This window comes from Coffea arabica, chromosome 2c (genome assembly GCF_036785885.1).
Source record: "Coffea arabica cultivar ET-39 chromosome 2c, Coffea Arabica ET-39 HiFi, whole genome shotgun sequence".
Lineage (NCBI taxonomy): Eukaryota > Viridiplantae > Streptophyta > Magnoliopsida > Gentianales > Rubiaceae > Coffea > Coffea arabica.
The window spans coordinates 44,862,701-44,934,789 of NC_092312.1; the positions used below are offsets into that span (position 1 = coordinate 44,862,701).

The 72,089-nt window shown below is 40.5% G+C and overlaps 1 pseudogene; it reads right to left on the bottom strand.

The window, feature by feature from the left end:
• Window positions 1-11,738: 11,738 nt before the first annotated feature.
• LOC113724373 (uncharacterized) lies at window positions 11,739-40,815 on the bottom strand (annotated as a pseudogene).
• Between the last annotated feature and the right edge of the window lie 31,274 nt (window positions 40,816-72,089).

Genomic DNA, 72,089 nt, shown 5'->3' on the forward strand with positions numbered 1-72,089 from the left:
ACACCTTAAACCGATGACCACAACTTCTGTTACAATTAAAACCGTAAAAGGTGTCACAACTATGAAATGTCCGTTTGCGCCTTTGGGTGCGGACGCGCGACCGTTTTCATTTTCGTGCATGCGTACATGCATTTCTCAGCCGTTTTTGCCATTTTGGCCTTAATGCCGTTTTGACCGTTTTTAATTATTGTTGACCGTTTTCGATTGTTTAAATTATAAACTGCTATTGTATAGCCGTTTCACTTATGTGTGCATATAATCCGTCAATACAGACTGTGAGGCTTTTGACAGTGACGGTCAAGCTCAGTGAATTGTATCTTTTTCGTGCCAAGTTTTATCAAGTGAGTAATTGAGTTGTTATTGATGTGAAATTGTTAAAGTGCTTTCTATTAAATGGGTACTTAGGCGAGGGTGTACTTTATCTCCCTCGACCTTACCCCATCCTTTGTTTGATTTCATATGTGAGAATACATGCCTTATGTTGCGTATCACCCTTTTGCTGAGTGCTGATGGGGGTGATCACATGACTTGAATTGAACCCCATTTGCTATATGCTGTTTGGAGTAAGTACTTTGTTGATTGAGAGATTGAATATCTCAGGGCTTGGTTCCAGCCCGGTTCTAAGGGTAGACGAACTATTCGAACCAGTCGGGGTTTGGTCGAAATTAGTTCCATGTTAACCTTGGAATTTCGTTCTTTGTTAAAGTTTTGATTAAAGTTAAGTGATTTTGTTTTTCTCGAACTGTTGTGTGCTGTTGACTGGCCAGCGGGGGTTGATAAGATGAACGGGGAAAGTAAAGTGGTGTCTACGGACCATGAGTACTTTGGTTGACGGAGTGTCAACAGGTGTTCAAGCTTGGGGATTTGAACTGGTTTTGGAACTACTCGTATCTTACCATTGTGATATTACATTTCTGTATTGATGCAAAATAATTGGAATTATATGTTTATCTGAATGTGTTTTTACATCAATTATTCACTAAGCATATAACTTACCCCGTTCCATTTGTTTTCCTTAGTAGGGGGCCGACGCGGGGATCACTCGGGAAGGTGTATAGATTTTTGGTTATAGAATAGTTGAATTTGTACTTGTTATAAGTTGACTAGTAAGATGTATCTAAGACAAGCCAGAGGTTCGATGACTACTAATCATGATCGGACGCTCAACATCTGTGTATCGGACGTCCGACAAGTATTGCTGCTCTTCGGACACAATACTCTGAACGCATCGGCCGTCCGAAGGATTTCAAGAAAACTTCCAGAACTCATTGATCTCGTTCGGACGCAGAAAATCCAACCATCGGACGTCCGACAGCACCAACGGCTAGTTGACTCTTCAGCTGCCTTCTACCCGTTAACAGCATTAATTGAGGAATTCTCTAGTCTCCTATAAAAGGAACAAAGTCAACCACCTCAAGACAACTTTGTACATCAAGCTTACATCAGATTGTGAGTGATTCAAGTGCTAGAATACTCAAAAGAAACATTTGTATTCCTTGCATGTGCAATCTTCGTGAAGCTGTTTTTTCAAGTGTGATATAGCTTCTTCAATAGTGTAGCATAGTGAGGGTTTGCGAGTGTATGTAAAACTTCCTTGCTTGACCAAGTGTGTTTTGGGGCAAGAAGGAAGTGATCCCTTCTTTGTACACATAAGATTGGTTGCAAGTCTATTCAGCTTGAAGTAACTTGGTATATAATAGAGGTGTTCAAACATCAGTTGTGTTTGAAGCTTGGTTTGGTCCTTAACTCTCATTTACTGCTTTTCTATATAAACTGCTCTTCTCCTCATCTCACTAATACCTGTGCTACTATATTATCTTGTTCATTGAGAAGCATTTTGAAGAAGAAGGGCTGTCTGTCCAAAAAGGTTGAATATTTACTAGCAGGTTTTTGAAAGCCTAATTCACCCCCCCTCTTAGGTTGTTTTCGATCCTTACAATTGGTATCAGAGCTTGGTCTCCTAGAGATTAAGCTCAAGCGGCTTGGAGTAAGATGACAACCAGTCATGCTATGTTTGTTGAGGGGCAATCTGTTACTAGGCCTCCCATGTTTACTGGTTCCAATTATGTTAGCTGGAAAGAAAGAATGATTATCTTCTTGCAATCCATTGATATTGAGCTGTGGTTTATTGTGAATGAAGGACCACATGATGCTAACTTTCTTGATGCAGAAACAGGTCTGTTGAGGCCAAAAACCAGAGCTGAGATGAATGCTCAAGATAGAATCAATCTCACATTGAATGCCAAAGCCATGAATGTTCTCTACAGTGCCTTAGACTCAAATGAGTCAATCAGAGTAAAAGGGTGTAAATCTGCCAAAGAAATGTGGGATAAGTTAAGAGAAATCCATGAGGGCAGTGACAACGTAAGAGAACAGAAGAAGTCCATTCTGGTCACCAAGTATGAATCTTTTAAGATGGAGCCTCATGAGAACATCGACAAAATGTATTGTAGATTCAATGATCTGATCAAGGATTTAGAGGTACTCGAGAAGGAATACTCTCTAGGTGAAAAGAACAGAAAAATTCTGAACGCTCTATCAAAGGATTGGGAAAGCAAAGTGACTGCTATAGAGGAAGCTAAGGATTTAAATTCCTTATCCATTGAATCTCTGATTAACTCTCTAACCTCCTACGAACTGAAACTTAAATCTAAGTTGCAGGAAGAAGAAGACACAAAAGGAAGGAAGAGTATTGCTCTAAAAACTTCACAAGATGAAGATGAAACAGCCTCACTGGATGAAAATGACTTAGAAGGTGATGATAGTGACATTGCACTCATCACAAGAGGCTTCAAAAGATTTCTCAATAAGAGAAAATTCAGGAAAGGCGGATCCAGCAACTCCTTCCAGAATCAGACTAATGACTTCAGGAATAGAGGGAAACTAGAGTTCAACAAGAAGCAGAATGATAAATGTTTTGAATGTGGCCAACCTGGACATTATGCAAATGAGTGTCCAATGAAGAAAAAGAAGGAAAACAAGTTTGAACGAAAACCAAAGTTCAACAATTTCCAGATTACCTGGAATGATTGCAACTCAGAAGGCGAAGTTGAAGAAGAAGAGGAATCTGCTCAAGTAGCTTTCATGGCCATTGGAGATGAAGAGGTAACACAATGCAACTCTCAAATCAATAGTGATAGTGAATCTGATGATGATGTCAATTCTTTTCTAGAAAAAATGCATGACAGCTTGAAAGAATCCTATGCTAAAAACAAAGAACTGAAGCAAAAAATCAGCTTTCTAATACAAGACAATGCAAATCTTTTTCGACAAAACAAATGCCTTAAGCATGAAAATGATAACTTGAAAAGAACTGAAACTGATGTGCTTGCTGAACTTTACAAAAAGAAAAATTACTGTGACTTACTCAAAAGTGAGCAATGCAGCCTGAGAAAAAGGATGGATGATTTATGTAAATTGTTACATCATGTGAAACAGAATCATCTTCAAAAAATTGACACTGTACCTTATGTTAATTCTCATCGAATAAGACTGAACCAAAATACAAATGAGTTTGCTATCCACAGAAGAAGGCAAGTCAGATTCATCAAACCTGTTCATTTGATTAATCCTATGTCAATATGCAACTTTTGTTGTCAATCTGGCCACATGTACAGCAACTGTCATGTTAAGAAAAATATGAGGAACGGGATGAGATGCATGTGGATAGTCAAACATAAGACTAACTCTCAAGGACCCAATATGTAAAGGGTACCAAGTATTATCTTGTGGGTTTGTGTGTAGGTGAACCAGGATTACAGTGCTAAAGGATCAAAATGGTTCATTGATAGTGGATGTTCAAGACATATGACTGGTGATGCATCACAATTTATTAAACTCAAGCAAAAAGCAAGTGGAAAGGTAACTTTTGGAGATGATAACAAAGCCAAAACTATTGGCATTGGCGATGTTGGTAAGAATGATCAAACTTTTATCCACAATGTTCTTCTTGTTGATAATTTGAGCTACAATCTGTTAAGTGTTAGCCAATTGTGTGATAGGAATCTGTTTGTAATATTCAAAAAGCTTGAATGTCTTATATTTGACTCAAAGTTCAACATTATTTTCAAAGGAAAAAGAGTTAATGATGTCTATGTTGTGTATCTTGAAAATTTTGATTCCTCATATCTCAAATGTCTCAAAGTAGCAAATGAGGATTCATGGCTGTGGCATAGAAGGTTGTGTCACTTCAATATGGACTTGCTGAAAGAAATTTCTAAAAAGGAACTTGTTAGAGGTCTTCCAAAAATCAGATTTGAAAAAGACAGAATCTGTGATGCATGCCAATTTGGAAAACAAGTCAAGGTCTCTTTTAAACCTAAGAAATGTGTTTCCACTTCAAAACCACTTGAACTTCTGCACCTTGATCTATTTGGCCCTACACAGACTGCAAGCCTTGGTGGTAAGAGATATTGTTTTGTGATTGTTGATGACTTCTCTCGATATACTTGGGTAATATTCCTTGCTCATAAAGATGATGCCTTTAAGAATTTTACCTCATTATTTGCTAAAGTACAAAATCTGCTTGGCTTGAAAATTGTTAGAATTAGAAGTGATAATGGGACAGAATTTAAGTTCTGTGGTTTTCCAGAATTTTGTGATCACAATGGTATTACCCATGAATTCTCTATTGCTAGAGTTCCTCAACAGAATGGAGTTGTAGAAAGAAAAAATAGAACTCTCCAAGAGGCTGCCAGAACCATGCTTAGTGAATGCAATTTACCAAAATATTTTTGGGCTGAAGCCATAAACACAGCCTGTTATACCATGAATAGAATTCTTCTAAGACCAATTCTGAACAAAACTTCCTATGAGCTCATGTATGATAAAAAGCCAGTAGTCAGCTACTTCAAAGTATTTGGTTGTAAATGTTTCGTGTTGAATATCAAGGAACATCTTGGAAAGTTTGACAAGAAATCTGATGAAGGAATTTTCTTGGGATATTGTGAAAACAAAAAAGGTTTCAGAGTTTATAATCGTAGAACATTGATTATAGAGGAGGCTATACACATTACTTTTGATGAATCTAATGGTGACATTTCTATGAGTTGTGGTGAAGATGATGACACAGGTATTCAAGAAGGACTAAAGAAACTAGCAATCAATAACCATGACTCTGCTTCACCAGAAACTGATTCAAAGGATAATGATGCTCAGGTCAGTCCAGCTGAAGAAGTGAATAATAGAGATACCACTACTCCTAATGATCTTCCAAGAGCCTGGAAATTTGCTCATAATCATCCCAGGGAGCTCATAATTGGTGATCCTTCTGAAAAGGTCAGGACTCGTTCCTCTAGACACCTGGTAGATAATCTTGCTTTTGTATCACATATTGAACCTAAAAATGTTGTTGATGCTTTGAATGATGAGCACTGGATTTTAGCTATGGAAGAAGAGTTAATCCAATTTGAAAGAAACAAAGTCTGGACTCTGGTTGCCAGACCACAAGGCCATCCTATCATTGGCACAAAATGGGTATTTAGAAACAAATTGAATGATAAAGGGGAGATTGTTAGAAATAAGGCTAGACTGGTGGCTAAAGGATACACTCAAGAAGAGGGAATAGACTTTGATGAGTCTTTTGCACCAGTAGCCAGGCTGGAATCCATAAGAATGTTTTTAGCATTTGCATGTTTCAAGAATTTTAAATTATTTCAAATGGATGTTAAGAGTGCCTTCTTAAATGGATTTATAGATCAAGAAGTCTATGTTGACCAACCACCTGGTTTTGAAAATGTATCTTATCCAAATCACGTGTTTAAACTCTCAAAAGCTTTATATGGATTAAAGCAAGCTCCTAGAGCATGGTATGAACGTCTGAGTGGATTTCTGATTGAAAATGGTTTTAAAAGAGGCATTGTAGACACTACACTTTTTACAAAACAAAGCTCACAAGATCTTTTGATAGTGCAAATATATGTGGATGATATCATATTTGGTGCTACTAATGAAAATTTGTGCAAGGATTTTTCCATTATCATGCAAAAAGAATTTGAAATGAGCATGATGGGAGAACTGAATTTCTTCCTTGGACTCCAAGTGATTCAAACCCATGATGGAACATTTATAAATCAAACAAAATACACCATGGAGTTGCTGAAAAGATTCAGAATGGAGGATTCAAAGCCTGTTGGGACACCTATGTGCACCTCTACCAAACTAGACAAAGATGAGGAAGGTATTAAAGTTGAGGAGAAGAAGTACAGAGGTATGATTGGAAGTTTACTTTATTTAACTGCTAGTAGGCCTGACATCATGTTTGCTGTGTGTTTATGTGCTCGTTTTCAATCCTGCCCAAAGGAATCACACTTGAATGCGGTAAAAAGAATCTTAAGATATCTTAAAGGAACCTTAAATTTTGGTTTGTGGTATCCAAAATGTCATGAACTTCCTTTGTGTGGATTCTCTGATGCCGACTTTGGTGGTTGTAAAATAGATAGAAAAAGTACTACTGGTATATGCAACTTTCTTGGAAATTGCTTGGTCTCTTGGTTTAGTAAAAAACAAAATGCTATCTCATTGTCCACTACTGAAGCTGAATATGTTGCTGCTGGTGCTTGTTGTGCTCAACTGTTATGGATGAAAAACACATTGAATGACTTCGGTTTAGTATATGAATGTGTACCCATGTATTGTGACAACACTAGTGCAATCAATCTAACAAAAAATCCCATTCAACACTCTAGGACTAAGCACATTGATATAAAGCATCATTTTATTCGCGATCTTGTCTCAAATGGGGTAATCCGTGTTGAGTTTGTTTGTTCTAAAGAACAGATCGCTGATATCCTCACAAAAGCTCTTCCGCTAGATCAATTTGTGTCTTTAAGGACTAAATTGGGTGTTACAGAAAAAATGTTCTGAGTCTTATTTCCAGTCAATCCTTATCGGACGTCCGATGAATTGGAACGGACGTCCGACAGTGTTCTTCATCCAAGGTCCAGAAAATCCCTGGCTCGGACGGTTGTGTCGGACGCATCACTTCGTTCGGACGTCCGACACTCAAAAAAGGAGTCCTATAAGACAGTTATCCACTCTTCTCAATTCATTTTCCTTCATAAGTCTCGGACGCGACCTTTCAGTTTCTCTAAAATTTGAAATTCAAATTCCTCTCTCCTCAAACCAAGTTTCGAGAAATTGACTCAATCAACTCCATTACACCTCTCTTGCTCATTAATCATTCATAAAAGGCACTCCTAACACCCAACTACCCCAAAATTCCTAATTTACATACGAAACCCTAAAATCATATAACCCTCTCCTTGCGGCTCCTCAGTATTCATCAATTGGTTCTTACTGCACTCCTTCTTTGTACACCACACTCCTTATCCAAAAACATATCCACATTGCATCATGGTTAGAATGAGAGGAGGATCTTCTAGTGTCGGACGATCTTTTAGGCTTAGGGATGAAGATATTGAAATTTTGGAACCACCTCCTGTGGCACCCAAAAAGAAGACTATAACCCGTAGTGGTAAGGTGAAGCAGACTGCCCAAAGGAAACTGGATATCCAAACTGCTGAATCATCTGATGAACAGTTGGATGGGCAGAACTCTGAAGAGAACATTGTTGGTCGAAATGAGGAACCAGAACAGGCTGACCAGGGAGATAAAACTGTCACAAGATCCTCTGCCAAAAGAAAGAGGTCCGCTAAGAGGAAGAGCACTCCTCAATCCAAGAAAAAACAGTCTGCTGATCCCACTGATGATCAGCAGAATGAAGAGAACACTACTGGGAGTAAGAAAACTCCTGAACCTTCCACCAGGAAGTCTCCAAGGACTAGATCTGAGGCTCAAAATGTGGAAGCATCTGCCACACAAACTCCAAGCAAGAAACGCTCTGGAAAGGATCCTGTGTCTCAACCAGTTGAAGAACCCACTCCTCTTCCGAAATTCATTGATGATGAAGCCAGAGACAGATTTGAGTTGGTCTCTCAAAAAGGTTTTATCACCCAAAGACTTATCATTCCCTATGAATTCCGTAAACTTGATCTTGAATCTGTTGTCAAACTGTTTGAATTCCAAAAATGGACCCATATTCTGACCATTCCTAATGTCTTTTACCCTGACATGCTATATCAATTCTTTGCTAATCTTAGAAAGGGTAAATCACACACTGAACTCATCTCTAGGGTCAATTCTGTGGACATCATGTTAACTCCTGACATTGTGAACTCCATTTTGAAAACCAGCATTGAACCAAGTTTCAAAGGAAAAATTGCAAACTTCTTTTCATATGAGGAATTTCCTTCTGCCTATCATCACTTTTACAGTGCTAAACTCATGACTTATTTTCAATCCAAATTCAACACCCCTGCTGAGGCAAGATTGGATGATCTCAGTCCTCAGAATCTGATCATCTTCACTATCATCTCGAATCTGTTGGTGCCAACTGATGGCCACAGAACAGATGCAAATAAAATGGAACTCTATCTTTTCTACTGCTTTGTTGAAAAAATCCGCATTGACTTTGGATTTGTAATGTGCAAATTTCTGCTCAAAATCAGCACTGATAGTCGTAGGAAGCTTTCCTATGGCAGATTTCTGACCCCCATTTTTGCTCATTTTGACATACCCTTCTCTGGCAAATCTCCAAAAGAAAGTGCATCTTCAGTTTTCTCCAAAGCTTACTTTGAAAGAAAGAATCTAAAATTTTTTGAGGGTCATTGGTGCTACAAAGAGACTGTAGCCGAGTCTAGAAGAAAAAATTTGCATGAAACCCCTGTCACTCCTAGAACTCCCCATGATCAGTCAGGGTATATATCTCCTTTCACCATTCATCCCAGAAAGTCTGCCAGTAAGTCCTTCTCTTCCAATTCTGAGGTCATCTCTCTGCTTGAAGACCTTAAACAGCATGTTATGCTTCTTGAAGATGGTCTCATGATGACCATGACCTCTGCCCAACAATCCTCCTTTCTTGAAAAAAGGAATCTTCTTGTGCCCCCTATACCTGAAACAAATGAAGCTGCTCATCAGAAAGAACCAAGAACTGAGCCCACAAGGCCAACCACTGGTGATGAGACTACTCCAGCTTCTAGTTCTCAGCCCAAGGATAAAGGCAAGGCTCCAGTGACTGAGGAAGCATCTGAAGATAGTGATGAAGAAACTGAGGAAGAAGAGGATCCTGCACAGTATCGTCTGGCCAGGAGAAGGCCTGGATCATCTAAAATCACCATCTAGGCACTACTAGGCCACTGCACCTTTATCTAGGATTATAGTTCATCTTTTTGCATTGCACTTTTGTATCAAGTGCTGAACATCTGGTCTGTAATATCTAGCCATATTTTCTGTTTCTAAATGTTATAATGTTTTGAATATGTGTTATAGTTGGTTATGTGTTTATGCTTGAATGTTTCTAATTGATTCCAAATTGTGCTGAATATTGTTACTGTGTATACTGATACTGCTTCTGATGGGATGATATTGCTTCTAATATTGCTTCTGTATACTGTGTGATGACAAAAAGGGGGAGAATTGGAATTGGAACTGGTGGTGTAAAGCAACTAGTTAGGGGGAGTCAGTCTCAGGGGGAGTTGTGTTAAATTTACTTATGCACCTCGTTAGGGGGAGTTGCTACATTTTTTTTGCTCCATCCAATTGTTTTGTCATCATCAAAAAGGGGGAGATTGTTTATCTCAACTCATATCTTTCGATGATTACAAAACAAATGGATATTTCTAATACCTCTTGTAGAAATCCTTTTCAGAAATGAACCAAACAGGTCTGAGGCTTTAAAGCAGATAAAGGAGATCAAAAAGTATGAAGATTGCTGAGGATGATGTCGGACGCACAAAAGGAAAGTATCGGACGTCCGATATCCTTTGAGCATCTTCGGACGAGTAAAGAACTCAGACTCGGACGTCCGAAGAAGACAAGCCAGAGGTTCGATGACTACTAATCATGATCGGACGCTCAACATCTGTGTATCGGACGTCCGACAAGTATTGCTGCTCTTCGGACACAACACTCTGAACGCATCGGCCGTCCGAAGGATTTCAAGAAAACTTCCAGAACTCATTGATCTCGTTCGGACGCAGAAAATCCAACCATCGGACGTCCGACAGCACCAACGGCTAGTTGACTCTTCAGCTGCCTTCTACCCGTTAACAGCATTAATTGAGGAATTCTCTGGTCTCCTATAAAAGGAACAAAGTCAACCACCTCAAGACAACTTTGTACATCAAGCTTACATCAGATTGTGAGTGATTCAAGTGCTAGAATACTCAAAAGAAACATTTGTATTCCTTGCATGTGCAATCTTCGTGAAGCTGTTTTTTCAAGTGTGATATAGCTTCTTCAATAGTGTAGCATAGTTAGGGTTTGCGAGTGTATGTAAAACTTTCTTGCTTGACCAAGTGTGTTTTGGGGCAAGAAGGAAGTGATCCCTTCCTTGTACACATAAGATTGGTTGCAAGTCTATTCAGCTTGAAGTAACTTGGTATATAATAGAGGTGTTCAAACATCAGTTGTGTTTGAAGCTTGGTTTGGTCCTTAACTCTCATTTACTGCTTTTCTATATAAACTGCTCTTCTCCTCATCTCACTAATACCTGTGCTACTATATTATCTTGTTCATTGAGAAGCATTTTGAAGAAGAAGGGCTGTCTATCCAAAAAGGTTGAATATTTACTAGCAGGTTTTTGAAAGCCTAATTCACCCCCCTCTTAGGTTGTCTTCGATCCTTACAGTTGTAGTTATCAGATTTTTTAGGGTTTACTTTCTGGTACTCGTAATATGTAATTCTTGAAGAATTGGATGTAATATTTGAGATTTATCTTGTAATTCATTTGAGGACTGTAGTGAGTGAGTGAGTCTCGGCGAGAGCTGGGCAGGCGATCCGCCGAACCCTGAAGTACGCCTTAGGGGGGGTGGGGCGTCACAGATGGTATCAGAGTTTAGGGTTTAGATCTCTGTAGTGTATCATAAGTTTAAAGTTTAGGATGCCAGACTGTGGGATTGGTTTGTAAGTTAAGTGCTCTTTTGGAGCATAAGTTGTGAATCTTGAATGTGGTACGCGTAAGATATGACTTTGTTGATTTTCGTTTGAGAGTGTATGGTCTGAGTTGTGAAGTTTCTTAGTTTGACTTCTTGTACTTGAGTACTCGATACTTTTCCTGAGGAAATGCTCGTGAATTTTGGACGAAACATGGTTTAATGTATGATGATGTGAATAGAAATTATAATTGAGTTTGAGACAAGTTGTAATGGCACAGGTTAGAGCGCAGAAGATTTTGTCTTGTACTCTTGACTTTAACTGAATGAGGAGATTGAAATAATGATTTGGACTTGTCCAATAAGTGTTTGGCTTGGGTTTTGATAGATTATGGTGGTGGCCGGAATTGTTGAGAAAACTTTTGATTTTGCATCCTTCTTCTAGTCTTCTTGTTTGATGAAGGTTGGCACCACCCGATTTTTAAGTGTTGGGATTTGAACTACTTGAACTGCTTGAGACTAACTAGGCTGAGTTCACTTGAGACTTGAACTTGTTTAGGCGAGTGTGCTCTTATATACAATTAGTGGACCTGATTTGATTGAATATAGGGTAAAATACATAAAACCCCCCAGTGGTTAAGGAAATTGATACGAAACTTCCTCATTGTTTAAAAACTCCCACATAACCTCCTTGTGCTTTGGACTAATTTGGAAAATGGACAGAAAACATCCAAATTGACGAAAAGATATAAATTTCCTATATTAACCCTATTTACAAACTGAATCAAAGTTTAGCTCAGGGCTCAATTAAAGTTTTAAAAACTTTTTTCCTTCATTTGAAACAAAGGTAGAACTAAGGGGCTCATTTAAAATTTTATAAAATGTATCATCTTCATCACCAATCCTCTGTTGCGACTCACGAATCATTTCAGTCCTCTTTATCTCCATCTCCATCTCCATCCTCATTTCCTCCACTTCCCTTATCATGTCCATCTTCATCCTTTCCATCCTCACGAACCCATCTCCCAGAACCCATATGGCTGACACCATTTCTGCTAACGAGTCTCTCGTTTTCACATCACCTCCGACAACCCTTTTCCCGATATCACTTCTCCCGCCAAACCCATCTCTCAAAGCTTTAGTAGACTCATAATTTACACCAGTGTTAGGGTTAGGCCCACCCACATCATCAAATCTACTATATACCTTGGCAGCCGCGGCAAGCCCCACGTTCCCCCTTCCCGTGATCCTAATTCGAAACCCAGTGCCTCCGTTCACCATACCCCTATGAAAACTACTCCAGTTACTACTATTATTATTGATATAACTGCCCGTATGATTCAAGCTATTGGTGTTATATATATCTCCAATGGGCTTAACATGTGACTCTTCCTGATCTTCTTCATCCTCATCGGCTTCCGCCGCAGCGGAGGAATTGGGACCTTTTTACATGGCGTCCATGCGTTTAAAGTGGACCCAGGCGGAGCAATACCTGTGGCTCTTAGATCCGCCGTAAGGGGCGGCGCGTTGGATCTCGGCACGGTAACGTTTCCTCAGCTTCTCCATCTTGTGCCGGCACTGAACGGCCGTTTTGGCGTTGCCGATGGGGCATCTAGAAGCGACGTCGTCGGCGACCTCCTGCCAGTGGTTGGCCCTGAGATTTCCACGGCAGAGGGAATACCACAGCAGAGTGATGATTGATGGTAGAGTTTCTGGTGATTGTTGGTGATGGTGGAGCTACTGATCACCAGTGGCGGTACTGATAGATGATTGGTGTTCACCAGTGTCGTTGACCATTTTGGTGTTATTGACCAGTTTGGTTGTGAGCAGGGAAGAAATGGAGAAGGAAAATAAACAAAAAAAATGACAAAACACTACAAAATACTAAATTGTCCTTGACAATGTCACTTGAAACTCCCTTAATACACTAGTGCATCTCAAACGCCGTCAATTTGGATGATTTCCGTCCATTTTCCAAATTAGTCCAAAGCACAAGGAGGTTATGTGGGAGTTTTTAAACAATGAGGAAGTTTCGTGTTAATTTCCTTAACCACAGGGGGGTTTTATGTATTTTACCCTTGAATATATGGTATTTCATTTACGCATGAGCAAGTAGTTTGGTTCGTATACGACCTGTAAGTGGACTTGGATTTTGTGAGTTCTTATTCGTACCTGTGCTCCTTGAACTTGAAGTAATTGGCTCTGCTTTTGAACTTATTTGTTTGAACCCTGCTTTTGACCCTGCTTTTGAACTTATTCGTACTTGTGTGGTTGTAGACCGACTACTACTCTTCTGTAGTGGTTGAACTGAACCTCTCTGGTGAGACATCATCTATTGTGTTTTCAAGCACCGCCATTTTTCTGACGAGGCATGCCTGTTGTGTTGTCCAGTGTGAGAACCCGTAATTTTCTCATTTTGTAGGTTTTATTCTCTTTAATGGCATGTTTTCTGCATTTTCTTTATTAGCAAAATTTTCCCGATAATTTTTATGAGTAAATATAGTTTTTAGATGATTTTTCTAGTATCGGTTAGGTTTTGAGAAATTAAGAGCGTATACCGGACGTGGGACCCGCTAGTGCGGAAAATTCGAAAAAATTCGGCCAATTAGGTTAAGTTTTGGATACTGGGCTTAAATTATCGGGTGCTAAGAGATAATTAGAGGTTACCAAGTGGATTGGTGTGAGAGGAAAAAAAGTGATAGCTATGCATTTAATGAAGTGACAAGTGTCACTTAGAGATTGGTTGTACTTTATGACTACTATTCACCTTTTACCATTTGACCAAATAAATCAAAAAAATTACCAAAAATTCACCATTTTCTTCCTCATCTTGGCCGGCCACTTCAAGCAAAAAGAAAGGGAAAAGCTCTTCAAATTCTTGCTTCCATCTTGCTCAAATTCAACAAATCAACCATTTGATCTTGCATTTGTTCCATAAAACCCCTTCACTTAGTGATTGTGAGGTGTTTAGTGGAGTTGTTTGTAAGGCTAAGGTGATTAGTTGCTCTCTCTCTTGTATTACTAAGGTGAGTAGTGAAGGAACCCCTCTCCTCCATCTAATGATGTTTAATTCATGATTTGTGGTAGCCTAAGAGGTAATTTTGTGGATTATATCTTGATTTTAGTTGAATTTGGTAAAGTTTTATATTTATTTGTGATTTTTCTTTTTTCATATGATTATTATTGTGTGTCCATGTATGATGATTGGAAATGATATTGAAGGAAGCTAGAAGGTGGAAAGTGTGGTTAATTGCAGAAAATTTCTGTTTTGGAAGGAAATTTGGAAAGTTGGGGTTTCATTTCCTTCATTCTGCCTGGCACTGTTCATCATAGTTAGAGGCCGAATTAGCCTTGGGTTAAAACATGAAAGTTGTAGGGAAAAATTTCAGGCCAATCGGAGTAGCGTAGCTTGTGAAAAGACTGAAATATCCCTGCTGCCCTGTTTTTACCCGAACTTGAGAATTGCTTCTGTAATTGGCTAATTTGGTTGGGAATACTTCTCATTTGGTTGTTGAGGTCTTCTGAAGAAATGTACCCTGATGTCTTAGCTTTCAGATGGCTTTGGAATCACTTGATTTGGACTTAGGTAGCCTGAATTACAGTTCGTTAACCAGAATACAGTTTGCTCACCTGTTTTTGCGGTTCTGGTTTAGTATCCTGCATTTTTGACCTAGTTGCACTATGAACTGGATTGAGTGACCTTCTAGAACATTGTAGCCCTATTCGGATGGCTTTAGAATTACTTGATTTGGATTTAGGTAGCCTGAATTACAGTTCGTTAACCAGAATACGGTTTGCTCACCTGTTTTTGCGGTTCTGGTTTAGTATCCTGCATTTTTGACCTAGTTGCACTATGAACTGGACTGAGTGACCTTCTAGAACATTGTAGCCCTATTTGTTAGCTTCGAAACGGTGTATCTTGCACCTCCATCCGATAATCGTAGTGCCAATGGTGGCAAAACCACAAAATTATGTCAAAAACTATTTTTTTGGATTAGAGCTTAATTCCATTTCCGGATTTCCCTGGTTTACTCTAGTGCGTATACATTCCAGTGGAACCTTATTTTGGTGGTATGTGGATTTCGTTATTTATTGTAATTGAGTCTTATTATGCTTATTTGAATGTTTTAGGACGTGACGGTGGTCCTAGACGCTCATTGAGCGGAAGTTGATGAAATCTCATTTGCTTGCTTGGTGAGTGTACTACTCACTTGTTTGTTTACAATGTGGCTTTGCTATACTTGAACTTGATGCCTTGAGGGCCTATTTGCCATTGAAACTGATTAAAGTGAGGGTGTACTTGATCGCCCTCGCCCCTTTTGATACTATATACGATTGTGTTACTGTTTCACCTTAGTATTTAAATGATACCTGATATACTGGATTTGGTGTCGTTTGGACGAGTATCCAACGGCCATTACTGTTACTACTGAGCTCAACCTCATTAGTAATCAATTGGATCGAGCCGGCGAGGGCTTGGTCGTGAAAATTGACGAGCCATGGGGACTGTTATATGGAATCTTGTAGTAGTGAGACTCTTGATTCCGGTATACTCGAGTATTACCAAATTTATACTGTTTGGAGTTCGGGTCCGGTAGGGGTATGTTGGGTGGAAGGAATGGAAGTAAAGTGGAGCCTACGGTTGGTTACTCTTAAACATTGACGGAGGGTCAATGAGGTTTGATCAAGAATGCAAGCGAGGAAAGGGGCTCTTGAGAGCCATCCGTATCCTTTTATCAACTCTATTAATGTGTGCTCTTGGTTTACTTGTGATGATTTGAAATGAAAAGCTTTATGCTTATATGAACTTGGTTGCTTGAGTGATAGTATCTCACTGGGTGTAAGCTCACTGTATTCCATTTTTTTTCCTTACAGGAAATTGAATACTTTTGGAAAGGCGATGAATATGGATTGCCGAGTTGAGCTTATGTATATATATATTTTGAATAGCTCCTTTTGGGCAAAACCCTAAACTCATTTTGACCCAACCCATCGTTGAATTGTAATTTGCAACCGTACATGTATAAACTTATGGGATAATTTGGTATGCCATTTTGGTATGTAAATGTTGAATTTCAAGATGTGTATGTTTGTGTGATGTGTGGCCGTGTGAGGACTCGCAAAAAAAAAAAAACTATTATTTTATGCCTAATTTATGGCTTAATAAATTATTTAATTGAATTTTATTTCCAAGGAATATTTTCTAGTCTTATTAGACCTAAATACATGGTAATATAACTTCGTTATATTTTTAAAATGATTCGTTTCGAAATTAATTTCCTAGAGCGCGTTTAGTAAAAATAGTGAATAGTACTTGGAGATTTTATCCGCGTAGTAGCACAATAAGCTTGGAATATTGGAGACTTGTACCATGGTCCTAAAATAGGAAATTTTATGAATAAATATTCAAGTGATAGTTAGTAGTGCAATCGTTAAAAGAATTTTTCGAAAGTTTCGCGTTATAGCGGTAAAATTGACGGTACGCGTTTTCACACGCGCGACTTCATTTGAGGGACTTTAGACCCTTATTCCGGGACAATTAAGAGTGAATAATATTTACATGAATATATATGCCTTGGAGGTTTAGTGCACTAGTGAACCAAACGCGCGAAAAATCGAGCCGTAATCGCACCAAACGGCCCCCAATGAGAGTTGACTTTTGGGTGATTTTGCACCACACATTGCACCTTCTCTTGGAAGCTAACTTAGATCAAACACACTCTCTCTTCTCCCTCCTCATGGCCGGCCAAAACACTCCCTCTCTCTAACTCCTTGTTCTAAAATTTCTGCACACTAATCTCACCCAAAACCACCCCAAATCACCTCCAAATCACACCAAACTTGGAGACCACTTAGCAAACCTCTTGGAGATTATATCTAGCTAAGGAGGAGGGGAGCTGTCACGGTTTCTTGGAGCTTCAAGAGGGCCGAAAATTCTGACCTTGCAAACCAAAGGAATAGGTAATGATCAACCCTTGGATTCTTATCTTTTGGAGATTATATGACAAGATTAAGCTCATGCATGCACTTAGTTACTTGATTATGGTGTAAAAATGTGATTGTGGGCTCTTGGAATTCCCACACTTGGGTTGTTGTTGCTGATGTGATAATTAATGGTGATTATATTGTTGGTTTAGTAGTTATAATGATGCATTAGTGGTGGGTAATTGGTAGGAACTTCATTGGGTGTAAGAAGCTAAACTTTCCGATTTTGCCCCTGCCATGTTCGGCCATTTCCAGGCCAATTTTTAATGGTTTAATGGCTTGAATTGGATGTTTGTAGGATGTATTAGATGTGTGAAAAATTGCATTGAAAAATAATGAGGTTTGAATGGGCAAATGAATTTTTTTTAGAAACCAGCAAATCTGGAAAACTGATTCGCGTATGCTCTGACCAGCAGTAGTATTTTGGCTATAACTCTGTCCTCGGATGTCGAAATCATGTGCCGTCGGTGGCGTTTGAAACTAGACATTCCTAGCTTTAATTTGGTATATAATGAACGTTCTGATTCTTTGTGAGCAAGCCGAACCAAATGTTTTAAGTTCGCTGTCCTGTTATTCTGTTCATCTGGAATGAAGTGTTCAGGCAGCAACTTGATGCCCGAATTTGAACCAGATGGGTGCCGAATTTGGAAATGATTTCTTCTGTGATATTTTAACTCTATGAATGTATTTTCCAACGGCGTAAGCCATGCTCAATTTCGAGCTATAATGACTGAGTTGTGACTGAATCAAGTGGACTGCTCTGTTTTGGAAAAACCCTAATCTTTGGACTGGTTTGGAACAAAATCTTGGAGTGAACTTGTTAGTTGATGTTCTTGATATTAAACACTTACCAAAGGTATCATGGGTATATCTTAGACCCTTATTTCACAAATGAACCATGGTTGGATAACTTTCTTGGTTAAACGATTGGAAAATTTGGAAGATGAAAGTCAAAGGCAGTTTGCCTTAGGATTTTTCTTGAACTTTGGTTGGCTAATTAACTACCTTGCCGAAGGTATTTTTCCCCGAAATTCGATAGAGAGATACCTTCCATATAGTATTGAAATACTGCCAATTTTGGTGCCGATTCAAGTTCGTTTCGATACCCAATTGAATTACTAAAGTTAGAGGTTCAAAGCTGGAAAATTCTCATCCAGTCTTGAATTTGCTCAACTTCGGGCTACCGTATCTCGGTGCTCGAGACTCCGATTCTTGATGCGCTTGTTTTGTCATACACTTCACTTGCAGCACTAATTGAGCTGAAAATTTCAGAGGCCGGTTTGCAACGTGCGAATCGTGCCGAATTTTCAAAGTTGGCCAAAAACCAACTTCATTCTGCCTTGTGAACCAACCCTGCATCTTCAAGCTCATTTTTGACCACTTTTCACTTTGATTCATGGAAAAGTGTCTTCTAGGAACTTATAGTACTCTCTAAGAGGTTTCCAACGGTATAAAGTTTTCCAATTCTCGACTTATACCGAGCGAGTTATGATTTTTCAAAGATTTATCGTAAAACTGGAAAAAATTTTCCAACTTCAAAGAAATAGAGTTTTTTCAAGAACTCTTTATTCTTTTGATATTCTTAAACGTTTTGCTTACGATTTTCATGATAAAAACTCAAATACTATTGTACCTAATAAAAGGCAAGTTGAACCTCGATTTACGTGTAATTGAGGTTCCTTTTTGCAAAATAATTCTTAGATTGTACTAGTGTACAATCTTTCTTGATAAGTGGGTTAATTGTGTGATTATCCACTATTAAATTGCCAGGCGCGCAAGGAGACCTTCAAGAGGATCTCACCGTGGACACTTGAACTTCCGGAAAATAATTCTTATTGAATTGCTCGGTGAGTGTCAAGTGTGTGAATTTTGATACTTGCTTAATTGTGGTATTTGTTGAAAGTTTTAAAAATAAGGGCGGGTGCGTACTTTATCGCACTCGTTCTAATTTCAAATGAATGAATGAAATGTATTGAATGAATGAATGAAATGCAATGTTATGTCATGAATGCTTGTGTCGTTGGAGTGAACCTCCTCGACCTTCCAATGAATGGGGGACGCCCAAACTCATAGGCCGTCCTTAGACTCGAGCCAGCAATGGGCTTGGTCGGGGATTCGGACGAGCCATGAGATACACCTAAGCTCGACCTAATATGAGGTCTTGCTTGGCATACTCGTAGAGTATCGCCCAATAATAGACTTGTGGTCCCTTGGGGTGTACGGTGGACGGAGGAAAGTAAGTGGTGATCTACGGAAATGGAAATACCGACCCGGTTGACAGGAGGGTCAATGCGGGAAGGTATACGAATGACAACGGCAGATCGAGTGGAACTTAGCTCCTGAGAGCTACTATATCCTTGAATTGTTTCTGATTACTTTTCCTGTTTGAATAATTGATTATTGAAAAGACATGGTTTTATTTATTAAATTGGGTTTGTTATTTGACTAAGTGCTTGCATGTGTGTTCTTGGCCTCACGAGCGTTTCGCTCACCCTATAGTTTTGTTTTCCTTAACAGGACCGACTCTTGGAGAAATATGGTGAAACCATCCGTTGTAATTTTGTTAAGACTTCTGTTATATATTTTGACTAGGCCCTGGTTTGGGTTGTACTTTTTGGAAATTGTAAACTTGAAAAGTTTGGGCCCTGATGTGTACTTTGAATTTAAGTCGTTTCATGATTACCCGATGTACTGAATATACATTAAGTGACTTACTAAGCTTGAACGCTTCCGCATTATTGTATTCATGTTGTTCTCATCGAAGTGATTAGTGCGGTTTGATATTGAATGGAATTGCTTGAGTCCTGGCGTGAGCTGGGCAGGCGTCCGCGGATACCCTTTGGTCCGCCTTAGGGAGATGTGGGGCGTCACAGTTGGTATCAGAGCCTAGGTTTGAGGTCTATATGGGAGACATATTAGATACTCTACCTTTAAGACTCGATATGGGATAACTTAATCCTACCCTAAGTGATACTTGAGGCGAGCTAGCAACTAAGTTAGTCCTACCTCAAGTGATGATTGGGATGAACCAACGATTAAGTTAGGCATGCATTGCAGGATATTGGAATTAGGTAGTGATTTAAGTTTCTAACCTGAAAAATATTATTATTGTTATTATTTTACAGGGATGGCTGATGGAAACGGAGCCCAGGCAGCTAATGGGAATGGCCATGCGAATGGTCATTATGAGCCTCTTAGGACTATATTCTACCGACCTCTAGCGGGAGGAGATCGAGTACGCTACTCACCGTATGATAGATACCCTCGATGTTCGTGTAGGTTGACTTTCGCCTACCCGGACTATGTGGTGCTTGCTTTGGACGACGAGCGTCGTCAGTTGGTGGATGCCAACCGTGATTTACAGGCTGAGGTAGATGAGCTTAGGCAGATGGTTGGCGCTCAGGGTGAGCGGATTGCTGAGCTTGAGGAGGTGCTAGAGGGTGAGGTAGCCACATCTGCAGTGGTTAATGAGGAGCTTCGGGATACTAGAGCTCGACTCATTAGGTTAGCACGGGATGTCCGTACTCGGGCTTTCGAGATGCTGGTTGATGCTACTAGTCTGGTTGAGGACGCTACTGCAGTGAATCCGGATGATGAGGAGGAGGATCCCGAGGAGGATCCCGAGGAGGAGGTTCCTCCTGATAGCCCTGCTATGGACTAGGATCTTGGTCGTTGACCTCTTTTGACTTTTGATTGGTACAGTTAGGACTAGTTAGGGTGACGCGAGTGCCGAGGCCATTGTATTTTGCATGCTTGTGTGGCCTACTTTTGGGCACTTGTTCTTACTTTAGTCTTCTGTGACTAAAAGTATACTTTTGAGCACCTGTGTGCTATATTTTGCGAATTGTCCCTAACTTGCTAATTGTACGAACTTGACATGCTTATAAATGTAAATTATTGTTAATTTCAATGCTTTCTTGGTTAGTTCTAAATTTGATATAATTCTTGGTTTCTGCTTAAATTAATTTATTTCTTGCACTAGGCACGTCTAGACTAATGGAAGGATTAAGAAGTGGTCGAGGCCGTGGGCGAGCGTCTAGACAGGCCCAACCTCAGGGGGATGACCAGGGATCGGCAACTGGACCGACCCAGGGACAGGAAAACGTTGAGGGTAACCAAGTGGCTACTGCCATCAATAGGATGACTGATATCCTAGAACGTCTAGCGGAGAGACAGGGTCCTGGACCATTTAACCAACCTGGGGGCCAGGATAGGGGAGAGGATAGAGCCCTGGAAAGATTCCTAAAGTTTAACCCGCCTAAGTTTATGGGTGAACCTGACCCCGAAGTAGCGGAGAACTGGTTAGAAAGGATGACCAACATATTCGCCGCTCTAGACTATACTGAGGATAGGCGAGTGAACTTTGCTGCTTTTCAATTTGAGGGAGTAGCCCGTGCTTGGTGGGATTTGATAAAAGGAAAATGGGAAAGAGCTCGAACCCCTTGGACTTGGGAGAATTTTGTAACGGTCCCACTTCTCCCTAGGGCGTACCCCAGGGTATCGGCGGACCGTCTGCCCAGCTCTCGCCGGGACTCAGTCAGTTGCTATAAGAGAAGGCAAGAAAATCCACACAACAATCGAAATAACAAAAATTTCAAACTTAACGTAAACTTATATACATATTTATTCCAAAAGCAAAACAACTTTTGTACAAAGGTTCCCCATTCTCCATACAACCAGCCCACCAAACATTGGGGCGAGAACCAAACAAAAGAAACAAAAGTACTAAAACGGCTAATCTATTCGTAGCTTCCGTCCTCGCACGTCTTCCCCTGCTAAGGAAAACAAAAACTAAAGGGATGAGCTGGAAAGCTCAGTGAGGTTCCGTACACATAGGCAACAAGAGAAACAAATGCATGTAAACAACAATTCACGATACAAGTACAATAAAGCGATAAACACATTCATTAAAAGGATACGGGCTCACAAGGAGCCAATCGTTCATTCATTCATTCATTCATTCTCCTTCCATTCTCCAACCTTCAATCATTTGAAAATGCATTTTTGTATAAATAAAACCCCTCGTTCATTCATTCATTCATTCATTCATTCATTCATTCTCCCCGTCCCTGGCTTTTGGCCAGGCTCCACCAACCTACAGGGTAATACTCGAGTATACCGGATCGTTCACCCAAGTTCCTAATCGCTCGACCGAGTTCGACTGGCTCGAGACAACCGGTAACAAGGGGCTATGGCCAGTTCAGCCCGAAGGCCTACATTCATGCACAATTAACATTTCAATCGCTCAATCATTAAAATTTCACAATCATTTAGGCTAAGTGCGGTAAAGTACACACTCGCCTCGAAAATCGTTTTAGCAATCATTGAAAGCGTTTAACATGTTATCAATCATTCAAACAAGCCAGATAATCAGAAAATATAACAAATAAGGAACACTCACCTATAACCGCAAAACAACGCCCAATTCTCAATCACCAAAGAAACCTAAAATTCCACAAAGATCGCATTACAATCCATCTAACATGATTTAGATGCAATTAAGAAATACCCGACTATTCGCGAGTAAACGTATAAAAGACCTTCAAAGTGTAAAGAGCGCACTTGGATCCGTAGACAAGAATAACCCTAATGCGACCCAAACCGAGAGGGTTATAAAGTCTCTAAAAGAAACACTTAACTATAACAAATTAAAATCCCAATAGATAGGCTAAGGAAATATTCTCTTGGAATTATAAAGAATCATTCGTGCAGCTACAAGCCACTATATATTCAAGTAGCGGTTATATAATAAGGGTTTTGATGAGAATCATATGGAAAAGAGGACTCTTAAAACCTTACTTGAAAGTAGTTCACTTGTGGCCGAGAAAACCCTAACTTGGCCGATAAAACCCCTAATTCATACCTCTTTATTTTGAATACGGGGTAAGTAAACATTTGGTGGTTCAAATCGAAGAGGTAACATGTTTTCGAACGGTAAAAGGGTCACATTAGTTGCCTTGCGGAAATATACAAGTTTAACTAGAACTTAGCCCTCGAATCCCTATTTGAAAGACCCAATGAAATTCTCTAGGAAATACACCCAACTTGATACAAAATACATTTCCAAAAACCACTTTAACTCATTCAATTTCCAAGAAAACAAACGGACGGCATGTCCCTTGTGTTTACCTATTTTCCAGCCATTAATGGCTTCATTATTTTCTCAAATCAGTCCCAACATGTCATATAGAATAACCTCATGTCCAAAAGCCGATCACTAGGCTTAAATTCATATAAATACAACAATAAATACGAAAAGCAAGCTAGAAACACTTTCAGATAAAACAATGCGTGACAACATTTTACGGAAATAGCACTAAAGGCACTACGATTATTGGTTTAGGGTGTAAGACCCACCGTTTCGAAGCTAAGAGGCAGGGCTACAACAATGTAGAAGGTCACTTAATCCAGTTTGTAGTGAAACTAGGTCAAAGATACAAGACACTAGTTCAGAACTGCAAAATACAGGTGGACAAACCACGTTCTGGTTAACGAACTACAATTCGGTCTACTTAGGTCCAAATCCATTGATTCCAAACCCAAATGATAGCTAGGACATCAGGCTACATTTCATTAGAAGACCTCTACAACCAGTTCAGAAGTTTTCCTAGCCAAAATAGCTAATTACTGCAACAATTCCCAAGTTCGGATGAAACCAGAGCAGCAGGGGTAAATTCGACTTTTCTCACTCTACATTACTCCGATTGACCTGAAATTTTACAGGCACCTCTAACACATCAATACCTACAACTTTCATGTTTTAAGCAAAGGCCAATTCGGCCTCTAACTATGCTAAACAGGGCCGGCCAGAATTGAAGGGTGTGACACCCTAACTTTTCCAAATTTCCTTTCAAACAAGAATTCCTTGCATTAAACCATCATTTACATTAACTAGCCTCATTCTATATCATTCCCCTTCATCTTACATGGCCACATAGACAACATCAAATTCAAATAGAAAAATCATAATAAAAAAATAAAATGTCACCATAAATCAACCCAAATCAAAATATCACTCACAAAATGACATTTCCAACCCTTATAATTCACAACTTAACCATTATCAATGTAAAAGAGAACTTTCTTAAGCATCTTACCTCACAACTCAAGAAGACTAGCAATTCAAAGCTTCCCTTGCCAAAACACTCCACCCAAAAGCTTTAACCTTCCAAGAAGCTCACTTGTATGGAGGGAATTAAAAATCCATTGGTGAAGTTTCAAGATTGAAGCAAAAATCAAAGATGGAGATTGAAGAGTTTTTCTCTCTTTGCTCTCAAAGCTCACGGCTGGACAAGAAGAGGAAATGAAGATATTTTGGTGAACCAAGGGGATAAGAAGGAAGAAACAGCCGGTCAAAGCTCCTGACCGGCTGTGTCACATCAGAATCCGGTCGGATTCTGGCCGGATTCCCGGCCGGATTCCTGGCCGGATATGAGGCCGAGAGAAAACATTTTTTTTTCAAAAACGCAGGGCAATCCGGCCAGCTATCCGGCCGGATTTGGCCACTTCAGCTTTCCAAAATTTTTTCTTTTTTTTTTTCTTCCGAATTCGATTGTCGCGCTCAAACGTATTTCTACCACATACACATCCATACATATCTCATACATGATTGCACATATCCACGACCTTTCATACTTTAAACCAAAAGGGGTTGACAAATTTTCACTAAAATGGGGCAAAGAAAGTAAGCCAAAGGCCAAGAAAATTGAGGGAAGTTAGGGTTCTCACAAATTTCACCCGGGAGTTTAATGAAAAGTTTCTTCCGCCCTTGATCCAAGAGAAAAGGGAGGACGAATTTATTAAGTTGAAACAAGGAACCCTTACTGTAGCAGAGTATGAAGGGAAGTTCACTAAACTTTCCAAATATGCTCCTGAGCTAGTAGCCAATGAACGGAGAAGGATTAGAAGGTTCATACAGGGACTTAATGTGGAACTTCAGGAGGGCCTGGCTGCAGCCCAAATCTCTACTTTTACTGAGGCTTTAGAGAAAGCGCAAAGGGTTGAGAATGCAAGATCTCAAGTGAGGGATTTTCACAATAGAAAAAGGAATTTCCCTAGTCGCACTACTGGGCAGACCAGTAAGTTTGTACACCCTTCTAAAAAGGGAAGAGGGGAAGGGGGAACGAGAACTGCTGGAGCTTCTAGGGGAGCTCTATCTAGGGGAGGTCGTAGCGGGACGACTCAAGCTAGGGGAGCACCATCTGTTGGATCGACTGTGACCCCTCAAGTTACTTGTGGGTATTGTGGTAAACCCAACCACTCTGAGGATGACTGCTGGAGAAAGTTGGGAAAATGCTTACTGTGTGGGAGCACTGAGCATCAGATTGCAAATTGTCCGAAATCGTCAAAGACAGGGGGAAACCTGCAGAGACCTGAAAAATCAACCTCTAAGCAGACCAGTGCCGGAGGGAGTTGACCGAAAGTACCGGCTAGGGTCTACGCATTGGATTATCCACAAGCTCCAGATGCGACCGAAGTGGTCGAAGGTACAATTCCAATCTTTCACCGCCTAGCTAGGGTTTTAATTGATCCGGGTGCAACGCACTCTTTTGTAAACCCTGATTTCATGAGTGGAATAGACTTGAAGCCAATTAAGTTACCATATGACTTGGAGGTCAAAACACCCACTGGGGACAAAAGTCTAATTGCTAATATGGTGTATAAGAATAGTGAAGTTTGCGTGAGGGAAAGAAAATTGCTGGCCGATTTGATAGGCTTAGCGATTAAAGGATATGATGTGATCCTAGGGATGGATTGGTTAGCCCATAATGCCCAACTGAATTGTAGGACGAAAATTGTAGAATTGTGTATTCCAGGGGAGGCAACCCTGAAATTGGATGTGAGGGGTAAGTTAGCCTCGTCTGCACTTATTTCGGGAATTCGGGCTAGAAAATTATTAAGTAAAGGAGCTCAAGGGTATTTGGCTTTTCTTATTAATACCCCTAACGATAAGGTGAATCTGGAGGACACACCAGTAGTAAAAGAATTTTCTGATGTTTTTCCTGAAGAATTGGAGTCTCTACCTCCGGAACGGGAAATAGCTTTTAAAATTGATTTAGCTCCGGGAACAGCACCTATATCAAGGACACCATACAGGATGGCTCCAGCTGAGTTGAAGGAGTTGAAGTTACAATTACAGGATTTGTTGGAACGGGGTTTTATACGAGAGAGTGATTCTCCGTGGGGAGCCCCAGTTTTGTTTGTAAAGAAGAAAGATGGGAGTTTGAGGTTATGTATAGATTATCGAGGTTTAAATGATGTTACGGTTAAGAATAAATACCCACTACCCCACATCGATGAACTGTTTGATCAATTGCAAGGGGCGGTAGTGTTTTCAAAGTTGGATCTAAGGCAAGGTTACTATCAATTGAGGATTTTGGAGAAGGACATACCTAAGACTGCTTTTAACTCGAGGTATGGGCACTTCGAGTTTGCAGTAATGCCTTTTGGGTTAACCAATGCACCTGCCGCTTTCATGGATTTAATGCATAGGGTTTTTAAGCCTTACTTGGATCAATTTGTGGTGATCTTCATTGATGACATTTTGGTGTATTCTAAGAATGTGAAAGATCATGAGAAACATTTGAGAATTGTTTTACAAATCTTGAGAGAACATCAGTTATATGCTAAGTTTAGCAAGTGTGAATTCTGGCTGAAGGAAGTGACTTTCCTAGGGCATATAATTTCTAAGGATGGGATTAAAGTGGATCCAGCTAAAGTGGAAGCTGTTTCGAAATGGAAACGACCGGAAAATCCAACGGAAGTTCGGAGTTTTATAGGATTGGCAGGGTATTACCGGAGATTCATCCAGGATTTTTCGAAAATTGCTGGACCTATGACTGAGTTGACCAAGAAAAATGGAAAATTTATTTGGAGTTCTAAGTGTGAAGGAAGTTTTCAGGAGTTGAAAAGACGGTTGACTAGAGCGCCTGTTTTAGCCCTACCAAATGGACATGATAGTTTTGTGGTTTACACAGATGCATCTAAGGAAGGTTTGGGATGTGTTTTGATGCAAAATGATAAAGTGATAGCTTATGCCTCTAGAAAATTGAAGCCGCATGAAGGGAACTATCCGACCCATGATTTGGAGTTAGCGGCTGTGGTCTTTGCTTTGAAGAAATGGAGACACTATTTATACGGAGTGACATTTGAGGTTTTTACAGATCACAAAAGCCTTAAGTACTTATTTTCTCAGAAGTACTGAATTTGAGGCAACGTAGATGGATGGAATTTCTGGAAGATTATGACTGCATTATTAAGTACCATCCTGGGAAGGCCAATGTAGTGGCCGATGCGTTGAGCCGTCAGGTACAAATGGCCGGGTTGATGGTTAAGGAATTTCGATTGTTGGAGGAAGTTAGCTATTGGAATCCCCGATTAGAACCAAGGAAAGTGATTTTGGGGAATATTGTGATAACCTCCACTTTATTGGGACGTATTAAGGAATCTCAGGAAAAGGACCCTGAAATGCAAAAGTTGGTGGAGAAAGTCAAGATGGGAGACCAGACCGAGTTCACTTTGGGATCAGATGGAATATTAAGATTTCGAAATCGGGTGGTTATGCCAAAGGATGAAGGGCTTAGAAAAGAAATTTTGGAAGAGGCACAACGATCAAAGTTTACAGTACATCCAGGAGGGAATAAAATGTACCAAGACTTGAAGAGTCTATATTGGTGGAAAAATATGAAGAAGGAAATTGCCCAATTTGTTCAGACATGCTTGGTTTGTCAACAGGTTAAAGCCGAACATCAGAAACCATCTGGGCTTTTGCAACCTCTAGAAATACCTGAGTGGAAATGGGAAAATATTACCATGGATTTTGTATCAGGCTTACCAAGGACACAGAGAGGCCATGATGCCATTTGGGTGATAGTAGATAGATTGACTAAATCGGCTCATTTTCTGCCGATTAATTTGAAATATCCATTGGAGAAGTTGGCCAGATTGTACTTGGATGAGATTATCAGACTACATGGTATACCTGTGAGTATTGTGTCGGATAGGGATCCAAGATTTGTTTCGAGGTTTTGGCAAAAGATGCAAGAAGTGTTGGGGACTAAGTTGAACTTTAGTACCACCTATCATCCCCAGACTGATGGACAATCTGAAAGAACAATCCAAACTCTTGAGGACATGTTGAGGACTTGTGTACTGGACTTTGGAGAGAATTGGAGTAAGTTCTTGACTTTAGTGGAATTTGCCTATAACAATAGTTTCCACTCTTCTATTCAAATGGCTCCGTATGAGGCACTTTATGGTCGGAAGTGTAGATCCCCAATTTGTTGGGATGAAGTAGGTGAACGGAAAATCTTAGACACGACTACTGTATCTTGGATTGAGGAGGCTAATGAGAAGGTGAAATTGGTACGGCAAAGAATACAAACCGCCCAGAGTAGACAAAAGAGTTATGCCGACAATCGGAGGAAGGATTTGGAGTTCACTGTTGGAGATATGGTATTTCTCAAGATTACGCCTTTAAAAGCAAGTTTGATGTCCGGAAAAGGGAAGAAACTACAACCAAGGTTTGTAGGGCCTTATAAGATTATTCAGCGAGTTGGGAATGTAGCCTATAAGCTGGAATTACCACCGAGCTTATCTCGTATTCATAATGTGTTTCATGTGTCCATGCTTAAGAAGTATCATCCAGACCCCTCTCATGTTTTACAACCGGAGAATATTGAGATCGATGAAACCCTAACCTATGAGGAGACCGGTAAAACTTCTGGATCGAAAGGTGAAGGAATTGAGGAACAAGCAGATACCACTAGTGAAAGTTTTATGGAAGAACCATGGAGTAGAGGAAGCAACATGGGAAGTTGAAGAGACAATCAGAGAGAAGTATCCAGACTTGTTCACCGACCAAGGTAAATTTCGAGGACGAAAGAAGGAAAATGCTTGCACTGTGGAAGCGCTGAACATCGGATTGCTAACTGTCCAGCTCGCCTGCGCGAGCGGAGAGGGATTCTGCCACCGACCAAGCCCAATTCTCAGCAACCCGCCAAGAACAACCCTGGACAGACGAAAGGAGAAGGGACGGGATCGAAGGCACCAGCTCGAGTATATTCTCTAGAGCAGTATCAGGTCCCTGACTCGTCTGAGGATGGAGAAGGTATGGTCCGTTGGGTACTTTAGATTTGATAGATTCCGTTAATAAGAAATTTCGGGGACGAAATTCTTTTAAGAGGGGGAGAGTGTGAGAACCCGTAAAACCCTAATTATTTTCCTAGGGTTTATTACCCCTTAATTGCATGTTTTCTGCATTTTCTGGCTTAGAAATATTTTCTTAGTGGATTTTATGAGCAGTTATAGTTTTAAGATGATTTTTCTAGCATTGGTGAATTTTTAGAAAATTAAGGATATATATTGGACGTGGGACCCACTAGTGCGAAAAGTTCGGAAAAATTCGGCCAATAAGGTTAAGTTTCGGATACTGTGGAAAATTTATCGGGTGTTAAGAGATAAGTAGTGTGTGTGAAGTGATTGATGTGAGAGAGAAAAGAAAGATAAGAATGCATTTAATGGAGGTGACAAGTGTCACTTTCCTATTGGTTGGACCTTAAGAAATACTATTCACATTCTTGACTTTTTTGACCAAAGGATTAAATATCCAAAAATTTCACAAAATTCACCATTTTTCTCCTCCTTATGGCCGGCCCTCTCTAAGCAAGAAGAAAGAAGAAACTCTTCAACTTTCAAGCTTCTACTTGGTGCAAATCACCCAAAACATTTGTTTACATCCATTTTTAATCCATAAAACCTTTCCTTTTAGTGATAATAAGTGTACTAGTGAAGTTGTTTTGAAGCTCTAAGGTGGCCAACCTCTCTACACCTCTTGTTACTTGGTAAGTGATGCTTGAACCCTCTACTACACCTAATGATGGTTATATGATGCTTAATGGTGGCATGAGTGAAGGAATATATGATTTATTTCTTGATTTGAAGAGTTTTGGTGAAGTTTTTATTTTATTGGGAATTTTTCTGGTTTAATATGAAGGGGATGTTGTGGCCTTGTATGATGAATGGTAATGGCTGATAATGACTCTATGAGGTGTATTGGATAAGAAAATGCAATCAATTATGGATTTGGATGGAAAAATGGAAAGTTAGGGTTTATAAAATCCCAATTCTGTCCGGTTTTAGATCATAGGGTTAGAGGCCGAATTAGATTTTACTCAAAACATGAAAGTTGTAGGTATTGATGTGTATAAGGTGCCTGTAAAATTTCAGGGCATTTGGATTAGGGTAGAGTGAGTTATGATGAAATTACTGTAGCTGGTCTGCTTTGATCAGAATGCGAAACTGAGTTTGTATTTGGCTATTTTGACTGGAATTGGTTTAGATTTTGAAGTTGGTGTCTTCTGATGAAATGTTACTGGATGTCTTAGCTATCATATGCCTTTGGAATTTCGGCATTTGGACTTGTATGGACTGAGTTATAGTAATTACAGTTTGTGTGATTTGCAAACCTGTTTTGGGAATTCTGGTATAGTATTTTGCATATTTGACCTAGTTGTGTTAGGAACTGGATTGAGTGACCTTCTACATTGTTGTAGCTCTGTTTCTTGGCTTCGAAACGGTAGGTCTTACACCCCCATCCGATAATCGTAGTGAAATTGACGCCATTACCGCAAAATAAGGGCAAAACAGTTTTTCTATTCGGGGCCAAGACTAATGCTATTTCTAATTTCTGGTTTGCTATCATGCTTATTTATGCATATGAGACCCTATTGGGGTTGTGTTCAGCATTGTTTTATGACTCCTCGTCGAGTCTCTCTTAGGGCTTGCTTTCATTTTGGTTATTTCCAAGCTAACTTTTGTACTTGTACCACTTTGAGCCTAGCGAACGGTTTTTGGGAAATGAGATGACTTTTGTGTGAGATGTTGGGACTGATTTGAGGATATAATGAAGCCTTAATGGCTGGAAAAGTAAGAATTTTAGGGGAGGTGCTGCCCGATTTTTCTAGGCCGTTTGGTTCCTTTAAGTTGGATTTGCCTTTTGGTAGAATGAAAGACTTTTGGGTTGGTTGCGCCTAGGTCTTCATGCTACCTTTTCGTTTCCATGGGAATCGTGTTTTTGCATTCTTGCACTAGTATTCATTTGGCAAGGCGTACGACGTGTAGTCGAGCCTCACATGTGCATTCTGTTTACTCGATTCTGGAAGTAAAACCTTCAATTGGTTTATTTTGATTATTTTAGGGTTTCTTGGCGATTAAGGCCAATCTAAAGTGAAAACTTTTGAAGTTGAGCCGGTGAGTGTACCACTCCCCTCCATTGCTGTTTAACTTGATTTCTGCTCTGCAATCTGTTTATTTGTTCGAGACGAGGGTGTACTTTATCACACTCGTTCTCTAGTCTGTTCATATGCCAATTTACTATGTAAAATTTGAATCTGTTATCTGTGTCTGCATCTGTTCGGATTTCTATGACCTATGAGCTCAATCCTGTGGCTAAGTTATTCGAGTCGGGCCGGCAAGGGCCTGGACGATTAGATAACGAACCACGGTAGTCTGTTCGGGGATTTTTGGGTATTGAGACCCTTGATTCCGGTATACTCGAGTATTACCATTTCTGTTCGGTTACGGTGAGCGGGCCCGGTAAAGGGGTGTTTGGTGGACGGAATTCGGTGTAAAGAGGGGTCTACGGACGTTTTGGTTCTATATACGTTGACGGAGAGTCAACCAATTTGGATCAAGTACTGCGCTGGAAATTTGGCTCCTGAGAGCCACCCGTATCCTTTTGATTTGAATCATTGGTTCCTTTGCTTTACATCTGGCATGTGTATCTGATTTCAAAAATGTGAAATGCCATGATTTTTCTGCTATCTGTTTGGTACCTCATTGAGCGCAAGCTCACCCCGTTCTGTCCCTTTTGTTTTCCTTACAGGAAAATAAATACTTTTGGACTGGATTTGATAATCGGTTGCCGACTTGAGCTAGTTGAACATATCTTTTGTATAGCTCATGTATTAAAACCCTAAGTGTACTTTTGGGGCGTTTCTCTTTTGATTTGGCAAACCGTGTATATGTATTATCTTTTGAAAGCTTTTGTATGTCATTTTGATTTGTAAACGCTAAAGTTCAGATTTAAATGTTTGTTAGCTATTTCGGTTGGGTTCTGATGGGTCGATTACTATTTATGGCCGGCTCCGGATTTCATTTCATTTTATCTTGGGTTGTTTTACTATTTTGATTTGTTTACGCGAGTTTGTAAGTTCCGGATTGAAGCGGATAGCTCTAATCTGATCCGTAGTCCTGGCGAGAGCTGGGCAGGCAGTCCGCTAACCCCTTTGGTTCGCCTTAGGGGAAAGTGGGGCTGTTACAGTAAAAATGTGATTGTGGGCTCTTGGAATTCCCACACTTGGGTTGTTGTTGCTGATGTGATAATTAATGGTGATTATATTGTTGGTTTAGTAGTTATAATGATGCATTAGTGGTGGGTAATTGGTAGGAACTTCATTGGGTGTAAGAAGCTAAACTTTCCGATTTTGCCCCTGCCATGTTCGGCCATTTCCAGGCCAATTTTTAATGGTTTAATGGCTTGAATTGGATGTTTGTAGGATTTATTAGATGTGTGAAAAATTTCATTGAAAAATAATGAGGTTTGAATGGGCAAATGAATTTTTTTTAGAAACCAGCAAATCTGGAAAACTGATTCGCGTATGCTCTGACCAGCAGTAGTATTTTGGCTATAACTCTGTCCTCGGATGTCGAAATCATGTGCCGTCGGTGGCGTTTGAAACTAGACATTCCTAGATTTAATTTGGTATATAATTCACGTTCTGATTCTTTGTGAGCAAGCCGAACCAAATGTTTTAAGTTCGCTGTCCTGTTACTCTGTTCATCTGGAATGAAGTGTTCAGGCAGCAACTTGATGCCCGAATTTGAACCAGATGGGTGCCGAATTTGGGAACGATTTCTTCTGTGATATTTTAACTCTATGAATTTATTTTCCAACGGCGTAAGCCATGCTCAATTTCGAGCTATAATGACTGAGTTGTGACTGAATCAATTGGACTGCTCTGTTTTGGAAAAACCCTAATCTTTGGACTGGTTTGGAACAAAATCTTGGAGTGAACTTGTTAGTTGATGTTCTTGATATTAAACACTTACCAAAGGTATCATGGGTATATCTTAGACCCTTATTTCACAAATGAACCATGGTTGGATAACTTTCTTGGTTAAACGATTGGAAAATTTGGAAGATGAAAGTCAAAGGCAGTTTGCCTTAGGATTTTTCTTGAACTTTGGTTGGCTAATTAACTACCTTGCCGAAGGTATTTTTCCCCGAAATTCGATAGAGAGATACCTTCCATATAGTATTGAAATACTTCCAATTTTGGTGCCGATTCAAGTTCGTTTCGATACCCAATTGAATTACTAAAGTTAGAGGTTCAAAGCTGGAAAATTTTCATCCAGTCTTGAATTTGCTCAACTTCGGGCTACCGTATCTCGGTGCTCGAGACTACGATTCTTGATCCGCTTGTTTTGTCATACACTTCACTTGCAACACTAATTGAGCTGAAAATTTCAGAGGCCGGTTTGCAACGTGCGAATCGTGCCGAATTTTCAAAGTTGGCCAAAAACCAACTTCATTCTGCCTTGTGAACCAACCCTGCATCTTCGAGCTCATTTTTGACCACTTTTCACTTTGATTCATGGAAAAGTGTCTTCTAGGAACTTATAGTACTCTCTAAGAGGTTTCCAACGGTATAAAGTTTTCCAATTCTCGACTTATACCGAGCGAGTTATGATTTTTCAAAGATTTATCGTAAAACTGGAAAAAATTTTCCAACTTCAAAGAAATAGAGTTTTTTCAAGAACTCTTTATTCTTTTGATATTCTTAAACGTTTTGCTTACGATTTTCATGATAAAAACTCAAATACTATTGTACCTAATAAAAGGCAAGTTGAACCTCGATTTACGTGTAATTGAGGTTCCTTTTTGCAAAATAATTCTTAGATTGTACTAGTGTACAATCTTTCTTGATAAGTGGGTTAATTGTGTGATTATCCACTATTAAATTGCCAGGCGCGCAAGGAGACCTTCAAGAGGATCTCACCGTGGACACTTGAACTTCCGGAAAATAATTCTTATTGAATTGCTCGGTGAGTGTCAAGTGTGTGAATTTTGATACTTGCTTAATTGTGGTATTTGTTGAAAGTTTTAAAAATAAGGGCGGGTGCGTACTTTATCGCACTCGTTCTAATTTCAAATGAATGAATGAAATGTATTGAATGAATGAATGAAATGCAATGTTATGTCATGAATGCTTGTGTCGTTGGAGTGAACCTCCTCGACCTTCCAATGAATGGGGGACGCCCAAACTCATAGGCCGTCCTTAGACTCGAGCCAGCAATGGGCTTGGTCGGGGATTCGGACGAGCCATGAGATACACCTAAGCTCGACCTAATATGAGGTCTTGCTTGGCATACTCGTAGAGTATCGCCCAATAATAGACTTGTGGGCCCTTGGGGTGTACGGTGGACGGAGGAAAGTAAGTGGTGATCTACGGAAATGGAAATACCGACCCGGTTGACAGGAGGGTCAATGCGGGAAGGTATACGAATGACAACGGCAGATCGAGTGGAACTTAGCTCCTGAGAGCTACTATATCCTTGAATTGTTTCTGATTACTTTTCCTGTTTGAATAATTGATTATTGAAAAGACATGGTTTTATTTATTAAATTGGGTTTGTTATTTGACTAAGTGCTTGCATGTGTGTTCTTGGCCTCACGAGCGTTTCGCTCACCCTATAGTTTTGTTTTCCTTAACAGGACCGACTCTTGGAGAAATATGGTGAAACCATCCGTTGTAATTTTGTTAAGACTTCTGTTATATATTTTGACTAGGCCCTGGTTTGGGTTGTACTTTTTGGAAATTGTAAACTTGAAAAGTTTGGGCCCTGATGTGTACTTTGAATTTAAGTCGTTTCATGATTACCCGATGTACTGAATATACATTAAGTGACTTACTAAGCTTGAACGCTTCCGCATTATTGTATTCATGTTGTTCTCATCGAAGTGATTAGTGCGGTTTGATATTGAATGGAATTGCTTGAGTCCTGGCGTGAGCTGGGCAGGCGTCCGCGGATACCCTTTGGTCCGCCTTAGGGAGATGTGGGGCGTCACAGGCCGGTACTATTCATGTTCGGCTCCGATTTTCATTTTTTTTATTTTGTGATTTTGACTTGTTTAAGCGCGTTTATACTTCCCGGAACGTTTTAGATCGCTTTAAACTGTCCCGTTAGTCCTGGCGAGAGCTGGGCAGGTAGTCCGCTAACCCCTTCAGTTCGCCTTAGGGGAAGGTGGGGCTGTCACATCCAGCACCACCAGGGATGATATTTTGAAGTAAAACTCTTTGGCGAAATATAGCTGTTGTGCTAGATTGTTGTGTTGTCCAGCACCGCCAGGGGTAAAACTTCCGACTTGAGCCTAAGCCATGTTCTGAATTTTCCAAATATCTGAGACTTTAATTCCAACTCAGAGCTAGTTGGTTGAACCGAGCCCTTTTGTATGTTCTATTTGGTTACTTGTTTAGCTACCTGTTGCCTCGTTGCTAAGTGATAAATAGGATTGGAGATTCTTAGTACTTGATTGTTTTCGATAATTGTTTTGATCTGATTAGTGCAAGTTGGAATTTTGAGGATGAAATTCTTTGAAGGAGGGGAGATTGTGATACCCTAACTTTTAGGATACTATTGTTGTTTAGTTTTCAAGAGGATATTATGATTTCTTTATTTAAGACATTGTTTTGTTTTAAAAATGAGAAACCCTAAATTCTAGAAACCCTAAAATCTAAACAAAAATCCTAGTTTACTTGTGACTAACCGATTTTCTTAAATCTCTAATTTTGAATCGAAACCCTAATTGTAATCACTGAAACCCTAATTGTAATCACTGGAATTGTATAATCCCTCATATTTTCTTAAAATTCCTTTTTGTTTGGCATTTATTCCCTTATAATAGCTATACTACTCATTTACATCTCCCATGTTTGGAATAATGAATAGAATTAAGAGTTTTCACTTTTGCATTCATCGTTAGGGTAAACTAGGATTTTTACACCTATCCATAGTGTGACTATCCGGTACGGAGAGTGGATCAAATTTGGTGATTAAGAGTGAGTTTTAGATAATATTAAGTGTGTGAGGAGAAGTGATAATAATAAGTTAGTGAATTATAAGTTAAAGCCCTAGTATACGTGATTTAAGGAAAATCGGCTCGAACCGACGAGTATCGTTTACTACCGATTGGACACACCACTTGACCAACACTTTCCTACCATAAAATATCCTTGATATTATTGCAAAATATTTCCCTCAATCTTAGCATGGAGTGGTCGAATTATTTGACCACAAAAACAAGGAAAAAGGAAAAAATTAAGAATGAATCTTGAAGCAACAAGTGGCCGTCTTCCATTGGATTGTTGACTAACTAATTTACACCATATTTATCACCAAAAACCAACCTATTTCCCCCATAATTTCAGCATACCAGTCGAGAGCAAGAGAGGGAGAAGAGTGAAGAGAGTTTTCCAATTTCCAACCTTGAATCCAACATTTTGAGTGAAAACAAGAAAAAACTAAATTGATTAAACACTAGTTTGGGAGTCTAGGAAGCTTGGAAGCTTGGAAGCTAAACTTTGCAAGGAGTAGTGGAGGATATCCTTTGTAAGCTTGTTATTGAGGTATATTGGCTGTCCTTTATCTTTGGTTCTTTTATTTTTGCTTAAGTTGCTATACAACCCATGTTTTGATTAAATTGGTAGCTATTTAAGTAGTTGTGATGATTTTTGGGGCATTAGTAAGGTAGGGTTTTGTATTGTTTAGCCCTATTTCTTATTGTGTGGATGGTATATGATGTATACAAGCTTGTATATGAGGTAGTAGTGGTGGTTTTGAGTTAGAAATGTGAATTATACCTTGAGTGTAACAAAATTTTAGAAGTGAAAATCCTTAGCGCCCTGTTCTGCCCGGTTTTAGTTCACCATGATAGATGCCAAATTAGGCTTAGTACAAAACATGAAAGTTGTAGAGAATGATGTTTTGTAACTACATGTAAAATTTCAACTCAATCCAAGTACTGTAGCATGTGAAAAGATAAAAATACCCCAGACTGCCATAGGTAGAGCTCTGTGGCCATTTTTGACAGTTTACCAATCTGACCACGTCTGTTCACCCTGATGCGTACTGACTTAGCATTTGCCCAAAACACATAAGTTGTAGTGTTATGTCTTAGCTTTCCAACGGCCCTGAAAATGCCTTAATCAGATTTCGGTAGCCTGAGTTATTATCGGTTACGCATAGTGCGGTTAACTAGCCCAAATGTGAGATTCTGGTTTTGTAATTTAAAATTTTGACCTAGATACACTATGAACTGGATTGAGTGGTCTTCATCAAAGTTGTAGGCCTTTGTCTTATCTTCGAAACCGTATCTCGTACACTTTAAACCGATGACCACATCTTCTGTTACAATTAAAACTATAAAAGGTGTCAAAACTATGAAATGTCCATTTGCGTCTTTGGGTGCAGACGCGCGACCGTTTTCATTTTTGTGCACGCGTACATGCATTTCTCAACCGTTTTTGCCGTTTAGGACTATTTCTGTAATTTTGTTACCATTCCGGCCGTTTCAGCCGATTTCAACATTCTTTTGGCCTTAGTGCCGTTTTGACCGTTTTTTTATTATTGTTGACCGTTTTCGGTCATTTAAGTTATAAACTGCTATTGTATAGCTGTTTCACTTATGTGTGCATATAATCTGCCAATACAGACTGTGAGGCTTTTGACGATGACGGTCAAGCCCAGTGAATTGTATCGTTTTTTGTGCCAAGCTTTATCAAGTGAGTAATTGGGTTGTTAATGATGTGAAATTGTTAAAGTGCTTTGTATATGTTAAATGGGTACTTAGGCGAGGGTGTATTTTATCTCACTCGACCTAAACCCATCCTTTATTTGATTTCATATGTGAGAATACATGCCTTATGTTGCGTATCACCCTTTTGCTGAATGCTGATGGGGGTGGTTACATGACTTGAAGTGAACCCCATTTGCTGTGTGCTGTTTGGGGTAAGTACTTTGTTGTGTACTTTGTTGAGAGATATCATCTATTGAGAGATTGAATATCTCAGGGCTTGGTTCCAACCCGGTTCCAAGGGTAGACGAACTATTCAAGCCAGCCAGGGTTTGGTCGAAGTTAGTTCCATGCTAACCTTGGGATTTCATTTTTTGTTAAAGATTTGATTAAAACTAAGTGATTTTGTTTTGCTCGAGCTGCTTTGTGCTGTTGACTGGCCAGCGGGGGTTGATAAGGTGAACGGAGAAAGTTAAGTGGAGTCTACGGACCATAAGTATTTTGGTTGACGGAGTGTCAACAGGTGTTCAAGCTTGGGGAATTGAATTGGTTTTGGAGCCACTCGTATACCACCATTGTGATATTACATTTCTGTATTGATATGAAATATTTGGAATTATATGTTTATCTGAATGTGTTTTTACATTTTTACCCCAATTATTCACTAAGCATATAGCTTATCCCATTCCATTTGTTTTCTTTAGCAGGGGCCGACGCGGGGATCTCTCGGGAAGGTGTATAAACTTTTGGTTATAGAATAGTTGAATTTGTACTTAATACGGTCCTCGATCAACTTGTTTCGAGACATGTAGCACATTTGCCCAAGGATCTAGCGAGGTAGTCCAACGCTTGGATTGCGGAACCTAGAATCGAGCGGACAACACGACTTGATTGTAGGCGGTAGAATGACGACTCCAATGGATAGGTCGGTAGAACAATCATGGACAAGACGCAAGATTGCTCAATAACCCTTGTCAAGCAAGTAAAAGGCTCAAAACTCTTTCTTAGAGGAAGAATCGAAAATAGAAGAAAACTTTATTTATCAAACTTGTCTTTTGGACCTTACAAGGCTAGCCTTTTTATAGGCTAAAGGTAACAAGATAATGTGTGCATGGATCAGGGCCCGCGCAATGACCCATTCCGAGTCCCATTGGGCCCAGTCACACGTGCACGGGCCAAGCTTTTCAAAGAATCCCTCCAAGCCCTTGTCCGAGTTGTCCAAAATCAACATGGAGCCCATAGAGATATTGAAGGCTTGGAAAGAGACAATCAAGCAATTTACACTTTGATCCAAGCCCATGAAGAATCAAGTGGGCCTCTTTGTGAGTCGGCCGAGTAGGGCCTTAGTCGTTGTTATTTATTTAGTTGGACTAGTTGCTTAGTAGAAGGCATGGGCTGGCCCATTTGAAGTCAAGATGGCCGACCTTCCTTTTAGGGTTTCTTTAGGGTTTTTCTTGTTACCTTTAAGCCTATAAATAGGCTAGCTTTGTAAGGTTAAAGACACAAGTTTTATGAATAAAATTCTCAGTACTTTCGTTTTCTTTCTAGAGAATTCGAGCCCTTAACTTGCTTTGGCAAGGGTTATTGAGCAATCTTGCGTCCTGTTCTCGATTGTTTATCCGACCTATTCCCCTGGAGTATTCACCTTCATCGGAGTGTCGTCTACCACCTAAATCAAATCGTGTTGTCCGTTTGATTCTAGGTCCCGTAATCTAAGCGTTGGACAACCTCGTTAGATCCTTGGGCAAACGTGCTACGTGTCTCGAAACAAGTTGATCGAGGAACGTATCAGTTGGCTTCAGAGCTTTGGTAGAGGTATCTTTCGTTATATCCATTGTTTTGTTCTTGTTTTATATAGTTTCCATGTTTTCCGCTGCCTTGTCTAAAAACAAAAAAAAAAAAATTCTGTTCGGCTAGTTTTTTTCCCTTTGTTGCGTCGTTGTCAAAAAAAAAAAAAAAATCTATCCGCAAATTGTCTTGTTTTGTGGTTGTTGTTGCCATCACCAAATCTGACCAAAACCTTGTGCCGTTGTTGCACCAAGTTTCTGTCCAAGTGGTGTGTGTCATAGCAGCCCAAACTGTCCAAAAAAAAAAAAAACAAAACAAAACAGATTTTCTGCCCACGGCTTGTTGTTCTTGCAAGTCGCTAATCAATTTTCCAAATCTGCCCAAGGTTGTGCGCTGTTGTTGCTAGCTCTAATCAGGTCAGATTTTGTACTCTTGTTGCATCAATTCTGCCCAGCAATTGGCCATAGCCATAACGAAACAAAAAAAAAAAAGGAAGGTGCGGCTAGGGTTTGCGCGGCTAGGGTTTGTGCGGCTAGGGTTTTCCTTTTTGGTTGTCAAATCTGTCCAAGTGTTCAAGTATTTAACTAAGTTGTTAGTTTTCAAAATTGATTTGTGGATCAAACTTGTTGGAGTTGAGAATCTTGAAGGAAACTACAAGCATCTAGGGTTTCTTGAGTTTCTTGGAACTAAATCTTGAAGTTCTTGAAAGTTCTTGTTGAAATCTTGGAGTTTTGGGGCTGTGGTTGTAGTAAGTAGGGGCTGACCAGAAATCTAGTTGTGAACCTTCTCGGCCAGGTGTAGTTACATTGGTAAGTAAAAACAAAAAACAAAAAAAACAAAACAGAATCGAAACAAAAAAAAAAGAAAAGAGAGCCTTCGGGTGGCACCAAAGGCCGAACAAGGAAAAGGAAAAGAACTTGGGTCTTTTATTGCCAACTAACAACCATTACATATTGTTTCTAAGCCAACCAGAATTTTCAAACAAAAGAGAGAAACTCAAAAGTTTTGGCCTACCTCTTCTTGAAATTCTTGATCACCTTGAACCTTGATTACTTGTACTACCTTTGGGGGTTCTTGGAGTTCTTGATTATCTTGGGTCTTGAAGACTTGCACCTCCCTTCGTATAAAAAGTTTCTTATAAGATCTTGCATCCATACGAGGCTTCCTTGTTTTAGGAGTAAATTTCTTGGGAGTTGCTTGAGCAAGTCGCTTGGGAGAGTCTTGGGTAACATTACTTGCATTATCTTGGGAGGCCATTCTTTTGAAACAAGAACTAGGGCTGCCTTGCCTTGCAAAGAGAGAGAGAGAGAGCCGAAGTGCCTTGTTGCTTGGAAGTAGGGGAGCCGAATCTTTGGGGTAAGGTGCAGCTGTGAGAGAGAGGGTTTTATAAGGAGTGTAGCTGACTTAGGGAAGGTTTTCAAGGAGGAAAGAATTCTGGAAATTTTGGTTGAGGGGGAAGAAACCAAATCTGTTTTGGAGTTCCAAGCCAACGTGATTTCCGAAGTCACTTAGGAAACTAAGTACACACTTGGGTAACTCTTGCTCACTTGGACACCTTCCTACTTTCTCTCCCACACTTTAGGAAATCATTCATTGTTTTTAGGAAACTACTCCTATTTTCACTCCTTTATTTTAGGAAACTCCACTACATACTTCCCTATATTTTCTCCTCTATCTTAGGATACTCTCATATATTCTCTCTTCCACTTTAGGAAACCACTCCTACAACTTAGGGTTCCTAAAGTCTCTTTTCTTGACATTATTTCCAAATCTGTCCACCGTCCCCAAGCCTTCCAAAACCGTCATTTCCTTCACAAAACTTCATCCACTTGCATCCTTCACTCTTGTTTACTCTTGTGGGAAAAGTTGGTGACGATTGTTGGACTCGAGCAACATTTCTCAACTACCTAAACCAACAGGCAAGGTACATGGTAAGTTTTATAGAGCGACTTGAGCACTACACACGAGCGTGAGGGATACACTAAGGGAGTGAAGTGAGGTTATACTTGCACTTTCTTTGCTTGTTACTAACCTTTTGCAGGGGCATCAAGAAAGACATGGAGCAACAACAAGCAACCACTGATCACTCATTGTTGTTCGCCGCAATGAAGAATGAGCTCAGGCAAATCAGTGAGCAACAAATGGAGGAGTTGCACACTCGTTTCGACGAGTTATCCAAGAGTCTTACACGAGACTCTCGTTCGAGGTTCCACAACCGGAGTAACTATGGCCCCAAGGAGGCAAATAGCGAAGACTACTCCGCTAGTGAGGATGAGGAGCGACCCGAGAGGCCTTGACGGGACACGCCCAAGAACGAGTTGAAGGGGCTTAAGATTCAAGTTCCCGCATTCAAAGGCAAGAGTGATCCTGAGGCGTACTTGGAGTGGGAAGGGCGCATCGAAATGGTCTTCGACTGCTACAACTATAGCGAGGAACAAAAAGTCAAAGTTGCCACCGTTAAGTTCACCGACTACGCCCTAGTTTGGTGGGACCAAGTGATGACCCATCAGCGACGAATGGGGGAACCGCGAGTCCGAACTTGGCGGGAGCTCAAGGCATTGATGCGTAAGCGCTTCGTTCCAAGCTACTACAACCGAGATCTCCACTCCAAATTGCAAACCCTCACTCAAGGCAACATGAGTGTGGAGGACTACTACAAAGAGATCGAAATGGCCATGATGAGGGCGAACCTTCAAGAAGATAGCGAGGCAACCATGGCTAGATTTCTTCGGGGTCTTAACCCAGACCTTCAAGAAGCCTTAGAGCTTCAACACTATGTGGACATGCATGACCTTCTTGAACTCACTATCAAGGCCGAGAGGGGAAAGAGACTAAGACGGGGAGCCCGTACCTTCCAGTCTTCAAACTCGACCTTATGGAAGGGCAACCAACCACGAAGGCCGACCCATGAAGCTGGATATTCGGCCACACCAACTTCTTAAAGCCGAATTCAAGGTAATGTGCCAAGTCAAAATTCCAGTTCTACCCCTAATAAGGTTACCGATGTATCCAGGTCCACTTCTAAGGCACCACAAGAGACTCCTAAGACTAGGAGTAGGGACATCAAATGCTTTAAGTGCCAAGGGTTTGGACATATCCAGTCTCAATGTCCAAACCAACGAGTCATGCTAATCACTCACAATGGCGAGATCGTGTCCAATGATGACGACTGTGAGGAGATACCCGAATTGATCAAAGGCGACTGCCTGGATGAAGACTCTGCTGAGGAAGATTGCTTGCCTACACAAGGGGAAGTAGGGTGCTTGGTGGCACGACGAGTGCTAACCGCCCGAGTCAAGGAGGACGAGCAACTGCAACGGGAGAACCTATTCTACACCCGTTGTAAAGTAGGTGACAAGGTGTGTAGCTTCATTATCGATGGTGGGAGTTGCACAAACGTGGCAAGCTTACTCATGGTTGAGAGCCTAGGGCTTCCAACTACTAGACATCCACACCCTTATCGCCTCCAATGGCTGAGTGAGGATGGAGAGGTATGTGTTTTCAAACAGGTACACATTCCCTTTTCCATTGGAACTTACACTGACGAAGTTGTTTGTGACGTTGTGCCAATGCATGCTACCCATGTCATCTTGGGGAGACCTTGGCAATTTGACAAACACGTCACATTCGACAGAAGGGCCAACAAGTACACACTCTTGCACGATGGCAAATGCAAGGTTCTCACACCACTCACACCTGCACAAGTGTATGAGGACCAATTAAAGTTGCAAAGAGAGTGTGAACAAGACCGTTAAAGGAGGAAGCAAAAGGCGGTCGACCCTGGCAAAGGCTCCACTTCTTCAAGTGAGCCATCGACCAAGGATCAAGTGAGCACACCTAGTGTTACACATGACAAATCACCCACTACACCTACCACTAGGAAACAAAACATGATTATTAAGGCTAAGGACGTTAGGAAAGTTGTCAATTCTGATCAGCCTGTACTTCTCATGATTTGCAAGCATGTGCTTTTAGATGTAGTTGAACTCGATAAGGCATTGTCTTCGAGTATGGTTGCTCTTTTGCAGGAATTTGAGGATGTTTTTCCCGACGAAGTCCCCGATGGCTTACCACCCATTCGAGGGATTGAGCACCAATCGACCTCATTCCTGGAGCACCACTGCCCAACAAACCTGCCTACCACATGGGCCTAGAGGAGACAAAGGAGCTTCAAAGGCAAGTAGACGGCCTATTAGGTAAGGGTTGGGTAAAAGAGAGTCTCAGTCCTTGTGCTGTGCCTGTGGTACTTGTCCCCAAAAAGGATGGTACTTGGCGCATGTGCACTGACTGCAGGGCTGTCAATGCCATTACTGTCAAATATCGCCATCCCATTCCTAGACTAGATGATATGCTTGATGAACTCGATGGTGCTGTCATATTCACCAAAATTGACTTAAGGAGTGGTTATCATCAAATTAGGATGAAGGAAGGCGATGAGTGAAAAACGGCCTTCAAAACCAAGCATGGTCTTTATGAGTGGCTAGTCACGCCTTTTGGTTTGACTAATGCCCCTAGCACTTTCATGCGACTAATGAACCATGTTTTGAGACATTTTATTGGCAAATTTGTCATCGTTTACTTCGATGACATCCTGATCTATAGTCGTAGTGAGCATGAGCACTTAGAGCATGTGAGATTAGTTCTTGAGACACTTTGACAGGCGCGTCTATACGCTAACCTCAAGAAGTGCACCTTTTGTACTAACGAGCTTGTGTTTTTAGGCTATGTAGTGAGTTCGCAGGGTATCAAAGTAGACAAGTCCAAGATTGAGGCCATCGAGCAATGGCCAACTCCCACATCCATCCCTGAGGTACGCAGTTTTCTTGGATTGGCAGGCTTCTACCGGCGCTTTGTCAAGGACTTCAGTACCATTGCCACCCCAATGACTGCCGTGACTAAGAAAAATGACAAGTTCTACTGGGGAGAAGACCAAGAACAAGCATTTCTTACCCTCAAAAACAAACTCACCCATGCACCTGTTTTAGCGTTACCAAACTTTAATACGACTTTTGAAATCGAGTGTGATGCTTCTGGTGTAGGTATTGGCGCTGTCCTCATACAAGACAAAAGGCCTTGTGCCTTCTTTAGTGAGAAACTGGGAAGAGCTGCTTTAAACTACCCAACGTATGACAAGGAGTTGTACGCACTGGTGAGGGCCTTGGAGACCTGGCAACACTATCTTCGCCCTCGGGAGTTCGTGATACACACCGATCACGAGTCACTGAAGTTTCTCAAGGGGCAACCCAAGTTAAGCAAGAGACATGCCAAATGGGTAAGCTTCATTGACACCTTCTCCTATGTGATTAAATACAAGACTGGCAAGACAAATGTGGTAGTTGATTGCCTTGTCACGCAGACACTCCTTACTTGCCTGTCTTGATGCTAAGTTATTAGGGTTCGAAATGATTAAGGAACGCTACACACATGATCACGACTTTGGTGACATATATGCTACGTGTGCTAAGAACCCACATGAAAAGTACTTTTTGCATGATGGATTCCTATTTCATGTGGATAAACTGTGTGTGCCTAACTCTTCCATCCGTGATCTTCTGGTTAGGGAAGCACATAGTGGTGGTCTCATGGGACACTTTGGCATGGTTAAGACTCTTGCCATGTTACAAGAGCATTTCTACTGGTCTCATATGCGTCGAAATGTGGAGCGCATGGTTGGTAGATGTGTCACTTGTCATAAAGCGAAGTCTAAGACATACCCATACGGCCTGTATACCCCATTGCCTATTCCTAACTATCCTTGGGTAGACTTGTCCATGGACTTTGTCTTAGGACTCCCTAGATCATCTAGGGGAAATGATTCCATCTTTGTAGTGGTTGATAGATTTTCTAAGATGGCTCATTTTATTCCTTGTCACAAAACTGACGATGCATCCCATGTTGCTACCTTATTCTTCAAAGAAATTGTCTGTCTGCATGGCATGCCTAAGACCATCGTTAGTGATAGAGATGTCAAATTTCTGAGTTACTTTTGGAAGACTTTGTGGTCTAAACTTGGCACTAGATTATTATTCTCCACCACCAGTCATCCACAAAGCGATGGGCAAACTGAAGTTGTCAATCGCACACTTGGCACACTACTTCGGGCTTTGATTAAAAAGAATCTTAAAACTTGGGAAGAGTGCTTGCCTCATGTTGAATTCGCCTACAATCGAGCTGTTCACAGTGCTAGCCACTACTCACCTTTTGAGATTGTTTATGGTTTTAACCCGCTAACCCCTCTTGATTTGGTACCTTTACCTTCCTCTGAGCACACAAGCTTAGATGGGAAAAAGAAGGCTGATTTTGTGCGCAGGTTACATGAAGCCGTTCAAGCAAACATTGAGAGGCGTACTCAACAATACACCCAGCAGGCTAACAAGCACCGTCGCAAGATGATTTTCGAGCCTGGTGATTGGGTTTGGCTACACTTGAGAAAAGAGAGGTTCCCCAAGCAGCGACAAAGCAAGCTATCCCCAAGAGGAGATGGACCCTTTTGCGTGCTCCAACGGGTTAACGACAACGCTTACAAATTGGAGCTACCTGGGGAATACAATGTTAGCGCGACCTTCAATGTCGCGGACCTGAGCCCATTTCTTGACGGAGAGGATCCAGATTTGAGGGCAAATCCTTCTCAAGAGGAGGGGATTGATGTGTGCATGGATCAGGGCTCGCGCAATGACCCAGTCCGAGTCCCATTGGGCCCAGTCACACGTGCACGAGCCAAGCTTTTCAAAGAATCCCTCCAAGCCCTTGTCCGAGTTGTCCAAGATCAACATGGAGCCCATAGAGATATTGAAGGCTTGGAAAGAGACAATCAAGCAATTTACACTTTGATCCAAGCCCATGAAGAATCAAGTGGGCCTCTTTGTGAGTCGGCCGAGTAGGGCCTTAGTCGTTGTTATTTATTTAGTTGGACTAGTTGCTTAGTAGAAGGCATGGGCCGGCCTATTTGAAGTCAAGATGGCCGACCTTCCCTTTAGGGTTTCTTTAGGGTTTTTCTTGTTACATTTAAGCCTATAAATAGGCTACCTTTGTAAGGTTAAAGACACAAGTTTTATGAATAAAATTCTTAGTACTTTCGTTTTCTTTCTAGAGAATTCGAGCCCTTAACTTGCTTTGGCAAGGGTTATTGAGCAATCTTGCGTCCTGTCCTCGATTGTTCATCCGACCTATTCCCCTGGAATATTCACCTTCATCGGAGAGTCGTCTACCACCTAAATCAAATCGTGTCGTCCGTTTGATTCTAGGTCCCGCAATCCAAGTGTTGGACAACCTCGCTAGATCCTTGGACAAACGTGCTACGTGTCTCGAAACAAGTTGATCGAGGAACATATCACAAGAGAAACCCTAAGAAAACCCTAAAGAGCAATCAGCCATCTTGGTGTCAAGATGGGTCGGCCCATGCTTCTACTACGCAATTAATCTAACCCTAAGCAATATTAACGCCTAAAGACCCTATCCGGCCTACTCACTTGGAGGCCCACTGGGCTCTTCGTGGGCTTGGATCAAGGTGTAGATGTCTTGCTTTTCTCCTTCTAGGCCTTCGATATCTCTATGGATCCCATGTTGGTTTTGGACAATACGGACAAGGCCTTGGAGGGATTCCTTGAAGAGTTTGGCTCGTGCACGTGTGACTGGGCCCAATGGAACTCGGACTGGGTCATTGCGTGGGCCCTGATCCATGCACACATCAGTCCCCTCCTTTTGAGAAGGATTTGCCCTCAAATCTGAATCCTTCTCATCAAGAAACGGAATGGGCTCAAATCCGCGGCATTAAAGGTTGCGCTAACATTGTATTCCCCAGGTAGATTCAATTTGTAAGCGTTGTCATTAACTAGTTGGAGCACTCGAAAGGGTTCATCACCCCTTTGGGATAACTTGCTTTATTTCTATTTGGGGAATCGCTCCTTTCGTAAGTATAGCCAAACCCAATGTCTAGGCTCAAAAATCATCTTACGACGGTGCTTGTTGGCCTGCTGGATGTATTGTTGAGTACGCCTCTCAATGTTGGCTCGAACGGCTTCATGTAACCTGCGCACAAAATCAGCCTTCTTTTTCCCATCTAAGCTTGTGTGCTCAGAGGAAGGTAAGGGTACTAAATCAAGGGGGATCAGCGGGTTAAAGCCATAAACAATTTCAAAAGATAAGTAATGTGTAGCATTGTGAACAGTTCAATTGTAGGCAAATTCAACATGAGGCAAGCACTTTTCCTATGTTTTAAGATTCTTTTTAATCAAAACCCGAAGTAGAGTGTCAAGTGTGTGATTGAGAACTTCAATTTGCCCATCACTTTGTGGATGACTGGTGGTGGAGAATAATAACCTAGTGCCAAGTTTAGATCACAAAGTCTTCCAAAAGTAACTCAGAAATTTTGCATCTCTATCAATAACAATGGTCCTAGGCATACCGTGCAGACGGACAATTTCTTTGAAGAACAAATTAGCAATATGAGATGCATCATCAGTTTTGTGACAGGGGATAAAATGAGTCATCTTAGAAAATCTATCAACGACGACAAAGATGGAATCATTACCCTAGGTGACCTAGGGAGTCCTAAGACAAAGTCCATGGACAAGTCTACCCAAGGATAGTGGGGAATAGGCAACGGGGTATACAAGCCGTACAGATTTGTTTTAGACTTTGCCTTATGACAAGTGACATATCTACCAACCATGCGCTCAACATCTCGACGCATGTGAGCCCAGTAAAAATGCTCTTGTAACATGGCTAGAGTTTTAACCATACCAAAGTATCCCATGAGACCACCACTATATGCTTCCCTAACCAAAAGATCACGGATGGAAGAATTAGGCACACATAGTTTATCCACTTGAAATAGAAATCCATCATGCAAAAAGTACTTTTCATGTGGGTTCTTAACACACGCAGCATATATGTCATCAAAGTCATGATCATGTGTATAGAGCTCCTTAATCATCTCGAACCCTAATAACTTAGCATCAAGGAAGACAAACAAGGAATGTCTACGTGATAAGGCATCAGCTACCACATTCGTTTTGCCAGTCTTGTATTTAATCACATAGAAGAATGTGTCAATGAAGCTTACCCATTTGGCATGTCTCTTGCTTAGTTTAGGTTGCCCCTTGAGAAACTTCAGTGACTCATGATCAGTGTGTATCACGAACTCCCAAGGGTGAAGATAGTACTTGTTGCCAGGTCTCCAAGACTCTCACCAGTGCATACAACTCCTTGTCATACGTGGGGTAGTTTAAGGTAGTTTCTCCCAGTTTTTTGCTAAAGAAGGCACAAGACCTTTTGTCTTGTATGAGAACAGTGCCAATACCTACACCAGAAGCATCACATTCGATTTCAAAAGTCTTGTTAAAGTTTGATAATACTAAAACAGGTGCGTGTGTGAGTTTGTTTTTTAGGGTAAGAAATGCTTGTTTTTGGGCTTCCCCCCAATGGAACTTGTCATTCTTCTTGGTCACAGCGGTCATTGGGGCGGCAATGGTGCTGAAGTTCTTGACAAAGCGCCGATAGAAGCCCGCCAATCCAAGGAAGTTGCGCACCTCAGGGACGGATGTAGGAGTTGGCCATTGCTTGATGGCCTCAATCTTGGACTCGTCTACTTTGATACCCTGCGAACTTACTACATAGTGTGACGACCCCACTTCTCCCAAGGGCGAACCCAAGGGTATCGGCGGGCCGCCTGCCTAGCTCGCGCCAGGACTCAAAACTTAAAGCAATAAAACTAGATAAATCGAAAGAGCACTATATACAATATATACAATCCCAAAAGTTATATTTACATCTTCAAAAGTCTCGAGTCAAACCACTCTAATACACTATAACCACAACCAGCAAAAGATAGACCCTAAGAAGGGTTCTTATACAAACCACCAAAACAAAAACAAACATGCTAGATGTCTCACTATTACAAACAACCTAACTATACTAGCGGCAGAGTCCCAAAGTTCCCCGCGTCGTCCCCTGCTAAGGAAAACAAAGGAAACGGGGTAAGCTAGAAGCTTAGTAAGTAAACAGGGGGTAAAAGCATAAATTCACGTAGCAACAATTACACATTTAGAGTAAAGCAAAAGCAGAAAAGAACAACATCATATAATAAGGATACGGGTGGCTCCAAAGCCAATTCATGTGTCATGTATGATCTTCTGCCGACACTCCGTCGACCACACTCAATGGTCCGTAGAACTTCACTTGTACACCCACCGACACCTTATCACCCTCACTGGCCAGTCACCTCACAAACTTGCCCGGGCGAACGAAATTGAACTTGCTGCGCAAGCTCGGTTCACAAACTTGGTCACCTTCTCGGTGAACCGGATTCACAAAATTGGTTCATAACATGAACCTACAAACTTGGTGATCTCAAACTAAGTTGGACTGACTTCGACCAAGCCCTAACCGGCTCGAATAGTCCATCTAGGTCATGAGATCGGGCCCCAAACTCACAAACTTCACAAAATTTATTCAAAAGTCACCCCGAGCCACAAGCTCAAGGGGTTTAGTTCCAAAATGATTCATATACATATGTCATGTACAAATAGGTGCGAAAATTAGGGTTTAGGTCGAGTGCGATAAAGTACACCCTCGCCTAGGTACCCTTTTCATACATATCGAAACACATAACAACTAACACGTAAGCGCGGCCTGAATACTTACTCAAAATACCAAAAGTAGTACAAAGGCGGAATTCACTTTGTGTGTTGGCTAGTAGTGGGCCCCACCGGCTCCGCCTAGCTCACCACTGTCTGAAATCGAAGATTATGTCACAATATATCACAAACGGCAACTAACGTACTTAAAACAAGCAAAACGGCAAAATTGGCACGCGCAAGTGCGGAAACGACAAAAATGGCACACGCGCGCGCGGAACGGCAAACGGGACGGCCAAATCTGCCATCTCAAACCGTTTTGGTCAAAAGTTAGGCTAGGAGTGTCAGATCAAGGTACATGAGGTACCGTTGCGAAGCTAAGAGGAAGGGCTACAACTTCCCTTTAGACATCTCAACCCAGATCTCAATAGATATAGGTCAAAAATGCACGAAATTGTGCCAGCTGTTTCATTGCGAGTTACCAAACAGGCCCTGTTTACAAGGCCGTAACTCATGGCTCAGAAATCGAAATCAAGAAATTCCAAAGGCGTTAGAAAGCTGGGACATAAGGCTAAAACTTTCATGTTTTGGCCAAGACCTGAATCCATTCAGAACAGAACGAAAATCGAGTGCCAAAATACCCGTCAGAACTGTCCAAATACCGGGCAGTTCTGACGATCGATATTGTTTTGATCAAAACCGGAGCTACGGAACTCAGATTTCAACGTACTTTATACCGTTTCGAAGCTGAGACCAAGATCTAAATTTCTTATGAAGGAGTTGACACCCAAATCGTACTGTATCAAAACCGAAAGATCACGGGCAGAAGCTAAACTAAAAGACGTACCAAATCTGATGTTCAAAACAGGCTTGAGCATTTCATCTATAACTCATGATACACTAAACCGTTTAACCTGAGATTTTACAGGCATACACAGGACTCAAGGGGCTACAATGTTGAAGAAGGCTACTCAATCTAGTTTCGAGTGCAACCAGGTCGAAAGTGCAATATACTATACCAGAATCGCAAAAACAGATTCACAAAACGTATTCTAGTGCAAACATCATAACTCAGCCTACACAAGTCCAAATCCAGAAATTCCAAAGGCATATGGTAGCTAATACATCAAGCTACATTTCATTAGAAGACCATAACAACTAATTCTGAAGCAATACCAGCCAAAACAACCAATTACAAGTGCAGTTTTCACATTCTGATCAACCCAGAACAGCAACAGTAAAATCGACATATCTCACTCTACACTACTCCAAATGACCTGAAATTTTACAGGCACCTCAAACACATCAATACCTACAACTTTCATGTTTTAATAAAATGCCAATTCGGCCTCTAAGTAGGAGATACAAAACCGGACAGAAAAGGGGGTGGTGAAACCCTAAGTTGCTGAAATTTCCTCCAAATCCAAAATTACTTGCAATTATCACTCATTTGCACTTACTAGAGTCATTACCCCTCATTTCCAATCATCATACATAGCCACATCATAGTGATCATATGCAACCAGCAAAAATTCCAAATAAATAGAAAACTTCATCAATCTTAACTAAAATCAAGAAATAGTCCACAAAATCACACTCATAACAACCACAAGTCATTTATTAAGCATCTTTAGATAGAAGAGAGGGGTTCCATAGTCACTTACCTTAGAACCAAAGAAGAGAGACCACTTAGCACCTTAAGCTTCCAAACAACTCCACACAACACCTTACAAGCACTAAACTAAGAGGTTTTATGGAAGGAATTCAAGATTAAACGGTTAAGTTGTTGATTTGGGCAAGATTAGAGCAAGGAATTGAGAGAGGTTTTCTTCCTTCTTGCAAGAGAGAGGGCCGGCCAAAGGTAAGAGAAAAATGGTGATTTTTGGTTAATTTTAAGATATTTAACCAATTGGGTCAAAAGTCAAAAAATGGAATAGTAAATCTTATTGTAAGAGTTAATCTTATGGTGACACTTGTCACCTTTTTTGAAATATCTACCTAACTTTTCTCTCTCATATCAATCCAAATTGCAATCTCTACTTATCTCTTAACACCCGGTAAATTAAACCCAGTATTCGAAACTTAACCTAATCGGCCGAAATTTTCCGAACTTTTCGCACTCGTGGGTCCCACGTTCGATATACGTTGTTAATTTCTCAAAAACCAACTAATACTAGAAAAATCATCTAAAAACTCCATTTACTCAATAAAAATTATCTGGGGAATTTTTCTAATACAGAAAAATGTAGAAAAGACGAGTTTCCAATCTTAACCGGAAATTAGGGTTTTTGTTCACTTCGGGTTTCTAACCTTCTTAAACTTAATTAATCTATACAAAATGGATTAAATCCTATACTTACCCACACTAAAACACACATTAACATAACTAACTTTAATCACCACTCAAACTTGTTCGAATACAAAACTAGGGTTTAAATCTTACTCCCTACTTAGGGTTTTCGAAATACTCACAAAACCAAACGTTACCGCCTAACTAATGAATATATCAACGTAGAACGGACTGGGGCCTCACACATAGCCTAGAAACACAAGTTCATTAGTACAAAAGGTGCACTTCTTAAGGTTAGCGTATAGACGTGCCTTTCGAATTGTCTCAAGAACTAGTCTCACATGCTCCAAGTGCTCATGTTCACTGCGACTATATATCAAAATATCATCAAAGTAAACAATGACAAATTTGCCAATAAAATGCCTCAAGACATGGTTCATTAGAAGCATGAAGGTGTTAGGGGTGTTAGTCAACCCAAAAGGCATGACTAGCCACTCATAGAGGCCATGCTTGGTTTTGAAGGCCGTTTTCCATTCATCGCCTTCTTTCATCCGAATTTAATGATAGCCACTCCTTAAATCGATCTTGGTGAATATTATAGCACCATCGACTTCATCAAGCATATCATCTAATCTAGGAATGGGATGACGATATTTAACAGTAATAGCATTGACGGCCCTACAGTTAGTGCACATGCTCCAAGTACCATCCTTTTTGGGGACAAGTACCACAGGCACAACACAAGAACTGAGACTCTCTTTTACCCAACCCTTACCTAATAGACCATCAACTTGCCGTTGGAACTCCTTTGTCTCCTCAGGGCCCATGCGGTAAGCAGGTTTGTTGGGTAGTGGTGCTCCAGGAATTAGGTCAATTTGGTGCTCAATCCCTCGAATGGGTGGTAAGCCATCAGGGATCTCATCAGGGAAAACATCCTCAAATTCCTGCAAAAGAGCAACCATACTCGAAGGCAATGCCTTATCGAGTTCAGCAACATCTAAAAGCACATGTTTGCAAATCATGAGAAGTACAGGCTGATCAAAATTGACAACTTTTCTAATGTCCTTAGCCTTAATGATCATGTTTTGCTTCCTAGTGGTAGGTGCAGTTGTGAGGACCCGAAAAATTTCTTATTTTTATCGAGTATTATTGGTTTATTTAAATATTTATTCACCTGTTTTCTCCAAATAATTTATTTCAGCCATTCTAAGTCAATTCATAAGGAACAATGTCTTTCTTATGTTTTTAAAACATCCCGTTAGCAAATTTAATTTTTGGAGATTCGTTTAAGTGAGAAATAATGAGTACATGTGTTTCAATGTGATATTCTATTCGAGAGTGCATTTATCTTGGGGAATTAAGAATGATCAATAGTAGATAAAGAAAAGTTAATTGAGGAATTAAAGATAAATGAATTCTAATTAAGTGCATACCACTCGCGCGTCATTAGTTTTCCGAAAGACGCGCTGATACAAATTTATTGGAGTTTTGAGGAAGTAATACTAGATTCATGTGAGAACCCGCGAATTTACTTAGTTTAAACTCCTATTATTGGCTTATTTAATTATTTATTTGGTCAATTGCCCCGAGTAATATTTTCTAACCTTTTTAGAACTAACTATATGGATTTATAGTTTAGTTATATTTTTAAAATGACTTGTTTCAAGATTTAATTTTTGGAAACTCGTTAAGTGAAAATAGTGAATACGCGATTGGAGTCAATAATCGATTCGAGAATACAATAAGTTTGGAAAATTAGAGACTTGCAGGATGGACTTAAAATAGGTATTACTATATTTAAGTATTCAAGTGATAGTTATTAGTACCATCGTTATAAGAATTTCTTGAAGATTTCATTTTATCGCGCTTAAATTGGAAATACGCGTTTTCACACGCGCGATTTAATTGAGGGACTTTAGACCCTTATTTTGGGACAAGTAAGAGTAAATAATATTAATATGATTATGAGTGCATTAAAGGTTTAGTGCACTAGTGAAATAAACTCGAGAGGAACCGAGCACAAAACGCGCGTATATACGCGCGAGAGAGAATTGACTTTTGCACCAATTCTAGCCACACAAATAAAGCTTCCTTAGGAAGCCAAATTTAGACCAAAACACACTCTCTCCTTCTCACAAAGCAGCCGGCCATCAGCAGCAAAAATAACCCATTTGCTCTTTAATTTTCCATCTCCAAATCTTGCACAAATCATCAACCAAATCAAACCAAAATTGAACCACACTTAGCCTAATACTTGGAGATCACATTAAGTTACAAAGGAGAGCTGCAATCCACGGTTTTCTTGGACAAGGAGGGAGCCGAAATTCTGCTTTTGTTCATCACACAAGTAGGTGATGATCCAACCTTCAAATCTTGTTTTACGGAAGTAGAATTTCACGTATAAACTCTTGTATGCATGTGGGTAGTCTTGTTTATGGTGGATTCTTGTTGTGTGGGCTCTATAAACTCCCACTTTTGATGAAAAGACTGATTTGATGATTGATGATGAAATTAATGGTGGTTTAGTGTTTAAATTAGTGGATTAATGATGTATTGTTGGTAGAAAATCAAAAGAGGTGCTTGGAGCAAAAGTAACCGTTTTACCCCTGCCTTGTCCAACCACTTTTGTGCAAAATTTTGAGGTTCTAATGGCTTTTTTATGTTGTTTACATATTATATTAGTTGTGTAAAAATTTTCATTGAAAAATAACTTGATTTGGTCACTCAAATGTTGAAATTTCGAAAGGTTAGAAAACTGGAATTTTGTTCCCGGATTGCCCAGGCAGTCTTATTGTTTCGGCCATAACTTGTTACTCCAATGTCAAAATTGAGTGCCGTTTGTGGCATTGGAAACTAGACATTCCCAGATTTCTGTTGGTATAAAATGCATGTCCTGATTCCACTTGAGCAAGCCAAACCATTCATTTGAAATTCACTGTCCTGTTTCGTTGCTTCCTGGAAGGCAGCACGTGAGTTGCAACTTGATGCTCACGAATGAGCTGTTTATGGACAGATTTTACGAATGATTTATTCTGAGAAAATATAGCCTTATGATTCTATTTTCTAACACCACCAACCACGCTCAATTCTGAGTTGAATTGAGTGATTTATGATCAAAATTCAAAACTGACTTTGTGAACGAAAACAGTATTTTGGACAGATTTGAAACTAACTACGGTTTGGGACTTGTTATCCAAAGTTTCTTATTGTAAATCATCTATCGAATGTACCTTGAACATATTTTGGACATTTTCTACTCGAATGAACCATGTTTGAGATGTTCCTTGACCAAATGTTTGGAAACGGTAAAACGGAAGTTCAAAGGCAGCTTAGCCTTAGAATTTCTTGTGATTTCAACGGTTTTGTTAACCCACTTTTTGTACTTATTTATCCATGAAATTTAGTAGACAAACAACCCTTATATGGCAGTATTATACTGGTAATTTTGGTGTTATTCCGAGGCCGTTTCACTGCTCAACTAAACCTCCAAAGTTCATGACTTGATTTTGGAAAACCCTTGTTTCACAAGAAAATTTGGGTAACTTTGAGCTACCATATCTTGGTGCTTAAAACTTCAATTCTCGTTCTGCTTATTTTGCCTTAAACTTTGATTGCAACTCTAGTTAAGTTTTAAATTTGAGAGGCTAGTTTCAATTCTGTGAATTTTGCCGAATTTTCAAAGTTGGCGAAAAATCAACCCCGAAACTGCCTCGATAGTCTAGAACAGAAACTTTGAGCCGAATTTTGAATACTTTCTGTCTGGAATCATGGGAAAGTGTATTCTATGAATTTTTAGTACCTTGGAAGTGGTTTCCAACGGTACCAAGTTTTCTAATTTTTGACTTGTAAAGTGTGAGATACGATTTTTCTAATGTATCGTATCAAAACTGAAATTTTCCGAATTCCAAGGAAATGGAGTTTTTCAAGTACTCCATATTCCTTCGATATTACTTGAATGTTTTATACTTGATTTCCAAGATGGAAACTAAATTTCTTTTGTACTTTGAAACCCCACTTGAGAGCCTTGATTTAGGATAAATAGGGCTCGTTCCATGAGACTTTCTAAGATTGTACTATAGTATGATCTTCTTTAATAGTACGGGTTTGTAAATGATAGTCTATTGTTAATTGCTCCGGCACACAAGAGGACCTTCAAGAGGATCCCACAGTAAACGCCTAGAGCTCCGAGGGACATTTCTTCCTCATTTCTTACATTGGTGAGTGTCAAGTGTATGAATACTTGATACATGCTTAATTGTTATAATTGTTTGGAGATTTTGAAAATAGAGGCGAGTGTGTACTTTACCACACTCGTTCTTATTTGAAATTAATGATTCATGGTTCAAATGTACAAAATGAATTATGAATGACTTAATTGAATGAAATGAGATGATTGAATGAAATGAAATGGTATGCTATGGCTACATACGTCGTTGGTGTAACGACCCCACCTCCCCCTAAGGCGTACCAGAGGGTTCGGCGGGCCGCCTGCCCAGCTCTCGCCAGGACTCGGTCAAACACTACAGTCCTCGAACAAATTACCATATAAAACTCAAATATATATCAACTTAACCAATGATTACACGTCGAGAGCGAAGCGTCCACGCATCCGCTGCGCCACTCTGATCCATAGGAAGTCCAATCACTAGACTATTACACATCCAATCAATTCCCAACGTTCAATACAATCCCTAATATGAACTATTACACAACAGGAAATCCAAATTCAAACTGTACACAAGATAATCTATCCACTCGCATGAATAAGCACTACAAGTCTTCGCTTTGCCTTGAGCCCTGTGGAGGGGAATAAAACATTTTGGGGTGAGCTAGAAGCTCAGCGAGTAACCAATAAAATCAATTATCAAATCAGTTTCACAAACATTCATTTCGATAATGTCATGATTCAATAATCAATGCACTTTCATTTCTCTCGTGAGCCAGTGAAATCATGGTACTTAGACGTCCAACGCTCCAAACAATCATTTAACATTAAACACTTAACATTGAACATTGAACATTGAGAAAGAGCCCATTGGTGCTCTACAGGAACATTAAACGGTGGAGGAGACGTTGGGGTCCAGCACACGAATTCCAAGTACTCATTTGAGCCAAAACATGTCAAGAACTTATATGCCGGCACACAGGATATGCAATCAAAGAAACGATGCAAGAAACATTTCAAAGGTAACGTTGAAAATCGTTTGAGGTCACTCACCTCCACGGCTCACAATCCTCGTCCAATATAGCCAATTTCATCGTTCAAGTCCAAGCCGTTTAACTTAACTCAAAGCAACCAACGCTATCCAAAATCGGACAGCATTTCCCCTTAATTCCTTTATTTTTCCAACCTACAAACAAACCCAATCACATAGCAATTAACCACAATTGCTCATACAATTCACAAACGATAAAACATATCCAATTAGGGCCTTAATACCCCTCAATTGAGCCAATTAGAAGCTCATAAGCCAACCTTGGAAAAATTCCCAAATTGAAACCCTAAAACCCGAAATTATACCATAAGCGTAATTTTTCCGCAAACGATCACAATTAACGCACAATCACTTCATTTAACACCATTTCAATCCATCAATTCAAGCCAACTAACCATAATCATAGTGAATCAGAAAAATATCCAATAAATCAGAAATTGGACCAACTTATCTCAAACCCATGAAATACTCCACAAAATACTACGCATGGCCACTACAAACCACTAATTAACCAATATTAGAACCAAAGGAAACTTGTTTATTCAACTCACCTCAAATTCAAGAGAGCTATCAACCTAGAGCTTCCCTTCAAAAACCCATCCATCACAAGCTTTAATCCACCTTAGCAAACCCTTGTGTGAAGTAGCTTCCAAAACCATCGGTTGAAACCCAAGATATTTGCAAAGATTGAAATTAGGAAATTTGAGAGTTTTCTCTCTATGAAGCTCGGTTGAGCAGGGGCAAAAATGAAGAGCAAAAGCAGCCAAAACAAGATATTTATCAAGGAAACAGCCGGTCAAAGCTGCTGACCGGCTATGCCACGTCAGAATCCGGCCAGTTTCTGGCCGGATTCCCGGCCGGATTCCTAGCCGGATATGAGGCCGAGACTGAACCATTTTTTTTTCAAAATTGCAAGGCAATCCGGCCAGCTATCCGGCCGGATTTGGCCCTTTCCTTTTTCCAAATTTTTTTTTTTGTTTCTTAACCGAGTTGAAAACCTGTTTTACTCCACTCGTCCAACAAAGATTTCTACCAAAGGAAAACCTCCTTCTTGCGGGGCGTCACAATCTCCCCTCCTTAAAAGAATGTCGTCCTCGACATTCCCACTTGTACGCACCAGATTCAAGTAACCCTCAAAAGTCACTTAACCATTCCAGACAAGCACTACGGGTCACTCTAATCCCACTTGTCGGATTTTCCATTTCTACAAGAGAACACGTACAGTTCAAACTAAACGCACAGTCCGGTATCCTAAACTTCAAGCCTAGGATACACTACAGGAATCTGAAGCCTAAGCTCTGATACCAATTGTAACGACCCCACCTCCCCCTAAGGCGTACCAGAGGGTTCGGCGGGCCGCCTGCCCAGCTCTCGCCAGGACTCGGTCAAACACTACAGTCCTCGAACAAATTACCATATAAAACTCAAATATATATCAACTTAACCAATGATTACACGTCGAGAGCGAAGCGTCCACGCATCCGCTGCGCCACTCTGATCCATAGGAAGTCCAATCACTAGACTATTACACATCCAATCAATTCCCAACGTTCAATACAATCCCTAATATGAACTATTACACAACAGGAAATCCAAATTCAAACTGTACACAAGATAATCTATCCACTCGCATGAATAAGCACTACAAGTCTTCGCTTTGCCTTGAGCCCTGTGGAGGGGAATAAAACATTTTGGGGTGAGCTAGAAGCTCAGCGAGTAACCAATAAAATCAATTATCAAATCAGTTTCACAAACATTCATTTCGATAATGTCATGATTCAATAATCAATGCACTTTCATTTCTCTCGTGAGCCAGTGAAATCATGGTACTTAGACGTCCAACGCTCCAAACAATCATTTAACATTAAACACTTAACATTGAACATTGAACATTGAGAAAGAGCCCATTGGTGCTCTACAGGAACATTAAACGGTGGAGGAGACGTTGGGGTCCAGCACACGAATTCCAAGTACTCATTTGAGCCAAAACATGTCAAGAACTTATATGCCGGCACACAGGATATGCAATCAAAGAAACGATGCAAGAAACATTTCAAAGGTAACGTTGAAAATCGTTTGAGGTCACTCACCTCCACGGCTCACAATCCTCGTCCAATATAGCCAATTTCATCGTTCAAGTCCAAGCCGTTTAACTTAACTCAAAGCAACCAACGCTATCCAAAATCGGACAGCATTTCCCCTTAATTCCTTTATTTTTCCAACCTACAAACAAACCCAATCACATAGCAATTAACCACAATTGCTCATACAATTCACAAACGATAAAACATATCCAATTAGGGCCTTAATACCCCTCAATTGAGCCAATTAGAAGCTCATAAGCCAACCTTGGAAAAATTCCCAAATTGAAACCCTAAAACCCGAAATTATACCATAAGCGTAATTTTTCCGCAAACGATCACAATTAACGCACAATCACTTCATTTAACACCATTTCAATCCATCAATTCAAGCCAACTAACCATAATCATAGTGAATCAGAAAAATATCCAATAAATCAGAAATTGGACCAACTTATCTCAAACCCATGAAATACTCCACAAAATACTACGCATGGCCACTACAAACCACTAATTAACCAATATTAGAACCAAAGGAAACTTGTTTATTCAACTCACCTCAAATTCAAGAGAGCTATCAACCTAGAGCTTCCCTTCAAAAACCCATCCATCACAAGCTTTAATCCACCTTAGCAAACCCTTGTGTGAAGTAGCTTCCAAAACCATCGGTTGAAACCCAAGATATTTGCAAAGATTGAAATTAGGAAATTTGAGAGTTTTCTCTCTATGAAGCTCGGTTGAGCAGGGGCAAAAATGAAGAGCAAAAGCAGCCAAAACAAGATATTTATCAAGGAAACAGCCGGTCAAAGCTGCTGACCGGCTATGCCACGTCAGAATCCGGCCAGTTTCTGGCCGGATTCCCGGCCGGATTCCTAGCCGGATATGAGGCCGAGACTGAACCATTTTTTTTTCAAAATTGCAAGGCAATCCGGCCAGCTATCCGGCCGGATTTGGCCCTTTCCTTTTTCCAAAATTTTTTTTTTGTTTCTTAACCGAGTTGAAAACCTGTTTTACTCCACTCGTCCAACAAAGATTTCTACCAAAGGAAAACCTCCTTCTTGCGGGGCGTCACAATCTCCCCTCCTTAAAAGAATGTCGTCCTCGACATTCCCACTTGTACGCACCAGATTCAAGTAACCCTCAAAAGTCACTTAACCATTCCAGACAAGCACTACGGGTCACTCTAATCCCACTTGTCGGATTTTCCATTTCTACAAGAGAACACGTACAGTTCAAACTAAACGCACAGTCCGGTATCCTAAACTTCAAGCCTAGGATACACTACAGGAATCTGAAGCCTAAGCTCTGATACCAATTGTAACGACCCCACCTCCCCCTAAGGCGTACCAGAGGGTTCGGCGGGCCGCCTGCCCAGCTCTCGCCAGGACTCGGTCAAACACTACAGTCCTCGAACAAATTACCATATAAAACTCAAATATATATCAACTTAACCAATGATTACACGTCGAGAGCGAAGCGTCCACGCATCCGCTGCGCCACTCTGATCCATAGGAAGTCCAATCACTAGACTATTACACATCCAATCAATTCCCAACGTTCAATACAATCCCTAATATGAACTATTACACAACAGGAAATCCAAATTCAAACTGTACACAAGATAATCTATCCACTCGCATGAATAAGCACTACAAGTCTTCGCTTTGCCTTGAGCCCTGTGGAGGGGAATAAAACATTTTGGGGTGAGCTAGAAGCTCAGCGAGTAACCAATAAAATCAATTATCAAATCAGTTTCACAAACATTCATTTCGATAATGTCATGATTCAATAATCAATGCACTTTCATTTCTCTCGTGAGCCAGTGAAATCATGGTACTTAGACGTCCAACGCTCCAAACAATCATTTAACATTAAACACTTAACATTGAACATTGAACATTGAGAAAGAGCCCATTGGTGCTCTACAGGAACATTAAACGGTGGAGGAGACGTTGGGGTCCAGCACACGAATTCCAAGTACTCATTTGAGCCAAAACATGTCAAGAACTTATATGCCGGCACACAGGATATGCAATCAAAGAAACGATGCAAGAAACATTTCAAAGGTAACGTTGAAAATCGTTTGAGGTCACTCACCTCCACGGCTCACAATCCTCGTCCAATATAGCCAATTTCATCGTTCAAGTCCAAGCCGTTTAACTTAACTCAAAGCAACCAACGCTATCCAAAATCGGACAGCATTTCCCCTTAATTCCTTTATTTTTCCAACCTACAAACAAACCCAATCACATAGCAATTAACCACAATTGCTCATACAATTCACAAACGATAAAACATATCCAATTAGGGCCTTAATACCCCTCAATTGAGCCAATTAGAAGCTCATAAGCCAACCTTGGAAAAATTCCCAAATTGAAACCCTAAAACCCGAAATTATACCATAAGCGTAATTTTTCCGCAAACGATCACAATTAACGCACAATCACTTCATTTAACACCATTTCAATCCATCAATTCAAGCCAACTAACCATAATCATAGTGAATCAGAAAAATATCCAATAAATCAGAAATTGGACCAACTTATCTCAAACCCATGAAATACTCCACAAAATACTACGCATGGCCACTACAAACCACTAATTAACCAATATTAGAACCAAAGGAAACTTGTTTATTCAACTCACCTCAAATTCAAGAGAGCTATCAACCTAGAGCTTCCCTTCAAAAACCCATCCATCACAAGCTTTAATCCACCTTAGCAAACCCTTGTGTGAAGTAGCTTCCAAAACCATCGGTTGAAACCCAAGATATTTGCAAAGATTGAAATTAGGAAATTTGAGAGTTTTCTCTCTATGAAGCTCGGTTGAGCAGGGGCAAAAATGAAGAGCAAAAGCAGCCAAAACAAGATATTTATCAAGGAAACAGCCGGTCAAAGCTGCTGACCGGCTATGCCACGTCAGAATCCGGCCAGTTTCTGGCCGGATTCCCGGCCGGATTCCTAGCCGGATATGAGGCCGAGACTGAACCATTTTTTTTTCAAAATTGCAAGGCAATCCGGCCAGCTATCCGGCCGGATTTGGCCCTTTCCTTTTTCCAAAATTTTTTTTTTGTTTCTTAACCGAGTTGAAAACCTGTTTTACTCCACTCGTCCAACAAAGATTTCTACCAAAGGAAAACCTCCTTCTTGCGGGGCGTCACAATCTCCCCTCCTTAAAAGAATGTCGTCCTCGACATTCCCACTTGTACGCACCAGATTCAAGTAACCCTCAAAAGTCACTTAACCATTCCAGACAAGCACTACGGGTCACTCTAATCCCACTTGTCGGATTTTCCATTTCTACAAGAGAACACGTACAGTTCAAACTAAACGCACAGTCCGGTATCCTAAACTTCAAGCCTAGGATACACTACAGGAATCTGAAGCCTAAGCTCTGATACCAATTGTAACGACCCCACCTCCCCCTAAGGCGTACCAGAGGGTTCGGCGGGCCGCCTGCCCAGCTCTCGCCAGGACTCGGTCAAACACTACAGTCCTCGAACAAATTACCATATAAAACTCAAATATATATCAACTTAACCAATGATTACACGTCGAGAGCGAAGCGTCCACGCATCCGCTGCGCCACTCTGATCCATAGGAAGTCCAATCACTAGACTATTACACATCCAATCAATTCCCAACGTTCAATACAATCCCTAATATGAACTATTACACAACAGGAAATCCAAATTCAAACTGTACACAAGATAATCTATCCACTCGCATGAATAAGCACTACAAGTCTTCGCTTTGCCTTGAGCCCTGTGGAGGGGAATAAAACATTTTGGGGTGAGCTAGAAGCTCAGCGAGTAACCAATAAAATCAATTATCAAATCAGTTTCACAAACATTCATTTCGATAATGTCATGATTCAATAATCAATGCACTTTCATTTCTCTCGTGAGCCAGTGAAATCATGGTACTTAGACGTCCAACGCTCCAAACAATCATTTAACATTAAACACTTAACATTGAACATTGAACATTGAGAAAGAGCCCATTGGTGCTCTACAGGAACATTAAACGGTGGAGGAGACGTTGGGGTCCAGCACACGAATTCCAAGTACTCATTTGAGCCAAAACATGTCAAGAACTTATATGCCGGCACACAGGATATGCAATCAAAGAAACGATGCAAGAAACATTTCAAAGGTAACGTTGAAAATCGTTTGAGGTCACTCACCTCCACGGCTCACAATCCTCGTCCAATATAGCCAATTTCATCGTTCAAGTCCAAGCCGTTTAACTTAACTCAAAGCAACCAACGCTATCCAAAATCGGACAGCATTTCCCCTTAATTCCTTTATTTTTCCAACCTACAAACAAACCCAATCACATAGCAATTAACCACAATTGCTCATACAATTCACAAACGATAAAACATATCCAATTAGGGCCTTAATACCCCTCAATTGAGCCAATTAGAAGCTCATAAGCCAACCTTGGAAAAATTCCCAAATTGAAACCCTAAAACCCGAAATTATACCATAAGCGTAATTTTTCCGCAAACGATCACAATTAACGCACAATCACTTCATTTAACACCATTTCAATCCATCAATTCAAGCCAACTAACCATAATCATAGTGAATCAGAAAAATATCCAATAAATCAGAAATTGGACCAACTTATCTCAAACCCATGAAATACTCCACAAAATACTACGCATGGCCACTACAAACCACTAATTAACCAATATTAGAACCAAAGGAAACTTGTTTATTCAACTCACCTCAAATTCAAGAGAGCTATCAACCTAGAGCTTCCCTTCAAAAACCCATCCATCACAAGCTTTAATCCACCTTAGCAAACCCTTGTGTGAAGTAGCTTCCAAAACCATCGGTTGAAACCCAAGATATTTGCAAAGATTGAAATTAGGAAATTTGAGAGTTTTCTCTCTATGAAGCTCGATTGAGCAGGGGCAAAAATGAAGAGCAAAAGCAGCCAAAACAAGATATTTATCAAGGAAACAGCCGGTCAAAGCTGCTGACCGGCTATGCCACGTCAGAATCCGGCCAGTTTCTGGCCGGATTCCCGGCCGGATTCCTAGCCGGATATGAGGCCGAGACTGAACCATTTTTTTTTCAAAATTGCAAGGCAATCCGGCCAGCTATCCGGCCGGATTTGGCCCTTTCCTTTTTCCAAAATTTTTTTTTTGTTTCTTAACCGAGTTGAAAACCTGTTTTACTCCACTCGTCCAACAAAGATTTCTACCAAAGGAAAACCTCCTTCTTGCGGGGCGTCACAATCCACTTGTACGCACCAGATTCAAGTAACCCTCAAAAGTCACTTAACCATTCCAGACAAGCACTACGGGTCACTCTAATCCCACTTGTCGGATTTTCCATTTCTACAAGAGAACACGTACAGTTCAAACTAAACGCACAGTCCGGTATCCTAAACTTCAAGCCTAGGATACACTACAGGAATCTGAAGCCTAAGCTCTGATACCAATTGTAACGACCCCACCTCCCCCTAAGGCGTACCAGAGGGTTCGGCGGGCCGCCTGCCCAGCTCTCGCCAGGACTCGGTCAAACACTACAGTCCTCGAACAAATTACCATATAAAACTCAAATATATATCAACTTAACCAATGATTACACGTCGAGAGCGAAGCGTCCACGCATCCGCTGCGCCACTCTGATCCATAGGAAGTCCAATCACTAGACTATTACACATCCAATCAATTCCCAACGTTCAATACAATCCCTAATATGAACTATTACACAACAGGAAATCCAAATTCAAACTGTACACAAGATAATCTATCCACTCGCATGAATAAGCACTACAAGTCTTCACTTTGCCTTGAGCCCTGTGGAGGGGAATAAAACATTTTGGGGTGAGCTAGAAGCTCAGCGAGTAACCAATAAAATCAATTATCAAATCAGTTTCACAAACATTCATTTCGATAATGTCATGATTCAATAATCAATGCACTTTCATTTCTCTCGTGAGCCAGTGAAATCATGGTACTTAGACGTCCAACGCTCCAAACAATCATTTAACATTAAACACTTAACATTGAACATTGAACATTGAGAAAGAGCCCATTGGTGCTCTACAGGAACATTAAACGGTGGAGGAGACGTTGGGGTCCAGCACACGAATTCCAAGTACTCATTTGAGCCAAAACATGTCAAGAACTTATATGCCGGCACACAGGATATGCAATCAAAGAAACGATGCAAGAAACATTTCAAAGGTAACGTTGAAAATCGTTTGAGGTCACTCACCTCCACGGCTCACAATCCTCGTCCAATATAGCCAATTTCATCGTTCAAGTCCAAGCCGTTTAACTTAACTCAAAGCAACCAACGCTATCCAAAATCGGACAGCATTTCCCCTTAATTCCTTTATTTTTCCAACCTACAAACAAACCCAATCACATAGCAATTAACCACAATTGCTCATACAATTCACAAACGATAAAACATATCCAATTAGGGCCTTAATACCCCTCAATTGAGCCAATTAGAAGCTCATAAGCCAACCTTGGAAAAATTCCCAAATTGAAACCCTAAAACCAGAAATTATACCATAAGCGTAATTTTTCCGCAAACGATCACAATTAACGCACAATCACTTCATTTAACACCATTTCAATCCATCAATTCAAGCCAACTAACCATAATCATAGTGAATCAGAAAAATATCCAATAAATCAAAAAATTGGACCAACTTATCTCAAACCCATGAAATACTCCACAAAATACTACGCATGGCCACTACAAACCACTAATTAACCAATATTAGAACCAAAGGAAACTTGTTTATTCAACTCACCTCAAATTCAAGAGAGCTATCAACCTAGAGCTTCCCTTCAAAAACCCATCCATCACAAGCTTTAATCCACCTTAGCAAACCCTTGTGTGAAGTAGCTTCCAAAACCATCGGTTGAAACCCAAGATATTTGCAAAGATTGAAATTAGGAAATTTGAGAGTTTTCTCTCTATGAAGCTCGATTGAGCAGGGGCAAAAATGAAGAGCAAAAGCAGCCAAAACAAGATATTTATCAAGGAAACAGCCGGTCAAAGCTGCTGACCGGCTATGCCACGTCAGAATCCGGCCAGTTTCTGGCCGGATTCCTAGCCGGATATGAGGCCGAGACTGAACCATTTTTTTTTCAAAATTGCAAGGCAATCCGGCCAGCTATCCGGCCGGATTTGGCCCTTTCCTTTTTCCAAAATTTTTTTTTTGTTTCTTAACCGAGTTGAAAACCTGTTTTACTCCACTCGTCCAACAAAGATTTCTACCAAAGGAAAACCTCCTTCTTGCGGGGCGTCACAATCCACTTGTACGCACCAGATTCAAGTAACCCTCAAAAGTCACTTAACCATTCCAGACAAGCACTACGGGTCACTCTAATCCCACTTGTCGGATTTTCCATTTCTACAAGAGAACACGTACAGTTCAAACTAAACGCACAGTCCGGTATCCTAAACTTCAAGCCTAGGATACACTACAGGAATCTGAAGCCTAAGCTCTGATACCAATTGTAACGACCCCACCTCCCCCTAAGGCGTACCAGAGGGTTCGGCGGGCCGCCTGCCCAGCTCTCGCCAGGACTCGGTCAAACACTACAGTCCTCGAACAAATTACCATATAAAACTCAAATATATATCAACTTAACCAATGATTACACGTCGAGAGCGAAGCGTCCACGCATCCGCTGCGCCACTCTGATCCATAGGAAGTCCAATCACTAGACTATTACACATCCAATCAATTCCCAACGTTCAATACAATCCCTAATATGAACTATTACACAACAGGAAATCCAAATTCAAACTGTACACAAGATAATCTATCCACTCGCATGAATAAGCACTACAAGTCTTCACTTTGCCTTGAGCCCTGTGGAGGGGAATAAAACATTTTGGGGTGAGCTAGAAGCTCAGCGAGTAACCAATAAAATCAATTATCAAATCAGTTTCACAAACATTCATTTCGATAATGTCATGATTCAATAATCAATGCACTTTCATTTCTCTCGTGAGCCAGTGAAATCATGGTACTTAGACGTCCAACGCTCCAAACAATCATTTAACATTAAACACTTAACATTGAACATTGAACATTGAGAAAGAGCCCATTGGTGCTCTACAGGAACATTAAACGGTGGAGGAGACGTTGGGGTCCAGCACACGAATTCCAAGTACTCATTTGAGCCAAAACATGTCAAGAACTTATATGCCGGCACACAGGATATGCAATCAAAGAAACGATGCAAGAAACATTTCAAAGGTAACGTTGAAAATCGTTTGAGGTCACTCACCTCCACGGCTCACAATCCTCGTCCAATATAGCCAATTTCATCGTTCAAGTCCAAGCCGTTTAACTTAACTCAAAGCAACCAACGCTATCCAAAATCGGACAGCATTTCCCCTTAATTCCTTTATTTTTCCAACCTACAAACAAACCCAATCACATAGCAATTAACCACAATTGCTCATACAATTCACAAACGATAAAACATATCCAATTAGGGCCTTAATACCCCTCAATTGAGCCAATTAGAAGCTCATAAGCCAACCTTGGAAAAATTCCCAAATTGAAACCCTAAAACCCGAAATTATACCATAAGCGTAATTTTTCCGCAAACGATCACAATTAACGCACAATCACTTCATTTAACACCATTTCAATCCATCAATTCAAGCCAACTAACCATAATCATAGTGAATCAGAAAAATATCCAATAAATCAGAAATTGGACCAACTTATCTCAAACCCATGAAATACTCCACAAAATACTACGCATGGCCACTACAAACCACTAATTAACCAATATTAGAACCAAAGGAAACTTGTTTATTCAACTCACCTCAAATTCAAGAGAGCTATCAACCTAGAGCTTCCCTTCAAAAACCCATCCATCACAAGCTTTAATCCACCTTAGCAAACCCTTGTGTGAAGTAGCTTCCAAAACCATCGGTTGAAACCCAAGATATTTGCAAAGATTGAAATTAGGAAATTTGAGAGTTTTCTCTCTATGAAGCTCGATTGAGCAGGGGCAAAAATGAAGAGCAAAAGCAGCCAAAACAAGATATTTATCAAGGAAACAGCCGGTCAAAGCTGCTGACCGGCTATGCCACGTCAGAATCCGGCCAGTTTCTGGCCGGATTCCCGGCCGGATTCCTAGCCGGATATGAGGCCGAGACTGAACCATTTTTTTTTCAAAATTGCAAGGCAATCCGGCCAGCTATCCGGCCGGATTTGGCCCTTTCCTTTTTCCAAAATTTTTTTTTTGTTTCTTAACCGAGTTGAAAACCTGTTTTACTCCACTCGTCCAACAAAGATTTCTACCAAAGGAAAACCTCCTTCTTGCGGGGCGTCACAATCCACTTGTACGCACCAGATTCAAGTAACCCTCAAAAGTCACTTAACCATTCCAGACAAGCACTACGGGTCACTCTAATCCCACTTGTCGGATTTTCCATTTCTACAAGAGAACACGTACAGTTCAAACTAAACGCACAGTCCGGTATCCTAAACTTCAAGCCTAGGATACACTACAGGAATCTGAAGCCTAAGCTCTGATACCAATTGTAACGACCCCACCTCCCCCTAAGGCGTACCAGAGGGTTCGGCGGGCCGCCTGCCCAGCTCTCGCCAGGACTCGGTCAAACACTACAGTCCTCGAACAAATTACCATATAAAACTCAAATATATATCAACTTAACCAATGATTACACGTCGAGAGCGAAGCGTCCACGCATCCGCTGCGCCACTCTGATCCATAGGAAGTCCAATCACTAGACTATTACACATCCAATCAATTCCCAACGTTCAATACAATCCCTAATATGAACTATTACACAACAGGAAATCCAAATTCAAACTGTACACAAGATAATCTATCCACTCGCATGAATAAGCACTACAAGTCTTCGCTTTGCCTTGAGCCCTGTGGAGGGGAATAAAACATTTTGGGGTGAGCTAGAAGCTCAGCGAGTAACCAATAAAATCAATTATCAAATCAGTTTCACAAACATTCATTTCGATAATGTCATGATTCAATAATCAATGCACTTTCATTTCTCTCGTGAGCCAGTGAAATCATGGTACTTAGACGTCCAACGCTCCAAACAATCATTTAACATTAAACACTTAACATTGAACATTGAACATTGAGAAAGAGCCCATTGGTGCTCTACAGGAACATTAAACGGTGGAGGAGACGTTGGGGTCCAGCACACGAATTCCAAGTACTCATTTGAGCCAAAACATGTCAAGAACTTATATGCCGGCACACAGGATATGCAATCAAAGAAACGATGCAAGAAACATTTCAAAGGTAACGTTGAAAATCGTTTGAGGTCACTCACCTCCACGGCTCACAATCCTCGTCCAATATAGCCAATTTCATCGTTCAAGTCCAAGCCGTTTAACTTAACTCAAAGCAACCAACGCTATCCAAAATCGGACAGCATTTCCCCTTAATTCCTTTATTTTTCCAACCTACAAACAAACCCAATCACATAGCAATTAACCACAATTGCTCATACAATTCACAAACGATAAAACATATCCAATTAGGGCCTTAATACCCCTCAATTGAGCCAATTAGAAGCTCATAAGCCAACCTTGGAAAAATTCCCAAATTGAAACCCTAAAACCAGAAATTATACCATAAGCGTAATTTTTCCGCAAACGATCACAATTAACGCACAATCACTTCATTTAACACCATTTCAATCCATCAATTCAAGCCAACTAACCATAATCATAGTGAATCAGAAAAATATCCAATAAATCAAAAAATTGGACCAACTTATCTCAAACCCATGAAATACTCCACAAAATACTACGCATGGCCACTACAAACCACTAATTAACCAATATTAGAACCAAAGGAAACTTGTTTATTCAACTCACCTCAAATTCAAGAGAGCTATCAACCTAGAGCTTCCCTTCAAAAACCCATCCATCACAAGCTTTAATCCACCTTAGCAAACCCTTGTGTGAAGTAGCTTCCAAAACCATCGGTTGAAACCCAAGATATTTGCAAAGATTGAAATTAGGAAATTTGAGAGTTTTCTCTCTATGAAGCTCGATTGAGCAGGGGCAAAAATGAAGAGCAAAAGCAGCCAAAACAAGATATTTATCAAGGAAACAGCCGGTCAAAGCTGCTGACCGGCTATGCCACGTCAGAATCCGGCCAGTTTCTGGCCGGATTCCTAGCCGGATATGAGGCCGAGACTGAACCATTTTTTTTTCAAAATTGCAAGGCAATCCGGCCAGCTATCCGGCCGGATTTGGCCCTTTCCTTTTTCCAAAATTTTTTTTTTGTTTCTTAACCGAGTTGAAAACCTGTTTTACTCCACTCGTCCAACAAAGATTTCTACCAAAGGAAAACCTCCTTCTTGCGGGGCGTCACAATCCACTTGTACGCACCAGATTCAAGTAACCCTCAAAAGTCACTTAACCATTCCAGACAAGCACTACGGGTCACTCTAATCCCACTTGTCGGATTTTCCATTTCTACAAGAGAACACGTACAGTTCAAACTAAACGCACAGTCCGGTATCCTAAACTTCAAGCCTAGGATACACTACAGGAATCTGAAGCCTAAGCTCTGATACCAATTGTAACGACCCCACCTCCCCCTAAGGCGTACCAGAGGGTTCGGCGGGCCGCCTGCCCAGCTCTCGCCAGGACTCGGTCAAACACTACAGTCCTCGAACAAATTACCATATAAAACTCAAATATATATCAACTTAACCAATGATTACACGTCGAGAGCGAAGCGTCCACGCATCCGCTGCGCCACTCTGATCCATAGGAAGTCCAATCACTAGACTATTACACATCCAATCAATTCCCAACGTTCAATACAATCCCTAATATGAACTATTACACAACAGGAAATCCAAATTCAAACTGTACACAAGATAATCTATCCACTCGCATGAATAAGCACTACAAGTCTTCACTTTGCCTTGAGCCCTGTGGAGGGGAATAAAACATTTTGGGGTGAGCTAGAAGCTCAGCGAGTAACCAATAAAATCAATTATCAAATCAGTTTCACAAACATTCATTTCGATAATGTCATGATTCAATAATCAATGCACTTTCATTTCTCTCGTGAGCCAGTGAAATCATGGTACTTAGACGTCCAACGCTCCAAACAATCATTTAACATTAAACACTTAACATTGAACATTGAACATTGAGAAAGAGCCCATTGGTGCTCTACAGGAACATTAAACGGTGGAGGAGACGTTGGGGTCCAGCACACGAATTCCAAGTACTCATTTGAGCCAAAACATGTCAAGAACTTATATGCCGGCACACAGGATATGCAATCAAAGAAACGATGCAAGAAACATTTCAAAGGTAACGTTGAAAATCGTTTGAGG